The sequence below is a fragment of the Triturus cristatus genome, chromosome 11, assembly GCF_964204655.1.
Source record: "Triturus cristatus chromosome 11, aTriCri1.1, whole genome shotgun sequence".
NCBI classification, from domain to species: domain Eukaryota; kingdom Metazoa; phylum Chordata; class Amphibia; order Caudata; family Salamandridae; genus Triturus; species Triturus cristatus.
Window position 1 is genome coordinate 487,752,433 of NC_140594.1, and position 72,089 is coordinate 487,824,521.

Sequence of the window (72,089 nt, forward strand, 5' to 3'; positions counted from 1 at the left end):
ACCAACCACAGATGTTGCAGAACATTACAATCTTTTATTAGAAAGTCCATTCTACAAACAAAATGAAGTAAAGTTATCTCCCCTCTTAGATTATTTTGAGGATACCTGGGTGGGGAGACTACACAGATCAGGCCATAGACGTCAGCCCAAGTTCCAAATACCTTGGTGGAATGTATATGTAAGTACACTCAACCAACAAGCCAAAACTAACAACGCCGTCGAGGGCTGGCATAATGCATTCCTAACTTCTACTGGGAGAACAACTCCAACACTACAAAAACTACTAATTGCCATACAAAAGGAACAAAGTTTCCAAGAATTAAGAATGCAACAATCTGTCCTACAATTAAAACCAAAACAGTCTAGACAAACTACTCAAATGTATAATTACCTACAACAACAGGTACAGCTATACCCATCCACAAGAGGACTTGAGTACTTAAATATAATAGCTCAAACTCTCTTCTAAACCCTTTCCTAAATATTAACCCACAATTCTACTAAAACAACTATCACAACATAAATAAACCACTTTATTATATCACATATTTAATTATGTGGTCTAAAATATATACATCAATTATATGGACATATATTTAGACAACATAATTAAACAAACCAAGTACACAACAACAATATTAAATATATAAGGTTTGGCCACCAACAATAAAAATATTTAAATGAACTTACCTGTGTAGTTGCTCCAATGGGATAATAACATTCCTTCCAAATAAATCCAGGGAGTTCAAAATCCATAGGTATCCAAAAAATAAATCCCAATAAAATGTAAAAATACAACTGTTTATCGAAAACAACGTCTACGGAAAAAAACGACTATCCATTAACCATAAAAAATCCGAAAAATATTAAAAAGGTAAATAACCGCTCCTGGAAACCCGAACAATAAAGGAAGTGTAAAATAAACATTAGTAAACACAACTAATACACACTTCCTTTAAAAAAAATAATGTGTTTGAAACCGACGAAAATATCTGCTCCGTAAAACCTACAAAAGAGAAACAAACATTCCCACCCACCCACAAACACACAAAACGCACCTAAAAACATCACTACAAACGTTATTCAAACACTATAAAACTTTAACTCACCGAAATAACAAAACACTAACAAAGCCACAAACACGGAACCCAACGTAAATTATAAAAGTTTTATAATTTACGTTGGGTTCCGTGTTTGTGGCTTTGTTAGTGTTTTGGTATTTCGGTGAGTTAAAGTTTTATAGTGTTTGAATAACGTTTGTAGTGATGTTTTTAGGTGCGTTTTGTGTGTTTGTGGGTGGGTGGGAATGTTTGTTTCTCTTTTGTAGGTTTTACAGCTCGAGTCGGGGTACCACACGGGTGGACGGCGTCCCCCAACTTATTTTACTGGGTTGTTACCGGGTGGACGCCGTCCCCCTTGCCCTTAAGATGTAGCCGGTATCCGAGTCTGCACCTACGTGCGAATGAATGCCTTTCAAATGCACCCGAGGCTCAGAATAATCTCCCCTTCCACCTCGCGCCCTCCCCTTGCCAGCCTTTCTCAGAGCCAAGCCGAGGCGCCAAGGCTTCAAGGAGCTGCGCTATCAACACGCCGAGCATGTCACTTCTAGGGACCCCGACAGATGCCCGTACTGCCTACGGCCCGAGTCTGTAATAACCGTGTAATCCGAGGAATGGGTCCTGTGTATAGTGTGTTCTTGTGTTTTGAGTGACTGCCACTTATTAAAGTATTATACTTCTACTTGTATCTTGTATGTATTCACGCATTTCAGACGGAGACCAGCAAATTTTCGACAATTCCTGTTGTGACTTCACTTCCGTTGACACAACCTAACTCGAGCGTCCCCCCACTTCTTTTTTAGGACTTGTGCCCTATATAAAACCGTATACAAACTATTACTAACACCCTAACTTCTAAAACATCAATCAATACACACTTATTACAACATTACTACTTCCACAAAACACTTAAAACTATTTAATAATAAAGAAAATAACTCTTACCTTCTCAAACGCGAAACAGCTCCGGACCGCGACCTGGATTCGACCAAAATAACCCAAAACAACAGCGAGCGGTTACAAAAAAAAAACCACAAACAACCATAACAACTAAAAAATACCAATAAATGGCCTAACTATTTATTTAACATTACACATTACTTAAAAAATTAGTAAAACATTAGAATACAATACTCAAAAAGAATACCTAATTTTTGTCTCTACGTGAAAATTCTTTAACGTATAAAAACAAATATAATAAATAAAATAATTTTATTAATATATCAATAAAACAGTATATATTAACAAAATAAATAGATGAACATGATATATTTAATATATTGTATCTACAACATACCAAAAAAATAATTTACAAAAATACATATTCTAAAATGTTATCAATTTCAATATTAAAAATATAATATAAATATTAATAATTAAAATATATTAGTCATATATTTCAAAACATACAATTTCTTATAAATCCAAATAAAATATAAAAAATTTCAGAGTACACAATATAAATTTATAAATATTATACAGCTATAAAAATCTGATTTTTTAATTTTTATTTATTTTGTGTGTTCATATATTCATGTCCAAAATATACATTAAACAAATATATATCCATTATAAAAAAAGTATAACTATAATACAAATGTTAAATATTAATTATTTTATTACATGTTTATTTCATGATTTAATTATTAGAATATGCGTAATAATAAACAAAATGTTCTCTCTAATGAATATACATTCCAACAACTATAAAATAAATATTTTCCTTTCTACTATTTAATTAAAAAAATTGGATTTTGCATTCTGATATAACCTCTATCTTTTATCCAACCAAAACAAAAATCTACAGTTTTTTTGTAAATTATATCCAATTAAATTAACTATTCCTATTCAACTCTATAATTATTTCTAATATTTGCTATTTACCAAACTTAATTAACATACTACTCCCACTACATACTGAACTTAATTAATTTACTATTCTCAGTCCAATCTATATTTAATTAGGGTAGATGCTGGACACTGAACTTAAATAATTTACTATTCCCACTCTAGTCTATATTTAATTAAGATAAGTGCTGGACACTGAACATAATTAATTTACTATTCTCACTCCAACCTATATTTAATTAGAGTATGTGCTGGACACTGAACTTAATTAATTTACTATTCTCACTCCAACCTATATTTAATTAGAGTATGTGCTGGACACTGAACTGAATTAATTTACTATTCCCACTACAATCTATATTTAATTAAGATAAGTGCTGGACACTGAACTTAATTAATTTACTATTCTCACTCCAAACTATATTAAATTACAGTACGTGCTGGACAATGAACTTAATTAATTTACTATTCCCACTCCACTCTATATTTAATTAAGATAAGTGCTGGACACAGAACTTAATTAATTTACTATTCTCACTCCAACCTATATTAAATTAGGGTAGGTGCTGGACACTGAACTAAATTAATTTACTATTCCCACTCCATTCTATATTAAATTAAAATAAGTGCTGGACACTGAACTTAATTAATTTACTATTCTCACTCCAAACTATATTAAATTACAGTAGGTGCTGGACAATGAACTTAATTAATTTACTATTCCCACTCCACTCTATATTTAATTAAGATAAGTGCTGGACACTGAACTTAATTAATTTACTATTCTCACTCCAACCTATATTAAATTAGGGTAGGTGCTGGACACTGAACTAAATTAATTTACTATTCCCACTCCAGTCTATATTAAATTAAAATAAGTGCTGGACACTGAACTTAATTAATTTACTATTCTCACTCCAACCTATATTTAATTAGAGTATGTGCTGGACACTGAACTGAATTAATTTACTATTCCCACTCCAATCTATTTTTAATTAAGATAAGTGCTGGACACAGAACTTAATTAATTTACTATTCTCACTCCAAACTATATTAAATTACAGTAGGTGCTGGACAATGAACTTAATTGATTTACTATTCCCACTCTACTCTATATTTAATTAAGATAAGTGCTGGACACTGAACTTAATTAATTTACTATTCTCACTCCAACCTATATTAAATTAGGGTAGGTGCTGGACACTGAACTAAATTAATTTACTATTCCCACTCCAGTCTATATAAAATTAAAATAAGTGCTGGACACTGAACTTAAATAATTTCCTATTCTCACTCCAACCTATATTTAATTATAGTATGTGCTGGACACTGAACTGAATTAATTTACTATTCCCACTCCAATCTATATTTAATTAAGATAAGTGCTGGACACTGAACTTAATTAATTTACTATTCTCACTCCAAACTATATTAAATTACAGTAGGTGCTGGACAATGAACTTAATTAATTTACTATTCCCACTCCACTCTATATTTAATTAAGATAAGTGCTGGACACTGAACTTAATTAATTTACTATTCTCACTCCAACCTATATTAAATTAGGGTAGGTGCTGGACACTGAACTAAATTAATTTACTATTCCCACTCCTGTCTATATAAAATTAAAATAAGTGCTGGACACTGAACTTAATTAATTTCCTATTCTCACTCCAACCTATATTTAATTATAGTATGTGCTGGACACTGAACTGAATTAATTTACTATTCCCACTCCAATCTATATTTAATTAAGATAAATGCTGGACACTGAACTTAATTAATTTACTATTCTCACTCCAACCTATATTAAATTAGGGTAGGTGCTGGACACTGAACTAAAATAATTTACTATTCCCACTCCAGTCTATATTAAATTAAGATAAGTGCTGGACACTAAACTTAATAAATTTAGTATTCTCACTCCAACATATATTTAATTAGAGTATGTGCTGGACACTGAACTGAATTAATTTACTATTCCCACTCCAGTCTATATTTAATTAAGATAAATGCTGGACACTGAACTTAATTAATTTACTATTCTCACTCCAACCTATATTACATTAGAGTAGAGTAGATGCTGGACAGTTAACTTAATTTATTTACTATTCCCACTCCAATCTATATTTAATTAAGATAAGTGCTGGACACTGAACAAAATTAATTTACTATTCTCACTCCAAACTATATTAAGTTACAGTAAGTGCTGGACAATGAACTTAATAAATTTACTATTCCTACTCCAGTCTATATTTCATTAAGATAAGTGCTGGACAGTGAACTTAATTAATTTAATATTCTGACTGAAATCTATATTTAATTATGGGATTTGTTAAAATCTAAAATATATTTAAATTTTCTAAATATTTTTATTTTTTAATTAAAAAATATATAAACATTTTAAATTAACTTCCCACCCTTATCCCCTATAACCCAACATTCCGCTCCTAAAATTATTTGTAACATTCTAAATTAAAGTTACAATTTCTAAATTTTTTTTTTTTTAAATTAACAAATATATAAACATTTTTAAAACACTTCCCACCCTTATCCCCTATTAACCAACATCCCACTCCTAAAATTATTATTAAAATTCTTAATTTATTTTACATTTTCTAAATTTTTTTTTTTTTTAAATTAACAAATATATAAACATTTATAAAAAACTTCCCACCCTTATCCCCTATAAACCAACATCCCACTCCTAACAATTTTTCTAAAATTCTAAATTTAATTTACAATTTCTAAATAGATTTTAAAATTTTTTAAACAATATATAAACTTTTTTAAAACACTTCCCACCCTTATCCCCTATAAACCAACATCCTGCTCCTAAAATTTTATTTAAAATTCTACATTTAATTTACAATTTCTAAATTAAATTTTTTTTTTAATTAAACAATATATAAACATTTTTAAAACACTTCCCACCCTTATCCCCTATAAACCAACATCCCGCTCCTAAAATGATTTCTAAAATTCTAAATTTAATTTACAATTTCTAAATAAATTTTAAAAAAATTCTAACAATATATAAACATTTTTAATACACTTCCCACCCTTATCCCCTATAAACCAACATCCCGCTCCTAAAATTATTTTTAAAATTCTAATTTTAATTTACAATTTCTAAATAATTTTTAAAAAAAATTCAAACAATATATAAACATTTTTAATACACTTCCCACCCTTATCCCCTATAAACCAACATCCCGCTCCTAAAATAATTTTTAAAATTCTACATTTAATTTACAATTTCTAAATTCTTTTTTTTTTTTAAATTAAACAATATATAAACATTTTTAATACACTTCCCACCCTTATCCCCTATAAACCAACATCCCGCTCCTAAAATTAAATATACATTTCACATTTTAAATAAAATTTACTAATTAAATTTTACAATATATTAAAAAAAAAAAAAAACTTTTTTAAAACACTCCCCACCCTTATCCCCTATAACCCAACATCCCGCCCCTAAAACAATATAAATATTTCTCATATTATATACATTTTAACTATTTATACAAACAACTTCAAAATATTTACTAAACACACAATGACGATATTTTCACATGTCGATATTATTACTAACGATATTACTTACATCGACATATAAGTAAAAAAAAAAAAACGATATTTTTCACATCGATATTAGCTATTTCGATATTTTGGACATTCGATATTTTTGACTCGATATTTATGTCCCTCGATATTAAAAAGTCGATATATAGACTGCTCACCCCAGATAAGACCTTTTCAGGAGATGAAAAAAGTCTGCTGCTTGTTCTCTGAAAGTTCTTTGTGCTGGCGTCATTTCAGGTTCGCTGGGACCCTCAGAAAACGTATCAAAGTTATTGAAATAGCCAGAGGCAGTACTCTCAATGGTTTGAATTGCATCAGGATTCGTTGAATTCGCTGGAACCAGTTGATCATTTGTTACTTCGTTGTAGACATGTGTATCAGCACAAACTGTTATTTGGGTTTCAAGAGGGACGAGTTCCATAGCTTTGTTGCTTAGTCCTTCATTTCTCACTGCAGAATCTTCAAAGGTGATGAGTCTTTCAGTTTGACCCTCTTGGATTATAGCTAGAGGAGTGCGTCTGCTACATTGGCGGAGTCCACTTGGCCTACTGCTTGGTATCAGCCACATAGTGTGGTTTGATCAGGTCGATGGACACAAATCTTTTCTCCTTTTTACCAGCAAGGGGCGGCAAAAGTACTGTTCTTGTTCCGTGGATTGCAAGGACAGGTACTGGTTGTCTGTAAGACGTCACAAATTCCTTCTTGTCCGCGATCTTTTCTCTGACTAGTTCACCGAGCTTTGGGATCCAGACAGGCCTTGCTGGGATGGCTGGTTTTTCCCCAGTGATGGTTGGCTTTAGGAGCACGTTGCTTTGTTTCGTTCTTAGTTCATTTAAGTCCTGTATAACAGCCAAACGATCTTTGATATCAAACTTTTTATTTTCCATCACTGTGCCTTGCATATCAAGGTCCGGAATCCACATTCTAGTTCCAAATAGGACTTCATATGGAGTGACACCCCCTAGAGAACTTCTTGGCAAGTTGTTAAGTGCGCGCTGGACCCCATAAAGATGTTTGACCAACCCATCACCCGAACCTAATACCCTAGCTGTTATAGACTGCTTTATGCCCCGTTTTTTTCTTTCCACAACAGAATTTCCCTCAGGATGGAATGGAGAAGAATACCGCAATGCTACGCCCAAACTGGCCATGGCTTCTTTGTAAGTACCCTGGTCAGAATGTAGTGTGCCAATTGCGTATGTGCCAATAAAGACTCGCAAATCTTTTATAACAGTTTGAGCGACAGCCGAGCGCTGAGGCCACTTCCATAGGAACCTAGAACACGAATCCACTGCAACCATGATATATTTATAGTTACCATCCCTTTGTAAGGGACCGGAGTGGTCCAGGTAAACACATGCTAATGGTTTATCTGAAATTAACAGGGGCATCTGCACAGGAGGTTTCACAGTTGAGACTTTCATCTTTTGGCATATTTCGCAGTCCAAAACATAATTCCTGGTCTGTTTCCTAATGCCTGGCCACCAGTATCTCTGTTTTAATAACTATACCATGGCAGAAACACCTGCATGGGCAGAGGCGATTCTTTCATGTGCTGCTAGGATTAGTCCTGTTCTATGTTCCATGTTTGGTTTTACCCTATCCCCCACTCAAGGGATTCGAGCAAACGGAACATTGTTCGCATCAATTATATATGAGTGGAAACATTTTAGGTAACGCTGCACCGCTGCCTTTGCTTGAAGCATTGACAGCCAGCATTATCTCATTGTCTATTTTTGTTTTTGAACGAGTGATTGCAGCTACGGAAGCCGCTTGCACAGCCCCTTTCACAGCTTTATCAGCCAATGAATTCCCTTCAACGTGAACGCCATCACGTTGATGACTCAGCGTGTGTATCATATGAGAGTTTTGTAGTCCGTTTCGCAACTGAACTACCTGTTCCCAAAGCGTTTTATGCTTGATTGTGCCACCTTTTGCATCTTTGAAACCATTTTGAAGCCAATTCTGTAAATATTCATTGTAAGATTGGACACAGTAAAAAGAATCGCACACTATAAGTGTGGGGAATTCGTGATCCGTGTATTCAGGTGCCATCTTGAATGCTTGTAGTTCAGCTCGCTGAGCTATACAATCTCCTAGAGATTGCGTTTTTGTGACCATTAGTCTGAATTTGCCATCGCGCATACGACCTTTAACGATCACGCATGCTGCACTGTAAGCTTGTTTACTCCTCATAGCGGGTTGTGCCCTGATCCGTCAGTATAAATTATAAATTCGTACTGATCAAGAGAGAGAATTTCGTAGGCAGAGGACATTCGTGTTCATATTGCTGGAATGCTTGTGTTTTCAAATAAGGATCAAAAACATATTCAACATCAGTTGCAGCAAGAGAATTAACCCATTGTATCCATCTTGGATGTAAAGCTTTTGCATTCAGAATGATAGCTTTGGTAACTGCCTCTAAGGCTGGTACAGGAGTCACGACCATAATGCGTTTCCCCTGTGCTAGGGCTCTTTCTTTTGCTACAGCGCTTTGAACTGCTGTCAGAATTTTTTCTGTAGAAGTGAATTTCATTTCTACTTGTGTATACAAGTGTGATTTGTATGCAATTGGTACTTTTTCACCTTCGTTAAAAGATAAGTAGGTGAATCCGCATTGACCCGGAATGATTTGGATCACTAAGTTGCGTACATTTACGCTTGTTTGCAAGTGTTTAGTTGCTAAAATGTCTATTTGAAGTGAACCCAGAATTTCTGTGTGTTCTTGTGTCCAAGTTGTGGCTTTGAAATCAGGTTTGATTAATTTGTAGAGAGGTTTAACCCTCTCTGCGTAGCTTAGAATGTATGTTCTTCCAAAATTCACGAAACCTAGAATCAACTGTAAGTTTTTCAGCATTTTTGGAGGTTGGAGAAGCGCACACTTTTCTAAAAAGTTGGCTGCCAGGCTTTTGCCTTCTCTTAAAAGTTCATATCCTAGGAAAAGGACATTGAGATGGGCAATTCTGGACTTTTTAAAGTTGAATTTGTAACCCTCAGAGGCGAAGCCCAATATAATGGTGTTCACCCTGTTCAAGTGTCTGTCCAGGTTATGTTATGTTATGTTACGGTTATTTATTGTGCGCACAGATACTCCAGCCAAGGAGCGTCCTGGCGCAAAGACAAGGTAGCACGTAACATAACCACAGGCTAAAAACAGATACTAAAAGAGGGCTAAAACAAGAAGGTTTTTATAGCCCTCCGAAAGGTCAAAAGGTCCTCCAACATGCGGATCTCAACAGGCAGGGAGTTCCATGCTGACGCAGCCATAACCCTGAACGAGCGGCCTACCATGCGGCTAAGCCTGAATCTGGGAACCACCGCAAGGGCCAGACCCTGAGAGCGAAGGCTGCGGGCAGGAACATAGAGCGACAGACAACTCGACAGGATCTCCGGGCCTGTACCTCGCAAGATTTTAAAAGCAAGACACAGTACCTTGAAGAGGATGCGCTTCCTAACCGGAAGCCAGTGTAGGGAGCGAAGGACACCTGTCACCGAGCAGAATCTGGGCAGGCCCACGATCGCCCTTGCCGCAGCATTCTGAACCCGTTGTAAACGGGTTAGTTCAGACTGATTAGCCCCAGCCAGGAGAGAACTGGCGTAATCCAGGCGAGAGATGATAGTATCCTGGATCACCAGTTGCCTGGTCGGGGCGTCAAAGAACTTGAGAACAGGTCTCAAACCCCTCAGAAGACCGAAGCAACAGGCCGTGGTTTTTTTAGTGTGGCCAACAAAGGAGAGGCCCGCATCCAGCCATACCCCCAGATTTTTCACTTCCGATACCGGGATCGGAGTAGGTCCCAACTCTGAGGGCCACCAGTGGTCGCCCCACAGCTCCACTCCCTTCCCGACGACCATCACCTCTGTTTTAGTGGCGTTAAGCTGAAGGCAGTTGCCTGTCAGCCAACTAGCCACCGCCTTCAGTCCGGACTGAAACCTGGGGGCCTCAATCTCCGCATCCCCGCTGAGAGTAACCGCCAGCTGAGTGTCGTCAGCATATGAGACTAAAGTAAGGCCCCACTGCCTAGCGACATCTGCCAGCGGTCTCACGTAAAGATTGAACAACGTGGGACTCAGCGAGGACCCTTGCGGAACCCCCATGGCCAGTGGTTGGTAGTTGGACTTGAAGGGAGGGATGGCAACACAGAAGGAACGGTCATCTAAAAAGGAGCGGAACCATTGCAACACCCGACCGCCAATACCAGTCTCCTCGAGCCGACGCAGGAGGATGCTGTGATCTACCGTATCAAAGGCGGCGCTAAGATCTAACAAAATAAGCGCCGCCGTTTGACCAGCATCCAACATTGCCCGGAGATGTTCCACCATCACAAGTAACGCAGTTTCCGTACTGTGCCCAGCACGGAATCCGTTTTGTGAGGGGTCGAGGGCATTGGTCCGAGTCAAATGTTCAGACAGGGCCAGGTTAACATGGGCCTCCGTGATCTTGGCTGGCCAGGGCAACAACGAGATGGGGCGATAGCTCTCAGGCTTAGAAGGGTCCAGGGTGGGCTTTTTAATAATCGGGGACACCACAGCTTGTTTCCACTTAGATGGAACAGTTCCCGTTTCCAAGGAAAGGTTGACCAAGGAGCATACGACTGTACGCCCCATGAAAGCTTGATCTCGGAAGAGAGTAGGCCTTACTGGATCAGATGGGGACCCAGATTTGACTTGCAACGCAAGTTTATCAAAACCATCCGAGGTAAGGGGGGGAAAGACAAGCAGGGTAGTCTGGTGATGGACCCCAATTATACTTTCCTCAGTGGGCCCGATGCTAGGGAATGTCCTATATATAGCTTGGACCTTCCCCAAGAAGTAAGATGCAAGGGATTCACAATGGGAAAGGGAGCTTAATTCACGAAACCTAGAATCAACTGTAAGTTTTTCAGCATTTTTGGAGGTTGGAGAAGCGCACACTTTTCTAAAAAGTTGGCTGCCAGGCTTTTGCCTTCTCTTAAAAGTTCATATCCTAGGAAAAGGACATTGAGATGGGCAATTCTGGACTTTTTAAAGTTGAATTTGTAACCCTCAGAGGCGAAGCCCAATATAATGGTGTTCACCCTGTTCAAGTGTCTGTCCAGGTCATCGTCTGTCAGATATACATCATCGACATATGACAATGCCTCGTCATCATAAATTTGTAGTAACTCTGTTACTCTTGCTGAGAATAACCCCGGGCTTTTCTTGAACCCCTGTGGGAGTCAACAAAATTGACGCTGGGTCCCCATTATTGAGAAAGCGGTCAAATATCTACTTTCAGGTGCAATATTTTGACAAAAGAAACCATTTGAAATGTCTAATGTGGTTTTCTACTTTTTACCCACAGTGTTATTCATTAATGCTGTACTGTGTGCATTTTGCACTGCAAATGTTTTACAACATGAGTTGAGGTGTCTGTAATCCAAAACTAGACGATATGTATTGTTTGGTTTGGAAACAGGAAACAAAGGATTGTTCATTGATGAGGAGCATGTTTCCTTGGTATTCAAGTTGATCTAAGATCTCCCTGACTTGTTTTTTATCTTCTTGCTTAACCGGGTACGGCCGTTGTGCAGTTGGTTGATTTTTTAACTGGATTTTGTGGTGAGGTGAGTCCTCATCCCATCCTACATGATTCTTATATAATGCTGGGCCTGGGTCACTGCCCATTTCCTGGCATAAGTATATTTTAAATGTACTGGAACATGGTTAGAGAAGGCTGGCATAATGATGTTTTCGCCATGTTGGCACTCCCTGACAAATTGATGTGGCCAGTCTTGTTCTGCTAGAAGTATATCATAACCTTTTGAAAGTCGCTCCTAAAAGAGTGCTTTCACTTTTCTTGGTATGTCTCCCTCCATCCGGAGTGTTATTTCATATAACCTATGCGGAGAACTAACCCTGGTATCTGCAGTTTTAACTTGAATGTCCTCATTCAAGTTCACTGTCTCCAGAAGCCCCTTCAGGTTCTGACGAGCTACTGTAACTTCTGCTGCGCTGTCCAACATTGTCTGAGACCATTCGCCGTTCTTGAGTTGTGTTCTCGGAATCCTCGGCATGTCTGATCTTCAGACCTACTACTTTCTTTTTGTAGAATTGAGGTTTTGGTTTGTTTTTCTGAACGTGTTGATCGCCTTTGGACTTCACGCGTTCTTCTTTGTTCTCTGACCGTCCTCTTCTTTCGGATGTCTGTGAGGATATCTGAAAGGTACGAGAGGAACGTGTATCAGTATCTTGATACCGGTCAGGTTTTCTCAAACTATCCCTATTCCTGAGGTTATACCTCCTTTCAGAGGGCTCCTTTTGAGGAGACCTACCTCGGGATTAAGAATCTTTTTCTTTTGTTGTTTGTTATTTTCCCACTTCTTTTTAGAAGCGGTAGGATTGTTTTTAGTAAAGGCCTTTTCAGGACTTTCAGACAGTTGTGGTTTAACTGTGTAATTCTATTAAAAGTTGCACCTGATTAAGTATTTCTACAACTGACATTGCTTCAATGTCCGGATGAGGTGTGTAGCCGGCTAAAATCGGCCATGTTCTCCTGGTCTACCTAGTGGACCGAGCCTGGTAATGTGATTGTAATGTTTTAGGGTGCCTTTAAACCAGAGATCATGCTCCTGGTATGTGAGTGGAATTTCAATATCCTCGAAAGGGATATATTCCTCAGGTGGTTCATCTTCTTTGTAGAAGTGAAAAGTTTTAGTTACTGGATTTGGTTCTGGGAATACTATCCATGAATAGAATACCTCTGTCTGGTGAGATTCATGTGCCTCTATCACAAAAAATGCTCTACCACCTCTTGGTGTTAGGCCAAGTTTTATAAGTTTTAGAGTGATGGCTCTCCTTAAATTTGGAGCGATGATTTTTGCATTTTCATCGGTTTCATCAAAACCTGTATAATCAAAAGCTGCAATGACTTCGTCGGGTACAGCTCCACCAGTATCGGTGTTTGTGCCGTTTTCGGTCATTGTTTAATGAAAGTTTCAGAGCAAGGTTCAAGGGAACAAAGATAAGGTTCCCAATATTTTGGAACACTGTATCCTTCAACGTTGAATAAACCAAACAGCTAATACATAGAATTTTTGTCCTACTCAGCTACGGCGGATATTATCCCTACCCACTCCAGATGTCTTATGGAGTATTATGAGTAGGGGTCTCTGAGAAAAGCACGACTGAGTTACTTCAGTATCTAGCGTTAAATTAGTGCCTTACCAAGCCGTTGGGCGCCATGTAGTGTAGTTCTTATATCCCTGATAGGCTCTGCGCATTGGAATGATATACACTATAGTTTTGACATAATACTGAGGTCAGTATGTCTCTATCGAGTACATTAAACTTAATTACTTGTGTGTGACAGCTAACTCAGAGGTCAGTAGAAACTTCTCGAATATACAAGAAGGGATTAGTTTCTGACAACCGCATAAACATGACAACTTTGTTTCCCTTAGAGTCGGAACAATCTCAGAACCGTGGAAACAATAGATAACAGTTTCACTCAGTCAATTGTGCATACTTCGTTTCTACAGAGTTGCACAGAAATAGAGAGACGGGCGTTTCAATAAAAAGGGTTTATTGAACAGTCTTATTTCTCATGCAAGAGATATGAACTGCTACAATCGTAAGACAGGATGCGAAGTACAATACGTACAGGGTTAGCAGTAAGATAAAATAATACTGCAATAGCATGGGTTGTAGCTATGACATATATTCATAAAATGCATACATAAATAACACAGGCTAAAATGTGAATACTCATCTAATGCTTCTAATTAGTTCTACCCCAGCGTACCTAACCTGTAGTATGGGGTAAGAAGTAGGTGCTGTTTTCTAAAGTATAGCTAGCTATAGTTTTAGTTTTGCCAAGAGTTGCCAAAAGTTTGTCTAAGTTCTAGTCTGCTCCATACCTTAGTATGTGTGAGGTTGGAATCTCTTTCCGGGACTCGATATCTAACACCCAGCAAGGGGAGTCAGAAACACTGGAGCTGGATTCTCTGCGAGGAGGATGACAGCGTCTGGTCAGTGCTTCAGGCGGGAACTCGATCTCCTTCTGAACTCGCCCTGGCGAACCGCAAGTAGGCAGTCGAACTGGACCGTACCGAAACCGTGGTTTGCCAGGGCAAGTGCAGGTATATTTATACCTTGAAGGTGTTTAGGAATGCCTGTATTGACGTAAAAGTCGGCATCGGAACGTCATGAATGAACCCCTAAGGAAAAGATGTTCATGCATAATAAATGAGTTCTTGGAGAAATCAATATCCAAGCAAGGGAAATTCCTAAAGGCTTAAGAGTCTGGTTTTCCAAGAACTCGTTGTGACGTTGATTGGCGGATGTTGGACACCATGCCTGTATTTGGTTAGCATGGACAATGTCTAAATAAGGGCTGGTGTTCTATGCCTAAATAAGGGCAATATGAATTGTACCTACATAAGGGCATAAATCGGGATTATATACGGAATCTAAATCTACACACAACAGCGGGGCCTGGATTCCAAATAGTGCATATATAAAAATGTGAAACTTAACAGAAGAAGAAGTAATAAATACAACCTCACGTTGTCCTAATCCTCTATATCACAGGGTGCTAGCATCACCCAGCGTGATCAGGGATTTCACCTCACCTACCCTGGAACCTGGCTCAGGTTAAGGAGGCCCTGCTCTGTCCGTCGTTGCCCCTAGCTTTCCCACCCTGCTTAGGAAAGCTAGGGGCAACGACGGACATCAATTGAATGCAGTAGCATTAATTTATATAGGTCCTGAAGAAAGCCGTGGGCTATAATCCCGTGAAGGCTGAAACATGTCGACCCTCATTTAACAGTGACTAGTTAGCACTGCTTGGTATATTTTCTGTTCACACACCTTTTTAATCGAGATGTGCAGAATGAGTGAATTATATCGTACTCTTCACATAATCTCCTTTTAAATTTCACATTTTTCTTTTGCACTGCACTTCTCTTGTCTGGTGGTCACAGTCTGTCACGTGACTCCTGGACTTCTCTTTATCAACCCAAATGAGCAATAGAGCCTTGCACTAACGAGGAAGTCTCTATGATCAAGAGGCATACCTCGGCTCTAGGTGGAGACCACATGATATAAACTGATCGTGAGAGGTGACTTTGCTCTCAATTTTGGTCTCTTTGGTTGAGTCGGTTTGATGGTTTTCCGTGCTCTGCTCTGACTATGTATGGGTTTGATATTTCACACACTATTTTTCCTTTTCTCTAATCTTGTGCTGTCGACCATTAGACCCCCTATTCTGTTGTGTTTATACAGTCTTGTTATGGGGATTAGAATTTGGGCAGGTCTTTAAATATTTTTCCCTTAGACCCTTTATCCAGGTGGCAGTTTTGACATTTGCAAGGATGCCGTAATTGTTTAACTCTGAATATCATGCAGACATAGGTACTCAAGCTGCACAACATCCTAACATTTATGTACCAGAAAACACTACAGTTTGTCCAGTATGAAATCTCCTACTATGTTTCATTTGCACTCTTCCCCCAATTAAAACCATACCATGCATGTGTGGGTGGCCACATGCTACAGGACAGGAATGGACCAAAAACATCCCCATTTCTCTTGGAAAATGGCTGCAGTAATAATGCCAAGGTTACTCTGGCATCTAGAGAAACTGATTTCAAAATGAGACACCATGGGAATTAAGGTGGTTTGTATTTCAGAATATCGAAGTAAAAAAATGTGTGCAGCCAATATATTACCAATGCCTAAATAACAGGGACCAAAATATTGTGATGGTCAGGACATATAGGGAAATATAGATCCTAATACTCCATACCCCTCACTTACTTACCATGAAGATATGTATCAATCATTAAGTTACATATATGTGAAGTTAGGTATAGTAAACATATGCTTATCTATACATCTTTACCTTTACAGTATTTTGTTCTTGATATTTATGCATGAATATGGTGGTCCCACTATATTTCATACTCCACATTCTGTTGGAATACTATTAAGGTGGACCAGGTTATCATGGATTCGACCATCTTTTGTCCAACCATAACCCCAAAAACATTGTCTCACATTTGTAGGTAGGAAAAGATGGGAAGTTGTGGCAAATGGCAAAATTCCTGCCCCCTGCATTTACACAGCTCTTCCATTGAAATACTATCACAAATGTCTCTGGGTGGGCATGTTCTGGAAAATAGAAATGGTCAAAAACCAAGACCATTTCAGTGACATTCTGAGGTGCAAAAATCTTAAGAATTTGGTTTGGGGGGTGGCTGCCATTTTTAGCATAGTTCAGCAGTCACCCAAGCAACCCTACCAACCCCATATGATTAGGAAAATGACAGACCCTCAGGAATCCATGGAGGTAGGATTTATGTACTATTTTTCTTACCCAGAATGACCTACAAAATGTCAAAGGGTGGGTATAATTGCACTACTTCCTCATTTATATGTCCTTTCGATGACCAGAATTTGCTGCCATTGTCAAATATCCTATCTTCCTCTGTAACTACAGCTGTTCCTAATTGTGATTCCAAATGGCAATTCTACTGTCCAAAAAAGTACAAGTTAGTAATAGTGATTCCTAACAGGGTCGAAATTGACCTACCCCAAGACTATCAATGATGTAGGTTGCAATTTGCTACTGATTGGGAATTGCTGCTATCACAGGGATAATGGTCTGCTGGGTCAGCAGACGCCTATATCTGTGATTGCTTCTTAATAAAGTAATATTGTTTTTTAAAGTATCTTGTTTCCCTTAAAGGAAAACGGGATGTGTTTAAAAAAATAGAATGAAACATTTGTTTCATTTTTTAGGAGTAGCCAGTGGTCCCTTTGAACACTGCCTGCCCTTAAGAAATATTTGTTTCATCATTCACAAAGGGGAAGGGGTCCCGTAGCAGGACCCCTTTCCCTTTGCAAATGGTTATCAACACCCTTGAGGGTGTTTTTCAACCGTTATTTGGACGCAAAATATTCCTACATTGCACTGCTATTTGGTATTTGGAAGGGACGCCATAAACATTCTCTTTCCAAATACTGAATCTCTAAACACAAATTGCGATTCGGAAACATGTTACTGATTCGCAATGTGTGTCTGTACACATAGAAAAGCATTTATGCTCTCCGTACTGGCCCGATTCACAGAACTGGGCCATTGCTGACCGCAAAAATTCTTTTGTACCTATGCCCCCTACAGAGATCAAGGAATCGAAGGAGGCATAAATATTGTGGATTGAGCCACTTAAGTATTTAGAATACCATGCTATAGATTCACTGCTTCCTCACATGTACTTGCATTCAATGGTCAGAAAAGTGGTCATTGTTAAAAGTTATAACATTCTGTGTTCTCACACATCTCCTGGTATTAACAGAGCTTCGCATATCATTTGGGGCAGGAAGAGGCCAAAACTGCTCCCTAGTGAGGAAGAAAAATACAAACATAATCTGCTAAATGCATTAGATTCCTTGACCACAAAGTCCCTCATCGCTTCTGATAGTTGACTTTGATGTAGTCATTCTAATTTAGGAGATTTCAGTGGCCAACTTAAACTCATCACTTAGGATGTTAGATTGTACGTTTCCTGTTTATATTACTGAAGAAATCACCTAAAGAAAATATTATCATAAAGTCTATTTATATCACTGACATTAGAAGAACTGATGCTGGCAATCTTCAACTTACTTGCATTGATAGAGACACATGCCTGAGGGTGATTGTCCCCTTTTTTTGCTTTGAGAGTTTGTTGCTAACTAGCTTTTCCTTGGTATGGATAGCATGCCCTCCATGGTTGGTGCTCAAGTGGTGCTTTCTATGATTTGCATGATGGGAGTTCAAAGAGTTTGCACACTCAGATCTGTTCAACTATGCGATTGCCTCCTACCATTTTCTTTGGGTGACAGATGTTAAGTTTAACATTGCCTGAATTTCTTGAAAGGATATACCAATCTTTGTTGCTGTGATGATTAGCTCTGCTGTGATTATCCCTTCAAAGATCATTAGTCTTTCAGAATTTGACCCCATGAAATCCTTTTATTTGGGTTACAAAGAACTTGAAGTCACTTTGTTAAAGCAAATATCTATCAGTTGTTTTCCTCGCCAAATTCGCCTTCTCTATACATCTTAAAACTGTCTTTCATACTTCAAATCTCTGTTTTGAAGTGTTCAATGTGCTTCCTCAATAAATGAGTCTCTGGTAAGTGGTTATCCTTGGAGTACGTATTTTTTATGGAGCCAAATCTATTATTATTGTGGATACTCTGCCAACCTGGTGGATTTTCTGTGAATCTGGATATGTGCACCAATATGGCATTTTGCCTCAGCTAAATTGAGCTTAGTTGTTTAAATAATTGTATGGATCAGACAAGGTCTTCCAAAGGGCTACCAGACATTGGCTTAAGTAGATATATGCATGATCAATAACTCAAAATCAGCTGCAATCTGCTTGACATGAGGAAGCCCAGACACATACAATTATCTAGAGGAACAGCAATCTTCTACATGTAAACTGCCCAACAGCTGTGGTACCAAGAAAGAAAAGAGCATAAGGGAGGAGAAAGAAATTGGATGAGCTTTGTAACCGTTTGTGCAACTTGTTGCTGTTATTACATGATGTTTCACTACAACACGCTCACACACTCCTCCAGATCTTCTGCTGCTTTGAGACTCCAACCTGTCCAATTAATACATTTAATTCTTGTGCGGTACAATAACAAAATAAAAGAGCACACATTACTTTTGGTGAACAGTTCACAGTGCTATGTTACACATTTGACATAATATAATTAAGACACAATTTGTATCCGCCTTTATATATTTCATTGTCAGTTTGTCCCTAAGGAATGGTGATGTCGTTTTAAGAGGACCATCACATCACCATTTATTGGTGGAATGTAAAGTCACTTGAGTTAATACATTATGTTTAACCTTTTCAGTTTTTGCTCTCTTAGTAAATGCATACAAAGGCACACGTTCTTATACAGAGCTCTCATAATGCAGACACGGGAAACACGCCTTTACAGATTCGGAATTTAATAAGCAAGACGAAAATTAACAGCAAAATAATCCTTTTAAGGGGGAAAGCACATAAGCAGGCATTTTGTGGTTGTATATTGGGACCCACCATGAACAAATAATCCAATGGCCAAACTTAGCAGCCTGCACGCAATCACTGAACACCATGCCTGGTCAAACCTTTGCAGTGACACAGGATTTTGCCTGAGGTGGAGACTGTGTGGGCAGGAAAGATGGGACTTGTTAGGTTTCAAATTACCATCCCTGCAACGCACTTGTTTTATGCTATATAAGGTTAGCAATGTGTGGCTAAATAGATGCCATTTGTATTTTCATTATGCAACCCACTGAGTTATCCCCGTAATGTGCAGACTTCAGTTAGCGAGTGTCCTTGTAAATAAAGGGACCCCCTCTAAAGGTGTATAAGGTCTAGGAGTAAGAGGGGAAAACTAAACAACTAAATAAAGAACAACTTCTCTCAGACCTATATTGCTTTACCTAAGAATATATCTACGCATGGGTTAATAACTACATATAATGCGTACATAGTTTACACAATTAAATACATAAGTAAATAGTCTTTTTGTTTTTTATAAAACATTTCTTTTTATTTTATTTGTTGATTTCCAATTGATGTTATTATATAACTGTTATAAATCAGTCTCCATTATTTTATAAAACAGTACAAATCATTTTGTATTAAAAGAAGCACCATTTTTATACAGAAAGAGTTTTTTTAAACAAATATATCTAATATATACAAATAGCAACACCCTACTCATGAATACAATCAATTCTCAAACACATTCATAACTCTGACTCACTCTCAATCACACAAAACACATATACTCAATGGGTTCAAGAAGCATCTAGATATAGCTACATCTCCAATGTTTGGTTTAGATGACAACAACCTAAATAGGTCTGGGCGCACGTGGTCTACGCGCGTTTCGGTGGAATGACACAACCATGGACCACCTTCATCAGGACCTCGCCCAACTAGGGTATAGTGTCACCAAAATTATACAAGGTAGGGGTACTATTTAAGGTTGGATAAGATACTCGTAATCCAAGTCCATCTTAATAGGACGAGTTGAGCACGTTAATTCTTTTTTCGTCAAGGGCAATTGCAAATTCTAATAACACGGAATAGTCAATTTCAATTCTATGGCGTTAATTCAAAGGAAGGACCATTTTCTGTACATCAATTCGATAATTATTTATGCATATTGTAGATCAAGAATTCACGCACTCAAGTGCTAGACCATTCATTGAAATGTATAGATGGCAGATAATTATATAGATTTTTATGGGCCCTCCGGGCCGAAGCCTCCTCCTCTCTTGGCAATCGTGTCTCTCTTGGATCCAACAATGTCCCGTAATGCAGGTCATCAGTTAGCGAGTGTGACACCATTATGTATTTCGTAAGCCCTATTAGGCTGCTTAGACTGTGCCTGAGTTAGGCCTCATTACTCGTATTGCTTGCCTCAGCAGAATATTGTATTTCGTTATTATTCTCTTTTCTATTCAAGGCTGTTTCTCGACTTACTAATGAATAGGCCATTCTGCCCTCGCATACTTATCCAAATGCGTAGTTTGTGCTCCCACGTTAGGAGATACTGAGACCCAGCACCGTAGCCTTGAATCCCTGATAACATGTACCCGTCTGGCAGGTGTTAGCTCATCCTACTGTGCCTCTTTGTTCATGTTTGGCCCAGGCCAGTATATTTCCATTGTAGGCGTAGTTGGAGGCTTCTTCTGAATAATTATTACTCACTGTCGACTGTTGGGGGGTCAGTCCCTAGGCAGACATCTTCGGGTGCAGGTCATGATGGACTCCTCTGCAGAGTATTGCTAATAAAATGTAAGTTTGTGTTCTCTACTGTCTGACCAACTCTTCATTCTTGGGAAGGCACAGCAGGTGGTTGTGAATAACCCGGTGGCCCCCAAGGGCCCCTTCCTTCCGTCTCCAGAGGTGGGCTATATTTCATTGGTCATCCTTTTCAGCAGCCAAAACTAAGAGGGCTTCATTGATGTCAGCATACGGACATTACACATATTATGCTGGTACATTATGGAATGCGCAGGATTGAGGATTGGTTTGGCGCGAGAGCAGAGTTGCTGAAAAGGGTGAATGGTCACTAAAGACCAAGAATGTACAATTGAGCTAGATTTTGCAGATCCGAAAAATGTTCTTGATAAGGAGGTAGTTTTCTGAGGTTCTCTTAAGCTCTTTTGTTTATAAGTCCATTTTCTATGAGTTTGAAATCAGTGGAAGAGCAAGTTTTGGATTTGATTTACTAATGTCCACAAATCTTGATTGCGTAAATGTTCAGGAATGCTCATTTTTTGTTTTGCTTTACATCAAGAGACTTGCTTAATTATACTATGCTACAAATTTCATCATTATAACTATCACTATCTCCATCATCAAAATTATGATGGCTACAGCTGTCAGAGGTGAAGTGTGTAAAATCTTGCCAAAGGAGAATACGCTAAGAATATGCCCAACAATGAAGACCGTCTCAAACTAGAGGTAAACGTAAAGCTGTTATCTGTACAACTGTGGAAAATTCAAAGTAATGCAATCCCTGAGCTTTGAAAAGTTTTAAGGTTTTTATTTCATTATTTTGTTTTTTTAAGTTTTCCTAAACTGTTTTTGCTAAAGAGGCTTATGTCATAGTTTATAAAAAAAAATCCTATCAATCCAGTAGACTACTCTTGAAGAAGCATTTTTTTCCTGAAGCACGATGTGTCTCAATGTGGATGTGCAAAGAAAATAAGATGATGGACGGAGCGCTGAAACTTTTCAGACACTCACCCCCAGTCACTATTAGATCTGGGTTGAATCCTCATCGTTTTTTTACAATAATTTGCACTGATTTGCATACATCTGGGTCTGAACTAGGGTGGCGAAGTGAGCAAAAGAACGATGATGGATTCAACCCAGATCTAATAGTGACTGGGGATGAGTGTCTGAAAACTGTCAGTGCTCCATCAATCATCTTATTGTGTTTGCTTTATTCACTCTAATTTGGCAGGGTATGCCCATATGTGGGTCCCTTGCTGACTTTTCCACTGGATTCAAGCTTGCTTGGTTGAGGTGTTACCCCAAAACCGGTCCCAGGATGCTTGTTTCCAGTCTATGGAAGACCTGGCTTAGTAGTTAGGGCTGGACTGTTCCCATAAGGAACAGCATCAATACTGATTTGCATATGCCTGGGTCTGAACTAGGGTGGCAGAGTGAGCAAAAGAACAATGATGGATTAAACCCAGATCTAATAGTGATGGGGGGTGATTGTCTGAAACATTTCAGCGTGTTTGTCCTAAGTTGGCAGGGTATGCCCAGACGTTGGTCTCTTGCTTACTTTGCCACTGGATTCAAGCTAGCGTGGCTGATAAAGTGTGTTACCCCAAAAAGAACGATGATGGATTCAACCCAGATCTAAAAGTGACTGGGGGTGAGTGTCTGAAAAGTTCAGTGCTCCGTTCATCATCTCATTGTGTTTGCTCAATATGAATGTGAAAATTTTTTCTAGGGCCTGTGCTTTTCGAAAAGTGTAAAACAAAAGACTGAAAACACCCTTCTATAAACTCTATTTGCAGAAACACTTTTGCATTGAACTGAATATATTTCAGTGTTTTCTCATAAATGTATGACATATGAATTACTTTTCCATTCAAACCAGATGTGCATGAATATTTTCTAATGCTCTATCCGAAACTCAAATGATGTGAGAGAACTTTTTTCTTACAACTCTATTTTTTTAATGAAAATTCTATATAGTGCTGACGTTAACAGCACAAATATTTGGCAAAGAACTTCACTACAAAATACTGTTTGAAAACTTTATTTTAGCACTAATCATACGGTGAGTGTTTTTTAAACTATTTTCGTAGCGTTCAATAATATTACAGTGAGGATCAGACACAATGATTCCTGTAAAGTCAGTATCAGCTTCCTTTTCCTGCCATGCTTCTTGTTGAGGCAAATACACATGAATGTACATGACATTACAGAAAAGAAAGAGGGAGACCCCTGGTAGTTTGTTCAAAAGTGCTCATGGCATCATATATTTGAAATCGCAGTTCATAAAAGACAGTTATATCAGCACTGTGAGCATAAATTGCAAAGGCAACCCAAAGAAACTTGATGCACGTTGTGCTCGTGACACAATAAGTGACGGAGCAAGTGACAAGTGGGAAAAAACAGCAAAAAGCGCAACGTGACAAAGTGATGAAAAATGATAAATGGTTCAACAAGAATGGTTATTTACAGTGATTGATCAGGCTTTGAAACAATTTTATGATCCAAAGTTGAATATGCACCATGAGTTGCACTGGTAAATCAGTCGACGGTGTTTCGATCCTATTTATGCAGGATCATAATTAGGGAGACTTCGACCTACATAGACAATTATATTCAACGCATACTCAGTGGTCTCTCCTTGCTCCCCACCCCTGGTCCTTCCACTTCCATCACCCCAGCTACCAATACCTCCAAGGACCAACTTGATAAGCTCGAAAAGCTAAAGAAAAAACAAATCAGAACAAACCTCCACGCACGCATGCTTACAGAACATCTTAAATTAGATATCACCCCCCTGGGCTTACAGATTTGCAACACACCTGCCATCTTCACCCAAGACCCCAAATTCCAGACGGGCTTCAGTCACCTGGCCACAACTTGCTCCTGGCACTGGATGGTACTAGGAATTGACACCGCTATCGAACACAGTCAGAAAGAACTCGAAGAAATTACCGAAATCGTGAAACTTATACTGGAGGATATCTCTATACTGGATTCCAAAAATCTCCTGGACAAGATCAACAACACTATTGCCACTTTCAACACTTTTGAACTGAACAAAAATATCACCAAAATCCAGAAAGACATAAAATACTACAATATTGAAAAGACCTATCCCTATCTACGTGACGAGTTTTATAACACGCCGTACAACCCTCCAAGAAACTGCAATTGGAGTAGATTTCGCAACAATCAACAAATCACATTCTCTGATTCCTCCAATACATCTATAGAAGACTCAGACATCAGCAAAGAAACAAGCACCTCCAGAAGCACCAGCAGACCGGTACCCCTACTACCACCTGTTTTTTTACGGACACGCAACAACCACCAGTTTCAATACTCCGGAGAAAGGCAAACCAGAAGCAAGTTTTACCAATGGGTCCCGCAACAGTAGCTACACATCCAAACATCAACACCACCCCCACCATGGACTCCACAACCACAACCACCAACATCAATATGGATCAACAACTAATACCCATATTCAACCTTTCTAGTCACACTCTGTCCAGTGAAGAAACCAAACTCCTGAGCAGGGGCCTCAGCTTTGTACCAACAGAACGGAGTAACTTCTTTGAACTCCAAACTCAATTATTGCAGTTCTTCCGACGCACGAGACTACGGCAATTTTTTTAATCTAGCTACATTGCCAGACCCTGTTTTCACCCCCTTTCCACCTTCAACCCACCATCGGCAGCAATGCCCACAGAAATACTTTCCTTTGAATGACTTGTCCTACGTGAAGTAATGGATCTCCAAAAACAATATGAATATGTTCCCTACAACCTTCCCTTGGTAGAGAAACAAGCGCTCCTCAGCCTCAAGGAGAGAACTGATCTTATCATCAAACCTGCAGACAAGGGTGGTGGGATCGTGGTCATGGACATCGACAAGTATGATCTTGAAATAAAGAGACAACTATCCAACACTCTACACTATCGCAAACTCACCAAGGACCCATTGCCGGAGTTGAAAACCAAGATTCAGCAAGTTACCAGCCTAGCTAGATCCAGGAACATCATTTCACAAAAAGAGTTTGCATTTCTGAACAACTTACATCCCAGAGTACCAGTGATTTATGTATTACCCGAGGTCCACAAAGACAGCAACAATCCACCTGGACGACCTATTGTATCTGGATGTGGCTCCATCCTTGAGTCATTGGGCAAATATATCGACGCCGTCATCAAGGAATTTGTTCCTCTGACAGAAACATTTATACATGACAGCATGGACCTCATTGAAACAATCGAGGACAGACCCTTTGACACCAACACTGAACTCATGGTGGGACTCGACATAGAGTCACTTTACACCAACATTCCCCATGAGGAGGGACTTTCAGTCTTTGAAGAACTATTTGAGAGCAGACCCACCCTGATTCCCACTGACTTTCTCATGGTTCTATTACACATCGCCCTGGAGAATAACTACTTTCTTTACCAGGACACATTTTATTTACAAATCAAGGGTGTCTCCATGGGCGCTTGTTTTGCCCCAAACTTTGCTCTCCTTTTTGTATACAACCTCGAAATGACACACATACTCACCCCCAACAACCCATTCCACACACAGATTTCCCTCTGGCGACGCTACATAGATGACATTCTTCTTCTATGGAAGGGCCCTTTTGATTCATTGAACTCCTTTGTCTTTTCGCTGAACCAATCTCAACCTCACTTAAAGTTCACATCAGACTACAGATCCAATGACTTACCATTCCTAGATATCACTATCCATGCTGTAGACGGCAAAATTGGAACCATGCTGCATCGCAAACCCACGGAATGCAATACACTATTGCATTACTCTAGCTACCACCCACGTGGCCTTAGAGATGGCCTACCCTGCGGACAATTTTTGCGCATCCGCACTTCCGGAAATCAGACACCCTTTGCGATAAATTGATCTCCAGAGGTTATCCATCACGTTTGACCTCACATGCCCGCAAAAGAGCATGGTACTGCCATCGAGACCTCCTCCTTACACCCCAGCCTTGAAACCCTTACGGGTAAGTAGTGCGCTTTACAAATTAAATGATTGATTGATTAAAAAGACGAATACCAGAATAGCCCGTGCAGCAACCAAGTCAAGAAGATCATCAGACGCAATTGGACCTTATTGAGAACCCGAAAATCGTTTCAAGAACCCCCACTCTTCTCCATCCAACGAGGGGATAATCTGGCCAATCACCTTGTCCACGCTATCACTTGACCCAATAAACCTGCACAACAGAACTCCATTACTTCTGCATGGTGTCTACTACCTTTGATTGGACATTACAGATGCCAGTCTTGCATTGTGTGCAATCTTAGATCTAACACCAAAGAATTCAAGGTCAACAACAGGTCCTACACACTCAAATCCTTCACCAACTGCCGGTCCCAAAATGTAATCTATGCAATTCGATGCCCATGTGACCTCCTATACATCGGCCAGACTACCCAAATGGTTAAACAGAGAATAATACAACACAAAATCAGAATCCATTGAAAAGTTTTGACTGCCCCCTTGGTGACACACAACCTTGAGAAGAATCACAGTGAACTAGACATCACCTGCCAGGTGATCGACCAACCTCTACTACCCATCAGAGGTGGTAACCTCCAAACCTTACCAAATAGGAGCGAATGCAACAGGATTACACATTGTAATTCAGTGGACCAGGGCCTGAACACCATTGATGAATGGAACAGTACAGTACAAATGTGATCCTTAGCGCAGACCTTCTACAACTGATTATGTACTCGCCCAGTGGTCATTTAGCTGAATGGAACAGTACAGCACAAATGTGATCCTTAGCGCATACCTTCTACAACTAACTATGCACTCGCCCAATTGTCACCAAGCCTTGTCCCACTACAGTACCCTGTCCTCCTGAAAACAGTCAACACACCCATGGTCCTTCCTTACCCAGACATCTCACCGAGTGAATTCCCTATCAAACTAGATTTGCACTGGTCTATATGTCATAAATACCCATCCCCTTGGAATACTTGCCGTATCCATGTTGTCACTCTGCTATCCATTCGACTATGTCCATTTAATGCAAATGTTCTTGTCTTATAAATCGTATAATATATTGCACTGCATTTAATTCATTTGTATCCATACCAATGTTGTCTCTCTGTTCTCAACCTAAATTTATTCCTGTCATGTAAATTTCATTTTATTATATTGCACAACATCAAAATACTTTATATTCATTTATATATAGCAAGATACAGCAGTGCTAAGTAGCCTTTTCTCCGTTTCAATTTCCCTCCCACTCGCACATAATTAGGATCAGGCATCCTTGACAACACCCCTCCCACCCTTGACAGTGCTCTGTCAGGTTGCGGTCACATGACACGCTGATGCTCCGTTTCCAGAAGTGCAGCGTTTACTAAACCCGACCAGCAACTTCGGTTACACGAGACACCGGTGAACACCGCACACGAACATGGCGGCCCGGCGCTAATCCCAGTGCTTTTCCTGCACCTGGATTGATTCCTCTCCTCGATTCATTCCTAACGATGGTAAGCCAGTTCTTGACCTTTTTCCCCATCTAGTCTTGACACCTCCTCCGCCTCGTTATTTTTCCCTGGTCTCCGCAGGAACATACAGGCTCCCCTTCCTTCTTTCTCCACTCCCAGGTATCCCCACTCGGAACGACGCAGTGAATCGGGGTTCCAATCCTGTATAATCGCCTTTTCCAGTACCACACTAGGAGGACATTGGGTGAGTTAACCTCCTTGCCTGTGCATTCGCTTGCTCTTGCCTTTTCTTCTGTGAGTTAATTCCATCCTTCTCACTCCTAGGATACCCCTACCCAATCTTTGATCCCATGCAGACGCTTTTTCCACACTGCGCCATACCCGTGGTCCCAATTACTCATGCCGGTACCTTGGCCCATCACTGGGCAAACCCTCGCTCCTCTCGACCTGCAGGTAGGCAGACCTTCTCCTACCTCAAGCTCACTGCAGCCCTTGCAACCCCTTACCCTGGTCCCTACCCTGAACTCTCCCTTTCCTCTCCTATACAGCATCCCAAATTGGCAACCAGGTCCTGAAGATGATCCTGAATAAATAGGATTGAAACGCCGTCGACCGATTTACCAACGCAACTCACGGCGCATATTCAACTTTAGTTCATAAAATTGTTTCAAACCATGATCAATCACTGTAAATAACCATTCTTGTTGAACTATTTATCCTTGTACATATTTTTCATCACTTTGTCACCTTGCGCCTTTTGCTGTTTTTTCCCACTTGTCACTTCCGCCGTCACTTATTGTGTCACGAGCACAATAGTGCCCCACGTTTCTTTGGGTTGCCTTTGCAATTTATGCTTACAGTGCTGATATAACTGTCTTGTATGAACTGCAATTTCAAATATATGATGCCATGAGCACTTTTGAACAAACTACCAGGTGTCTCCCTCTTTCCTTTCTGTAATGTCATGTACATACATGTGTATTTGTCTTCCTCATTGAATCCGGTTGAGACATTGTTGCTAGATTTTGCTTACTTACCCAGATCTCAACCTGGTCTATGGGTTATACTCCTGTTGTCATTTACTCTACTACTCTACTATTGAGTCATTGTGTGATTTTTACAATGGAAAAACCTTACTGGCTACAGACAGTGCTACCTTTCTATTCATGCAATGCCTCTAGTCTTGTGATTGTTGATTTGTATATCGGAAGCACCAATCCCCCTGTACAGACAGTATCATCTACAAATACCTGCCATGTCTCTTGCATAGTGACTGTTGATTTGTAAACCGAAAGCCCACTACTGAAATTACCGGCAGTACCAGCATCCACATTATGCCAGGACTCTTGCTGATTGCTGATTTGTATACAGGAAGCACAAGTCTGGCTGTACAGACAGTGCCACTTACAACTTCCTCTCATGTCTCGTGCATAGTGACTGATGATTTGTAAACCGGAAGCACCATTGTGACTGTACAGACAGTACAAGCTCCCTCTTTCTGCCATGTCTGTTGTCTAGCGACTGATGACATAAACCGAAAGCACACTACTGAAATTACCGATGGTAGCAGTTTCCACATCCCGCCAGGACCATTGTCTAGTGATTTTTGAATTGTGAATCCGAAGCACGCTGTTGAGTATACAGACATTACTAACTTTCACATCCTCCAAGGGCTCTTGTCTAGTGATTGTTGATTTGCACCCCACAAGCACCATTCAATCAATCAATCAATCAGGATTTGTGAAGCGCAGCTGCTTACATGCTGCTGAATCATGCTGCCTGTGCTTATTGGTTGAAAATCCAGGTCTTGAGGTCCTTCTTGAACTGTTTGAGTATTGTTTGAGAGTCTGAGTGGCAGGAGGAAGGTGTTCTATGTTTTTGCTGCCAGGTGGGAGAAGAAGAGACCTCTGCTGTTTGATCGGCGGATGTGTTGGGTGGCTGCCAGGAGAGGGACCCAGATTGGAGTTTCCTGGTAGGTTGGTGGAAATTCACTCATTTGTTGAGGTACACCGGTCCTTCATTGTGTAGTGTCTTGTAGAAGTCGGTGAACAGCTCGAACTGGAATCTCTTTGTAACTCGTAGCTAATGGAGTTTACTGTGGTAGGGGGTGAACTGCGTCTGTCTCGGGAGGTCAAGGATGAGTCTGGCTGCTGTGTTCTGGATGGTCTGGAGTTTCCTCATGAGTTGGATGGTGATTCCTACATAGAAGGAGTTGCCATAGTCGAGACTGCTGGTGACAAGAGCTTGTGTGACAGTTCGCCTGGTGTTTGGTGGAAGCCATCTGCAGTCTTTCCTGAGAATTCAGAGGGTGAGGAAGCAAGCAGAGTAGATGGCACTGACCTGCATCTTCATGGATAGCTGGCTGTCCAGGATGATACCGAGGTTGCAGGAGTGGGTTTGTGGGTAGGACCCAGCTCAGGTAGCCACCATTTGTTGTTCCATAGGGTGTCATTGCCTTTCCGGAGTTCAGTACTTCTGTTTTGTCTATGTTGAGTTTGAGACAGTTGTTCTTCATCAAGATAGCCATATACTTTGTAGGAGAGTAGGATCTGCTTCTTATGGTTAACTGATGTAACACTGTTTTTCGACTTTAGTCTGGCTGAGACCCTGCTATTCAAGACCCCAGCCTAGCTGCTTCCTCTCAGAATGTCTTCCTAGTACCCAAGGTACCCAACAGATTAGATTCTGAGGTGCCCTTATAAGTCCCTAGTATATGGTATACTATGTACCCAGGGCATAGGTACCCCAGAGGCCTACCAGGGGCTGCAGTATGTATTATGCCACCCCTGGGAAACCCTGTAAAATGACACCACAGGTCTGATACTGCAGCCTGGGTAAGGTGGTGCAGTTCAGAACACAAAATCTCCTCCTGCTTCCACGGACGGAATGATTCCACAGTCACACGCACATACACAAATCACACGCTGGTGGGGCCCATAACAGCAACATTCATTCCCATCAATCTATCCGTGCCTACAGGGGAGATTGGGTTTAATTTTCCCTTCCGAACTACAGCTTTATTCCCCTTGGATGGAGGAGACCACATTTATTTATTTATCCTGACAATTCCTCCATACGGAGGCCAACTGGATCATTTAGTTGTACTAGTGATTTTGATGATAAACACTTCAATTCTTATGCTAATAAAATATATATTTCAAGAAATAACCACCCGACACAGTTCTTCAAATAATCAATTTTCTTTATCTAATTAAATTGCAAGTCAAAAATCCTAACAAGCGCAATAGAAATCTTGAGTCATAATTACCTATTCTGGCTAATTGTCGTTCTCCAAGTCAAAATCGGGTCCTCAGAAAATTATCAAAGAGTCTAGCGTCCCATCCTCTGCTGTCAGCGTCGTGAATAGCATCGATCAGGGTGCGTCTCAAGATCATAGGGTGGTAACCTAATTTCCCTCTCTGGACTACTAATATTTATACTGAAATGTTACATATAAAGGAAACATTTCATAATTTCTAGTCATTTCATTGGCTGAATTCAGCCCCGTCCCAAGATTTTAAGCAACAATTTAAATGTTCACATACGGATGATGTATTAAACTAGGCGTATGGGAAAATCGTTCCCAGGTCAGGAAAGTATCAGTCTATTGTGGAAAGGTGGCTTTTGGTTCCCATTTTGCAACATTTTCATCCGTGTTCAGGGACATTGGCATCTCGCCCAGAGTAGTCTTCATGGACCTGGTTCAGAGGTTCAAGGAGAGGTTTCTACGTAGTCAGTGCAGACGCCTTCCTCTGCTGTCAATTGCATGAAGTCATGTACTTTAGTGTAGATTCAGTTGGCGGCCATCTTTTAGCAGGCCAAATAGTCAACTTAAGGTAAAGAAACACAAAACGTGATAAATACATGGAAATGAATAAAACAATGTTATTCCCTTGCTAATACCCTTGTGTGTATTCATTTATCTAGCCATATGCGACAATTAAAGCCGTTAATGCGGGTTTATTTAAGCGCAAATCACATAAACATTGCTTAAACTACACATATAATTTTTAGTATGCGTACAATCTTAGTTCACCTATTATTTTAGCCATGCAAATGCATTCCCACGTATGTTCTCTTGATTAATGAGGTTGATTAGTTCGTCACAGTACACTGTTTAATCATTAAAATTTATCGTTTTAGTCGTTTTAATATAAACATATATAAATGGATTGGGTATACCAAATAATTTTATTTTACCCGCTCCAGCAATCCCCCCTTTGGTGATTTTATCACCACCAAAACAACCCACAAATTTCAATTTGTTTCCCTTTTCAGAAATTTGAAATGTCTTTTTGCTTAATTAAAATTATGTTTCCCTTTCATCTTCTCTCTGGGTTCTATCATACATACTCTCCTTCCACTCTTCAATTTCTATTTCATTGAGATCTTTTTCTTGTTTCTTTTCTCTCTTTTTGTAAATTTCTCTTTTAACCTTTTTATTTCTTCTATATCTACAACACATACATCCTAATATAAGTAATAGTAATACGAAAATCACACAGGTTAATGGAAATAATATTTTCCCTATTATAGTACTACCTAATTTACCTAAGAAAGCTTTTATAGCAGCCATTTTATTACTAATTCTAGTCCAGATACTTTCAACCTCCAGTGGTTTTATTTCGTCATGCAATTCTGTAATATTTTTGATATAGACTTTTAGATCTTTGCTTTCGTCAGGAATGTAAGTGCAACAATGTTGAACTTTCAGCATTCCACAGACTCCACCCTCTTTTGCCAATAGAATATCAAGGGCAAGTCGATTTTGCATAATCATAGCACGCATGGCAACTAATTCAGTGTTTACCAATAGAAATCCTCCAGCTGTGCTTGTTGACAAACGATCCACTATGGTGGACGGCTTCCGAATATTATTTGCATTCAAAGATATCCCCACTGCTGGTATCAAGGCTCCAAAAATATCACCTACAATTTCTAACCAGGTTTCTCTTCTGCTATGCATTAGTAGGTTATTTGGTCCACTATTTTCTACTCTATCCATGCGAAAGATCTTTGGAAAGACCAGGCCTACATAACATGTGCCATACCAATGGTCAGGCAACCTGTAATAAGCCTTGTTCCCACAAATAGAACATAATCCAGGGAAAACTGGGTCTTCTCCACCTCTAAATCCCCATCCAGATGCAATGAAGTATGTATCATGACACTCACTTGTCCCTATATATATGTAATCATACTGGGATCTTTCTCTCATGATGCATAGTTTTCCTTTCTGTGGTGAATCTATAGCTATGGTTGGTCTAACATCACCTTGTGTTTCCTTGTTCCCATCTATTGCCCAAATGTTTTCCCCTTCTTTATGTCCTTCTGCATTCTTGTGTATTTTCAATCTTCTCTCCTCAACAATATTCAAGAATGTTTTCTCTTCTGGTTTCAAACTGCAAGTTAAATTGTTCTTAAAAATATATTCTAGGTTTAGTCCTTTAGTTTCTATAAAAATTTCTCCTAATGTATTAGCATCTTTACCTGGATTTAATTCTTTATTCATGGGCAATCGTCCAAGAATATTATTTATGTTAGACAAATTATACTCCAATTTTCCTACTTGATAAAATATACTAGTTAAGACGCTACATGTTATTCCATAAGTTGCTGGGAGATGATAAGTCACCCCTTCTGAAACAGATGCAGGTGATTGCATGCAGACGTAGCAATCCCTTACTTCCATTGTTTTAACATCTTCATACAACAGTTTTGAAAACACATTACTAGAGAAATCATTTATTGACCTATCTTGATGCACGTGCTCTGTGCTTGTTCTAACCGGTATTACTTTTTGTGAGTTTTTCACTATATTAGTCATATTCTCAGTATGTCCTGCTAATGTATCTAGAGTTACTTTGAAAGAGATCAAAAGAGCGAGTACGCTCCAAAGAAGCATTAATAGTCCTGTACAACAGCAACATGTCTTGCACCATCTTCTCATGAAGGTACATCTACTCTTGTTATCATCTATGTTATCCATCTTGTTAGATCTAACCGGGTCTTTAGCCTCTTCTACTCCGCCTCCTTTAGCTTTTTAAAGCTAAACTTATCAGATTGTCCAAATATTGCAATTTTCTTATTCAATCTTATGTATTCCTACAAGGATCGCCTAAATTACTCAGCTTGGCCTTTCGTCGTTTTTCACTTCTTTCTCGTCATCCACATGCAGGATTTCCTGATCTTCCGCTTCTTCTCCGATGTCGGATAAGATAACTTAGGATTTCCCCAGTCTCTTCTTCTTTTATCAGTTTCAGCCAAGTCTCCTCTGGATTTCCTTGACTATCTGCCTCTTCTCCTTGTTCAGGCAGTGCCACGTACGTCCATTCAGGTGACTTATATTTCTGATTTGGCTTCCTTGCTCGTTTATTTGCTTCTAACACTTCTGTTTCTCACTCTTTCTCTGTATGCTGACTAGTTACTTCATTCACTTGTTCAGCCTCTGAGGGTTTAGCTCGTGTCAATCTGTATCTTAATTTTTTAATTTTATTTGGCCAAATATCTCCTTTGGCGTTCCTTCTTGTTTTGCCGTCTTTGCCGTTTCTCTCCTCGATCCAAGTTCTCTTTCTCAGAACTCGACCTTCTGGTATCTCTGTTTCACTGTCCTCAGATTCTGTTTCATTAGATTTTTCCTTTTCAGAAGTCTCCTTTTCCACCTCTTTGGTTGGCCCTACTTCTGTTCCTCCTCGGATCTCCGGCACGCAATCTTCTTTCTGACTTATTGTCCCTTCACCTGTCTGGATGTTGCAGTTCCCTACACCTCCTCGGGGATCTTCCGCAATCTGTCCCTCTCTTTCTACAACTGTCCCTTCTTCTTCTTCCAATATTTTCTCAGGTGGAATTTTTTCTACTCTCTCATTTGGTGTAAATGTTACTTCTGACTGAATGTTATTTTCTTTTCTTTTCTTCTTTCTGTGTTCACCACTTGCGTTTTGCTCATCTCCAGAATCTGAAGTATCTGAAATCTGCAATCTTTTCCTCAGAATTTCCTCTCTGGGGGTCTGAACTAGTCTTGGCTCATTCTCCCCCTTTTCAGGATTTTCTTTTGTTTTTATATTCTCATTGCTTGACTCATCACTTGATTCTGATTCGTCAAAGTATTCTTTTCCAATACCGTCTGCTGGATTTGGAACTCTCAGAGTGTGACTAGCATGTATCCAGTTTTTCAGTCCTGCACACTTCACAGCAGTTGTTGTAGTCAAGATGACCTGTCTTGGCCTTCCCCCCCTTGGAACCAGGCAGTTTCTTCTTCTGTGTACTTTTATCCTTACCCAGTCCCCTGGGCTCAAATCATGGGCTGGTTTCTTTTCAAGTGTGGTGGCATCCGCTCCAACCTGGTGAAACACAGAATGAACTGCGTCAGCCAGGCCTTTACAGTAATCCAAAATCATGTTATCAGTTATAGTCATCAGCTTGTTGACTGGCACAAACACATGTCTCATGGCACGGCCCATGATGATCTCGTGTGGACTCAAACCTGTGGTTCTATCGGGAGTAGATCTAATGGTCATCAAAACCAGAGGCAAGACATCAGGCCATTTCAACCCTGTGGCCAAACACATTTTTCCAATTCTATTTTTGATGGTACCATTCATTTGCTCGACCAACCAGAAGCCACTGATCGGTAGGCACAATGCAGTTTCTGTTGTACACCTAATGCTTCACAAATCAGTTTCATGATCTCATTGTAGAAATGTCCTCCTCTGTCTGATTCAATGGTTATTGGGAACCCGTACCTTGGGATGAATTCCCTCAACAACAGCTTGGCTACTGTGATTCCATCATTTCTTCTAGTCGGGTATGCCTCCACCCACCTAGAGAACAGACAAACTACCACCAAAACATACCTCAGTTTGTTGTAAGGGAGCATTTCAATGAAACCTACTTGCATTCTAGTGAAAGGTCCTCCTTCGCGACCAATGGTACCCAGACTCACCACTGTTTTTCTTCCTGGATTGTACTGTTGACATGTCAAACATCAGAGACTCTCTGCAATCAGCCTGAATTTTGGATTATACCAGGTCTGTTTAAAGGCCCTTATCATGGCATCCCTTCCCAGATGTCCTTGGCTATGATACATCTGTGCCATGGTTGACATCATGCTATCAGGCATTACTGATCTTCCATCTCGATATACCCACACATGATCTTTTTCTCTGGGGGCACATCCTGCTTTTACCCACTGTCTCATTTCCTCATCCCCTGCTTCATCCTGCAGGTGCCTCACTTCTTCCCATGTTCCCACAACGTTAGTAAACATTATGGAGCAAAAAGACATTTCCTTTTCCTTAGACCGATTGATCGAATATTTGTTTCGGGCACAATACTGAGCCATGTCATTAGCAAACCGGTTTCCAGTAGTGATGTAATCACTACCTTGTCCATGAGCAGCACATTTCACCACAGCCAATTCTTTGGGCATTTGTATTGCCTCAAGCAATTTTCCCACCACTTCTGCATTCCTTATGGGAGTTCCACTTGAGGTCAGGAAACCTCTTTGCAGCCATAGTTGGCCAAAATCGTAGACAACTCCCAAGCTATACTGGCTGTCAGTCATCACAGTCACTCTTGCATTTCTTCCAATTTTGCATGCCTTGGTTAATGCCACTATTTCGGCTACTTGAGCGGATCTAACTCCTTTCAAGGGTGATGCCTCTATAACTGCTGAAACTGTACACACTGCATAGGCTGCACTCAACACTCCTTCTTCCGTTCTCAAACAGGATCCATCCACAAAAAACACATGATCACTTTCTGGCAGTGGTAGGTCTTTTATATCAGGACGAGGTTTCGTGCAATAATCAAGCACATCCAGACAATCATGATCAGCTTCTTCTCTTATCTCCACTCTCTCTGCATCAGGCAAAAGTGTAGCTGGATTCACATTCACACATCTTTCCAGACTCACATTGTTCGCACCTAGAATGACCTTTTCATACTTAGTCAGCCGACTATGTGACATGAACTGTGTTCGACTCCTTGTCAAAAGGATCGCCACACTATGGAGTGCAGACACTTTTACTGGATACCCCATCACAATTCCCTCACTCTGCTCTAGGCTTCGACATGTGGCCGCTACCGCTTTCAGACATCCTGGCAGACCTATTGCCACTGGATCTAGCATTGACGAAAAATAGGCTATTGGCCTTCTTTGTCTTCCATGTTTCTGTATCAACGCTGAAAGTGCACACCCATTTCGCTCACTACAGTATAGCTCAAACTCCTTTTCATAGCCTGGCATACCTAGTGCAGGGGCTTCACAAAGACTGTTTTTCAGCTGTTTGAATGCCGCCAATTCTTCTTTGTTCAGTTCAAGGGGGTCTTTCACCTCACTTTTTGTCAATCTCACCAATGGTTTGGCAATCAGGGAGAAATTACTTATCCACTGACGACAGTACTCAACCATTCCTAGGAACATTCTTACTTCTCTTTGGGTCATTGGAGTTCTCATTCCTTTAATGATTCGGATTCTGTCTATGGTTACTTTCCTCAGGCCTTTCTCAATATTATGACCCAAGTATGTCACTTCCTTCTTACAGTACTGCAGTTTTGCTGGAGATACCTTAAGTCCTCCATCTGCCAGATGATTTAGCAAAGCTATGGTATCTGTTTCACAAGCTTCACGTGTCTTTGACGCCACCAATAGGTCGTCAATATACTGGACTAAAACTGAATTTTCAGGCATGGTAAGGCTTTCCAGAGATTTCTTTCACAGCTGATTGAAAATGGGAGGGCTTTCTGTGTACCCCTGTGGGATTCGGCACCATGCCAAAATACGGTTTCCAAACCTGAATGCAAAAAGTGGCTGGCTGTCATGATGCAAAGGTATGGAAAAGAAAGCATGACACAAATCAATTACCGTATACCATTCTGCATCATGTGGGATCTGATAAAAAATTACTGAGCGATTTGGAACAATTGGACAACAGGAAACGACAATCTTGTTAACCTTTCTCAAATCTTGTACAATCCTGAATTTCCCACTTGGCTTTTTCAGTCCCATGATAGGAGAATTACATGGACTGCTCATTATTTCCCTCAGCACTCCTTGCTGGATCATCTTCTCAATTAAAGGGGTTACCCCTGCTATTATTTCTGGGGTTAGTCTGTACTGTGGAATGTTGGGGTAAACAGCTCCCTCTTTTACAGCAATTCTCACTGGGTCTACATTTCTCATCAGGCCTACATCTTCCCCAGTGAAGTCCCAAACCGCTGCTTTCACTGTCTGTTTCAACTCTGGGGGCAATTCATCTGGATTGAATACTGCATAGGTTCCAGCAACCTCACACTCTCGATTAGCTATGGTCATTTTATACAGGACATCCTCATCTGGTGTTTCAAAAGCTATTCCGTCTGGTGTACAGAATATGGTGAAATTCATTTTGCACAACAAATCCCTCCCTAATAGATTCACAGGACTGGTGTCACACACCACAAATCTATGCATGTCTGAGAATTTCCCTATTCTGACCTTTACAGGATCAGTAAGGTACGTATTTATCTGGGTGTTCGACACACCAACTACTTGGATTGTTTCATCCGAAAGAGGAAGATTTTTCACATCTGCTGATCTGACAGTAGATCGTGGAGCTCCAGTGTCTACTAAGAAAGTAATATTTTCATCATTAACTTTCCCATCTACAAATGGTCCTGTCTGATCTATTTCTAGAGATGCGCCAAGTACGCACTCTGCTTCCTCTTTTCGGCACCGTCAATAGATTTCTTCTGGCTCACTTTCATCATTGTGCATCCAATATTGTGACACAGCGCTCGCGCGTTGCGGTTTGTTTACCTGTTCTTCATTGTAGAATCTCGTTTCCTTGCTATATCTTTGTGTACTTCGGCTCTGTGGTAAGGGCGGTTTTGGCACTTGATTCTGTAGACCGACAGCCTTCTGCTGTTGTGGCGATGGGCCACTCCCCTCACACTGCACCTGTGGATTTAATGACGGACTTTCATCATTAGCAAGAGGTGGATTTTTACACTCGGATTTCCAATGCCCTAACCTGCCACAGTTGTGACAAGGGAACTTCTTCTTGGCTTCCTCCATGTTACCCTTTCCCTTTCCTGGACCAAACTTAGATTTTATGCCTGGATTATTGGCTTGTTCTATTAGCTGAGCTTCCTGCCTCTCTGCAACTTTTACTTGAGCCCACATTGCCTTCTCTTTTAGTTTCCGCTGTTTCGCCTCAATTTCATCACTAAAGTATTTAGCATGTCTCAGGATCTCATCTATTTTCTTACTCTGCCAGTCCACGGTGTGCTGCTTGATCATGTCCCCAATCTCAGGACGCAGACCATACACAAATCTGTACACAAAATGACTCAGGTTCTTTTCTCCCAGGCTGTCATCCCCACTAAACTGTTTGAACGCCAGAATTAGCCTCTCATAATATGCATGGACTGACTCTTTCGCTTCTTGATGTGTTCGATCTATTTTAACCCAATCTGTTTCTTTCGGGGGCACTTTATTCTTCAAGAAGACCATGACCTGTTCATACTTCTTCATGACCTCTGGGGCTCCTGTTTTGGGATCCCTCGGGTATTCTTTGGTGGGCCAATCTATGACTATCTTACATTCTGCCCACAAATCTGCTGGCACTATTATATCAAACAGGCTATTTAGATCAATCCACAACACTTTTGACAGTTTCACAAATCTGTCTACCTGTCTGTACCACTCGACCGGCTTTTCCCGTAATCGAGGGAAGTCATTAGTAAATGACAAAATGTCCTGTCTGGTCCATGGGACATGCACATATCCTCCTCCTGGAATCTCTCTCATAGGCAATTCCATTACCACTTTTTCCTTTTCTCTCACAGGAAACGCTGGGAAGGTTCTGTCTGAGATGTCATCTCGCTTTCTATACCACCTGCTCTTCCATTTATCCCCATCTCCCCATTTTCTTAATACTGTGATTATGTCCCTAATCTGCCCTATTCGTCCTGCAGCGTTCAGATTCTCAATGTCTTTTTCTGTAAAATCCACTCGGTAGGGCTTTTGTAATGCCTTTACCTTGTCCATGTCAATTCCCATTTCACTCGCTATTTCTGCTAGTCTGTCATGTAAATTCTTCGCTCTCCAGGTGATGCTCTTGCATAGGAACAGTAGTTCCTCATCTTGGTAGTTTTTCAGCTTTTCTGTGGGAATTGTCCCTACTATCAGTTCTTCTAACACCATCCTCAACTTTGCAACATCAATGGTATGCGATTCCTTTTCTTAATCTTGCAAACCTTTTAGCCAGTCATTCAAATCTTCAGTAGTTATACTTACTGACTTTTCTATATTTCCTGGTTCTGTCAGTCTCTGTGGTTCTAACATTGATCCCTCTACCCTTCGGCCTCTCTCAGCAGTATCGGAACAATAAAATGGATTCTTTGACACAGGTAGTTCACTTTTACCCATAGCATGTCCCCAGGAACTTTCTTTCGTTTTCATCAGGGGCTGTTCTGCCTGTCTTTGGTTCACATACGGAACTGTTAGTCCCTGCTCACTGTTTTTCTGCTTCTCAAAAATAGGCATAACAGGACCTATGGTCACAGGAACTGTAACTGCTTCTAGATTTTTCGTTAGTTCCCTTATTTTCTCAGTCAATTCTAAGGTGGTTTCCGCTAGTTCTCTAGAATTTTCATTCTCCACCTTAGTTCCCTTCTCTTTAAGTGAATTTCTCCGTTTTACTTCTGGGGTCATAACTTCTGTCTTAATGATTCTCAGAGTCTCCCTTACTGGTGTTCCTGTAGTGGGCGTTTCTGGTTCCTGTCTGTACGGAGGCGGGCTCTTGTAAAACATATCATCTAAAACATCGTCATCCGTGCCACTAGCCCCATACCTCCGGGTTTCTACAGGATTTCTTTTTTCTAGACATTTTCTTCCTCCACTTTCTCCTTCCGTTCTAAGTGGAAATAATCCTTCTGTCATACTGGCATCTCGCCACCTCCTCATTCTATCGCTATGAGTTTCTCGATCATTCGGCCGCCCGAACATGTACCGGTACCTAGATCCATTTCTCTGCTTTTCTCGCTCATGCATCTCATCTTCCCACTCTGTCAATGCCTCAAACTGCGTAGGCCTAGGTCGCGGATCTAAACTCATCATCCTTTCCCGTAAGTTCCTTAATATGGCCAAATTAAAAGACCCATCCTCTGGAAACGCTAGAACTCCGTCTTCCTTTGTATACTTCGCCCAATTGTCTAACCAGATACAGGTATGGTACCCATATTTCGCAACCATAAAGGATGCGGGGGTCTTTGCCGGAGGAAGTAACTGTCCTTCCCTAGTCACAATCTTCTTGTCCTTCACAAACAAATTCTTCAATTTACTGAACACAGACTTTTTCTTTCTCTTGGGTGAATGATAATACATTTTCCTGTCTTTTGTGAACTCTTTAGTCTTTTCTACCACTGTACGATCCCTAATACAAAAGTAGCGCGACTCTTACTCACGCACCAATCCTGGCGCGTCTACGTCACTGACTAACTGTCCAATCCCAGCGCGGTCCTTCTGACGTCTACAGTCGCTGCAGCAACTTCTGCTCCTGACTCCTGTCCTCAGTCTACCCCTCCTTTACAAAAACTACTCGGTAGACTTTGTTTCAAATTTACAATACTGGTTAGTTACAACGTACAAACATCTCCATTGTCTGCTCCGCTAACCACAGAATAGCAAAAGACCTTTCCCACGAGAAACCTGTTTTCCCGAGAGCAGCGCTTACCTCTGCCCTACTACAGAATTATTACGTCCGTTGGCACATCCCTCTACTCCACCCTTCTACCACGCATTAATTAACTGTTTTCTCCGGAATTAAAACACATAGTTGGAAACGTAATGCTCCTGAGAAGTAACACCAGAGTTCCGCAATTAATTCAAATGCTATTTCATTCACGCACTTTCACACAAAGAAGTACTGTTCATTCACACAGAATCCTGCTTTCCCGAGAACAGCGTACAGTCTGTCCCACTACAGAATTATAACATTCGTTTACAAAGCAGCGCTTACCTCTACTCTGTCCTTCTAACAAGCTCAGAGAACACCTGCTACCTTTTCAATAAAAAGCGTTATCGGCATACCTATTGGTTTCCTGGTACTTTAGACTGAAATTTCACAAATAACTCTTTGCTATCATATACACTTCTCTCACACAGAAATTATCTCTAATGGTGACACTCAGCGATGCCACCGAATCGAAGCCAGACAATGCGGCGCGCAACCTAAATTTTTACGCTTTTCCCCGTGTACCTACGGGCAACCACAATCCCGTCTTTCCCGAGAACAGCGCTTACCTCTGTCCTACTACGGAATTGTCACCGACTTCTTACATCCCAGAAGCCGTACAGACTACATCGAACTCAATACGACTTCAACATATAGGGTTAATACATATATCAACATCAATTGATAATCCATAAGCTATATATACATGCCAAAATCATCAACTAGAACAATAAAACTCATCTCTAGCTACCCAGGATACTGGTAACTATATATATACAACTCATCAAACCTAGACAATAAAACCATCATCTTGCTACCAAGAAACTGATGCAGTTCAGAACACAAAATCTCCTCCTGCTTCCACGGACGGAATGATTCCACAGTCACACGCACATACACACATCACACGCTGGTGGGGCCCATAACACCAACATTCATTCCCATCAATCTATCCGTGCCTACAGGGCAGATTGGGTTTAATCTCCCCTTCCGAACTACAGCTTTATTCCCCTTGGATGGAGGAGACCACATTTATTTATTTATCCTGACAATTCCTCCATCCGGAGGCCAACTGGATCATTTAGTTGTACTAGTGATTTTGATGATAAACACTTCAATTCTTATGCTAATAAAATATACATTTCAAGAAATAACCACCCGACACAGTTCTTCAAATAATCAATTTTCTTTATCTAATTAAATTGCAAGTCAAAAATCCTAACAAGCGCAATAGAAATCTTGAGTCATAATTACCTATTCTGGCTAATTGTCGTTCTCCAAGTCAAAATCGGGTCCTCAGAAAATCATCAAAGAGTCTAGCGTCCCGTCCTCTGCTGTCAGCGTCGTGAATAGCATCGATCAGGGTGCGTCTCAAGATCATAGGGTGGTAACCTAATTTCCCTCTCTGGACTACTAATATTTATACTGAAATTTTACATATAAAGGAAACATTTCATAATTTCTAGTCATTTCATTGGCTGAATTCAGCCCCGTCCCAAGATTTTAAGCAACAATTTAAATGTTCACATACGGATGATGTATTAAACTAGGCGTATGGGAAAATCGTTCCCAGGTCAGGAAAGTATCAGTCTATTGTGGAAAGGTGGCTTTTGGTTCCCATTTTGCCACATTTTCATCTGTGTTCAGGAACATTGGCATCTCGCCCAGAGTAGTCTTCATGGACCTGGTTCAGAGGTTCAAGGAGAGGTTGCTACGTAGTCAGTGCAGACGCCTTCCTCTGCTGTCAATTGCATGAAGTCATGTACTTTAGTGTGGATTCAGTTGGCGGCCATCTTTTAGCAGGCCAAATAGTCAACTTAAGGTAAAGAAACACAAAACGGAATTAATACATGGAAATGAATAAAACAATGTTATTCCCTTGCTAATACCCTTATGTGTATGCATTTATCTAGCCATATGCGACAATTAAAGCCGTTAATGCGGGTATATTTAAGCGCAAATCACATAAACATTGCTTAAACTACACATATAATTTTTAGTATGCGTACAATCTTAGTTCACCTATTATTTTAGCCATGCAAATGCATTCCCACGTATGTTCTCTTGATTAATGAGGTTGATTAGTTTGTCACAGCACACTGTTTAATCATTAAAATAAACATATATAAATGGATTGGGTATACCAAATAATTTTATTTTACCCGCACCAGCACATGCACCCCTTACTGAGATGTAGGTTCACTATATCTCACCTATCACTGCACATAGAAACCCATCAGTCAACCCTATGACAGGCCTTATCAATCCTGAAGGCAGGGTGCTTGTTTTTGTGTGAGAGGGTGCCCATGCATGAGCAGAGCCCCTCTGCAGCCTTCGGAATCTCTTATCCGGGGTTGTCTGTGATGCAGCCTGACCATATACTCTTAAGTGTATTATAACCAAACAGTAAATGCTAACTTTGGACTGGCTGCACTGAAACATGTCATGTTTGGTGTCAGACACCTTGGAATCATACCCCCACACCAGTAACTGGTGTGGGAGTATGATCCCACCCTCCTAGAGGGAGAGACATGACAGTACCGGTATACGCGAAAGCAGCTTAACAGAGCCCTGGCATCACAAAATGGATGCTGCAGCCACAGACACAAGTCTGGCCTCCTGCTGCTGACTGAAACTCCGGCAGGGAGGCCTGGACAATAGGTTTCCTGTCACAGGGAGGTGTTACCCCCTCCCAGACAGGCTTTAGTGTATTGGGGCTGGGTGGGTGCTTTGAAGTCTGCACTGGGGGCAAATTTGGTGTCCCAGTGCATAGTCCAACTCAAACCGGTTTCAGGGGCTACCAACCCCTGCTCTGGCGTGAAACTGGCCAAAGGAAATGGGTGTAGCCACCCCTCTTTCCAAACCCTCCCATAGGTGGATCCCCAGAGTTAGTTCAACCCCTTCCTTGGGTATAAAGAAGGAAGCCCTGACTACAGGACTTTAGATTACACCTGGATGAAACTCTGCTACAGAAATCTTGGAACTTCGAAAATCTACACGACTAGATGACTGAAGAATCTCCCTTGGAGTAAAGGAGTAACTCCCCTGCTTGGCATGCACCAAAGACGCATCTGTCCAGTCTGCCTTTCCGAAGATCCCGCCAGACGCTGAAGACTTTGTAACTCAGGAGGTGGGTTTCCAAACTTTCCAGAGGCTGACCTAAGCCCCAGCAAAGCTGAGACCCGTAGCCCTCGTGGATACTATAGAACCAGAACCCCTGGACAACGTGCACATTTGCAAGTGCATCAGCTTCTCGACATCCTTTGAGGCTGTGCATTGGGTTACTTATAGCCCAGACCCTGAGCACCTTTTCCACTGAAGGTTGCTGGCCTACACTCCATGAGTGTTCCCTGAGCCCGCCCTTTGTGTGTTCGCTCGAGGTACCTTCGTGATCCATGGTCCGTTGACTTGTGGGTCCCTGTGAAGGTAACTCTTACTTCCATTGAGCTTCCCTGGTTGCTCCAGACGTGCCCTGACTCTCCATTGCTTGGGGAGTCCCAAGGACCTTGCTTGTCCGCACCGAAGCATTTCTTCTTTTTCTGCATGGGTTGCTGCTGCCAAGGCTTGTTGTGTACAATCCGGGCACCGACGCTGCAGCAGTTGGCATCCTTTGTAGGACAGCTCGAATCCAGCTCCTGGTTGTCCTCGACATCTCCTGGTCCTCGTGGCTAAAGAGTCAAGCTTCCCCTCTTTGCACCTGAAGCACCCGACATCAGTGGGCATTCGTCTATCGTGCCCCTGGTCACTGGCAAGTGACCCAGACTGTGTCCCCTCTGCTTTCAGGTTCTTCACATCTTCAATCCAGGCTTGGATCTCTTCGGACACTTCTCCTCTTCCCGGCATCAGCGCTTTTCAGTCCCCTGCCATTGAAAACGACGTTGCGACCCTACACCATTTGACACCTATGCACCCGGCTTCCCTGGGTGAGGTAACACGAGTACTCCAGTGGTCCTGTGGGTGTTGGCCCTAGAACCATCTAAGTCCAAAAGGGTTTATTCCTAGACCACCTCTAAGTGTCCTTAAACTTTAAAATTCTAACAGCGACTTTTACCCATAGAAGCTAATGGGAGCTCGCGGCTGTGTAATCACACTGCACACGGCCCCCGTGGGTCCCCTGTGTCACTACCTTGGGTGGTTCCTTGAGGTCCCAGAGATTCTACAGGCTCCAAGCCTTGTGTCTAGTTAAGTCGTGGTTCTTATACCACTTTCTTAGTATATGGTTTGGTCCGCCCCTAGGGCCTAACGTGTATTGTGCTAATTTACTGTAATATTTGAATTGTAACTTATGTGCTGTTGCCTCTAGCCTCATAAAGAGACTAGAGGGGTGTGTTTAGTAATAAATACATATATGTTATATATACCTGGTGTGGTCTCCTTTTATTTAGCCACTCAAGAGATTATAGACTGGTAAAACAAGCTGCTTTACATTCCTTCAAGACTTAGCTTGAAGGCTGCTCTCCATTGCTACCACTAGGATAGCTTTCAATAAAGGTTGTCTTTATCCTATCATCAATAAGGGGTTGTTTGGACTGGTGCAAGGTGCCCACTATAACTAGTGGACAGCATATATCAGGCCAACTTCTCACATTCTTCATGCATCTTTAAAACTTGTCGTTGATGGTTGTTGGGTCGTTTGTCAGGGAGAGGATGAGTTGGGTGTTGTCGGCATAGCAGATGATGTTGAGTCTGTGGCTCCGGATGATGCTGTCCAGGTGTGTCATGTATACAATGAAGAGGGTTGGAGTGAAAGGATGAGCCTTGAGGTACAATGCAGGTGATGTTCTCAGGGAGGGAGGATGATCTTCTGCGTTCTTCCTGTAAGGTAGGATGCGATACACTTGAGGGCTGCTCCTTGGGATTCTGATCTGGTGGAGTCTGTTTATCAGTGTGTGATGGGATACAGTGTCAAAGGCTGCTGAAAGGTCGAGGAGGATAAGGACTGCTGTTTCTCCATTGTCTAGCAGCATTCTGATGTTATCTGTGACTGCGACTAGAGATGTCGCAGTGCGGTGATTTTTTTTTTAAGCCGACTTGGGAGGGCTCCAGAAAGTTGTGGTTCTCCAAATGTCTGGTTAGCTGGATGATGATAGGCTTTTCGAAGACCTTGACTAAGAAGGGGAGCAGGGAGATGAGTCGGTAAGTCTTGAAATCTCCTGGGTTGGTGGATGGTTTCCTCAGCAGTGGCTTCAAGTCAGCATGTTTCCATTTCTGAGAAGTGGGCCATGGTGATCAAGGAGTTGAGGACCTTGGTAAGTTCTTTGCTGATGGGTTCTTTCATTTCTTACTTTGCAGGTCATATTGACTTCCTCTTCACCCATGCTTTTGTCTAGTGATTGTTGATGTGCACACTAGGAACCAAAGCATGACATGATCACAATGTCTTTTAATCTCTCCCAGTTGTGAGACACATTTTCAGTCAACAGAATATCCGGTGCTAAAATGCAATGCAAACGTTTCAACATTACACAGACTAATCATCAGATGACAGTGGTGCAAATGATCAAAAGTATACAGCTGCTTCATACTTTTTGGGAGTATTTTCTTATAAACCGAAAAATGTGTGTGCATTAGGCCACTCCCATATGAAAAGTGATACTGAAGCATGCCAGAGAACTAACTATGAAGACATTTAATCTGAGATAATTTATGTGGGTGTAATAGGATCAACTACCAGGCCAAAAGCCATTTAAAGGATGGTATTCGAAAATCTCTCTGTTGAACAAATATATGTCCTTTTCTATGCCTAAGAAAATCATATCTGACTAAGGAATGGAACCTGATGTTGTAGCCTCTTGATCAATTACCCACTGGCATCTCGAGAGGCTCTTTACATAATTCAGAAAGTGTTTTCATTAGTTCTTGCATGGTTTTATGTTTTGGGGTAATTGTTCTGAATTTCTGAGTCACATCATTAGACTGACAAACAAGTACCTAAGCATATTTACTATTGGGGCCATATCACTTCAAATAAATATCAAAGCTGTTAAAAACTAAAAAGCAGAAAAACCTGAAAGGGAAATTATTAAAAATGCCACATCAAAATACAATTAAACAAGGGACTCCAGGAAGAAAGAAAATCTCTACAATCACATTTTTCAAGCAGTTCCTCTAGTGAAAATTATTTTCTGTACCCTTTTTGAGGTTTCCAATGAAATGCATTGATCCTCAAGCACTAAACAGAGTTAGTGGCTGCTATTTTTAGGTTTTTCAATTGTGCTTTATTACTTCCTACTTGTTTTTCAATGGCCCACCCAGGTGTTATTACAGCCAGGGAACTCCAGCCAACTCAGCAGCCTTGCCCACTTCTTATCTTGTGCTTCTACTGATGGCACTACTTCTACTTCTGCTGTAGGCACTCGATGACCTGCACTAGCCATATTTGAATGACCTTACGATGTGCAAAGACCCCTTGCTTTGCTAGTGTGTTTGGGACCAGTGTTTCTGAACCACAGACATCCAGCTGTGCCCCTCAGCTGGGGATAACCTCTTATGATTGCCAAGAAAAAGACGCAAAATAATTAAATTTAGTGTATGCTCCCAATGTATATTCATACTCTTAAACATGTTGCTATTCCAACACTCTGCCCACGACTCCCAGAATTGTTGCGTGTCGGTCTAGCTCTGTAACTAGACACCTTTCTCTCACTCTAGTACAAAGGACGAGTTCTGCTAATTCATGTCCTTCCACTTCCATATTGTAGTGTGTTGAACATTAGATCTTCTTTGCCTATGTTGTCATTTCTTGTCCCCCTACCCGACTGGGTTCTCACTGCAAACCTGACTTAACACAGCAGCACCTGTGGTGCCTGAATGAAATCCCTTATGCTCTACCCATATACTAGCCTTTCTTGCACAAGGGTTCTTTTTTTCTCTGACTGAGAGCAGACACACCTATCTGAATTAAGAAGAATTCAATGTATCCTAAAGATATAACACTTTACAAAATATGTAGTTCAGTACTTGCTTCTGAATCACATATGATAGCTGTACTATAACAGAGTTGATACCATATTCTTGCAGCATTCGACATAATGCCTACTACGTAGTTGTATTCTTGCCAGCATTACCAAGTACTTCATATATTAAGTAGTCGAAACTATTTTCCTATGCCAAAGCTTCAATAGCTAATGTCACATTCTTACGGACTTTCATGTCCTTCTGGTAATGCACCCACTGAATTAGTGCCAAGCCAAATAATATCAGAAGTGAGCTATGCAACAAATTTTGGAGCATATTATCAAGAAACGGCGTTAAAATTATCGCCGCTTTAAGCTAAAGCGGCGATAATGGGCTTGATAATATGCCCTTGAGAATTCCCATAGAAGCCCATGTTCTGGTGTCAACATGGGCTTCTATTGGAATTCTCTGCGGCATATTATCAAGCCCATTATCACCGTTTTAGCGGCAGTTTTCTGATAATTTTAACGCCGTGCTTGATAATATGCCCCGAAATAACTTAAGATGAACTTTTGCTGTGCCATCCCTCTGGTGGATAGCAACAGATGTTCACACACAAACAGGATGCAGAACAGACTCTCTTTAGGGAGGATATCGTTATATGAACTAGAGCAGTGATACTCAAAGTAGGACTAGGGCAGCATGAGGCCCTTCTGACGTTTACATGCGGCCCCCTGCCCCACAGGCGCACCAGTCTGCTGTTTACTCTACTCGGTACTAATATATTAAATAAACTGGCAAGCATTTAGCTAAAGGTTAATTAAAGTTAAACAAAGGAAGTAACTAGGGTGTCCAGTGCATTAACTTTGGGAACACCTTCATTTGGTAAGACATTTTGTAGCAAATCAATACAAATATGATAACGTCTCTTCATAATACTAAAATTCAACATTTCAGAGACGTTTCACCTTACATCAGATTACATCAGTGCATTGCATTGAGAAGTATTTATTTTTAAAGGGATCGTTTTTAAATATGAATTTAGAAACGTTCATGCTTCCCCCAACATCACAACAATGCCGACAGTGAACTAAAAGGTAAGTCAGTAGTTATGTGCGCCCTTTGGGTGTCCTGGGTTGCTGTTATACATGAGCAACATTATGCTTTATTAAATTAAACCCATGAGAAAGATTTATATAGTGCACTTCCTAAAGTCATGTTTTTTTAGGTCCTATTATATGTGATAATGAAGAAAAAGGAGGAAAAGTGAATAAAACAATTGTCTAGAATCACACAATTTGGTGACGTGGGGAAGCCGGGATTGAGCCCAGATGTTCTTGTTTCCATTTCTGCACTTCGGCCACTAGATTGACATTCTCCGCTTCCACTACAATCACCCCTGCCCTGTCCCCCCACCAAACTACCACCCAGTTGCCATCAATATGGCCCTTGGTCATGGTCACACTCCAGTCCATACTTTGGGGCCCCCTCGGAAAATATTTGTGAGTACCCCTGGACCAGAGGCTTTATTTTTCGTCATCTGCAATGCACTCCTGACCTTGTCTAGAAATACTGTTCAGAAGGTCTTCCTCTCACAAAGAGGGGCATGCTGTACCAGTCCTTCCCTCCTCTTCTGGCTGCTGCTCTGACATTTGAATGTACCCATGGTGAGGCATGTCTCCTCCTCTGTAATTCCGCTCAGTCATAAATCTATTAGTGCCTCCACAGTAATACTGACAAAATGATCAGGAAACGAGTCAGGGAGAAAACAGAAAAATTGAAGGGGCAGAAACAGGCAACAGGCTGGTAGACACAAGCAAACGTTCATATAAAATGAGGGCTAGCAATGGCATATTAAAAGGCATTGGGTGCTTAGAGAAACAACAGGCAACTATCACAGCTCTTGTTTCAGCCCAAACGACCAGCAAAGCGCAGTTTTCATTAGCTGTGTTTATGCCGTGCCAATTCTCCGACAACACATCTGCTGATATATTTGCAACAAACATAAATGTTGCTGATTTTTTCAGATGCTGTCGTGCTGCGGAGGAAAACAAATGCTTTCTGTAAATTCTATATTTTGCGGGCTGTAAACCAAAGGGGAAGGGTCACCAGGATTGCTATAACAGCAATGTTACAAACCAATGTGGTCAGACATTAGGACTTCCATTTCCTGGCATATACGAGAGGAAAATTGCAGGATTATAACCCCTTCGCTGCTAGGCCTCCCCCCCCCCCCCCCTCGCTTGTCAAAAAAACAACAATTTCCTCACATTTCTGTGGTGGAAGGTTCTGGAATCTGCGATGATCCACAAATTTCCTCCCACCCAGCGTTCCCCCAGGTCTCCCGAAAAAAATGGTACCTCACTTGCATGGGTGGGTGGGTCAAGGACCCGCGACAGGCATGGGCCAAAATCTATGAAACTACATCAAAATTACCTATCACAAACCAACCTGGTTTTGCAAGGTGGGTCCCATGAGTTTTTGGCCCGGGGCTTGGCAGCCATTTAGGGAAACCTACCAAACCCACACATTTCTGGAAACTAGACACACGGGGGAGTCCCCTGGGGGCAGAAAGGCCAAATAAAAATACCAATCTGCCCCCAGAGGGTGCAGAAAATACTTTAAAAATAAATTGGGCCCCTGGAAGCGACCCTTGCCCGAGGGGTCACTTCCGATTTTTAAAAAAAACAATCCCCTGGCTCTAGTGGGCTTTTCTGCTCCCCCCCCCCCCCCCCGGTCCAGAAACAGCCAAAAATCGGCTGATCTGTCCCCAGGGGGGGCAGAAAAGTCTCAAATAAAATGTCCCCCTTAGGAAGCTTCGTTTGCACTGAAAAAGACAACCCTAGTGTCCAGTGGGGGCATTCCTGGTGCACGATCACGACGCTGTGCACGGTCGTCCACCAGGAATGCCCTGCATTGAGACATCAGGGGAGAGGAAACACTGTTTCCTCTCCCCCGATGCCTCAATATGCCGCAATGTGCCCCCCCCGGCCCACTGGAGCAACAAAAACGTACCCTTCTCTTGGACGAGCTGGAAAAAAATGGTTTCCAGCGCCTCCAGCTCTTCCTGATGACATTGGCGCACGCTGTGCGCGCTGACATCATGTGAAAGTGTGGGGGGGGTCGGGGTGGCAGCGGGAAGTCTTCTGTGGGGGCAAGATCGATACCTCAAGGGGGGGAGCGCCAGCGCTTCCCCCATGGGCTGTGCTCATGACGGAGCAGTTCTGTCATGAGCACAGCCCAACCGATGCTCATGACGGAACCGCTCCATCACAAGCATAGAAGGGGTTAAGAAGCATGTGGACAAGACAGGGTATGTTGTAATTACTCATACAACCAAGAGTACATCCATTAAAGTACATATTAGCGCAATATCAAATTAGTAATGCAATTTTTGCACCTTATGTGTTTTTATAACATGGAGGTGGATCTAACCAGCATGGGTGCCTTTAGAATGGAAGAGATGAGGAATAGGTACAAACAAAGAGGGCTGGGATTGAGCAGGCAGACCAAGAAGGGCTACTTCTTTAATCTCGGAGTGTGGGAGGAAGTCCCTCAGCAGCAATCCACCTCATTGAAGCACAAGGAGGAAGCGGGAAATGAGCACTTCATTCATGATGCCTACGTGTCAGAGCAGTGCACCTCCAAAGGAGCAACATCGCCTGCCTTGTCTAGGGCAGGGAGCTGTGTGTCTTCCCACAATTTGCCCCATCATAGCTGGGGGACAGACAAGTGACGGCCTTGAAATTGCAGCCTGCCACCCTTGTCCCTAGGGAGAGAGAATTGGCACTGGCTGTTGTGGGAAAGAATGCAGCTGCAAACCCAGCTACAGAGGAGAGAAAGGCCACAGCAGTAGCAACTTTTTCCTTGGAGAACAAATTGACCCAAGCCTTAGAGAAGAAGAAAAGGACACTTAAATGATGGAGGGAATGTGGAACAAATCAAACTTTCGCCCCTAGTCAAGAGATCTGGGTTAAATCCATCATTCTTTTGCTCACCATGCCACCCCAGATTAGACCCAGCCATATGCAAATCCCTCTTGACACTGCTCCTCATGGTAACAGTCCAGCCTGAACTGCCAATGCTTTCTTCCAGGGGGTCCCGCTTAAGTAGCGGCGAAGCCACTTGGCTTGTCTTCCCAGCCCAAACCAATAGAATCATGAGTCTATCAAGGGTCTTAAAAAGGTAGCATTACAGAGTATAGAGTCCACGGGGGGCGTGGCTTGGCGCGCGAACAAGATGGCCGCAAGCTAACGGAGCTCCGGCGCATCGGTGCCTGCATCCTGTGAAATATCCTGTCAGGGACCCCCATAGCGGCCGAAAATGATGGTGGAGACGGCTCGCTCACCCCCCGCTGCAGCGGTCTGCTGAGCGGAGCGCGAAGTTGCTGGGCGGCGGCTCGGGATCGCCCGAGGAGGGAGACCGGCGGCTGGTGAGGGGCGCTGGAGCCCTGCGGCCGGCCGCACACGCTACTGTGCTCCGCGGCTTGCCACGTGACCCCTGGGCCGTGACCATTGGAGCGCTGGTTGTGGCGGCCTGGTGGCGCGGCGGAGCTTGGACCTCAGGAGCACACTGAGGGTATATCGGAGGTCCGCACCGGGAGCACAAGCAGTGGAGCGGCGACGTTCGGCAGGTCAGTGGAGTGGCCGAAGGTGCGGACGCAGGAGACGGCTGATTCCCGAGTGCGGGGCCTCTTGCCTGGCCGCCGCTTGGACGGGACGCGTCCGGAGCCTGAGCGGAGGTGGGCCCTGTGGTCCGGGACCCGCCGTGGCCCGGCAGCCCGGGGGAGGCGGCGGAGGCGGTGCGCCCCCCTGCAGCGGTGATCGTGTGGCTGCCCCAGAGCGGAGACAGCGGACGGGGGAGGCGGCACGACCCCGGTGGGACCTGTAGCTTGGGAGCCTCGGCCCTTCAGGAGGTGGAAGGCGAGGGATCACGACGCCCGACGCTTGGCGCGCTGCGAGACTCCCACCGGCGGCGGACACTTTCTGGCTCCCCACGTTGTGGCACCTGGACTGTGACGGCGACCGCTGAGCCGGGACGGGAGGCCGCCTGGAGGTAATCGGCTGCTCCTCGGCGGGTGGCGGAGTTGGGACATCGGCTGCGCTGACTGAGCCTGAGACATTGGGTGCGGGGCCCCGGACGTGCAGGGGTGGACCCGAGGGGGACTTCCGAGGCGCCTGGTGGATGGTCTCTGGGGATCGCGTTGGTCTCGGGCCCGTGGTGCGCCGAGAGGTGCGTCGCTCGCTCCGGAGGTCGCCAGGGGCCCCCGATTGGACTTCACCGGTTTTGCTCCTTTCCCCCCCCCCCTCTCTCCTTCGCGGCCTTCCCCGGTGCGGTGCACTGGTGGGCGCGGTGGGGCCCTGACACAGCGGCTGGTTCTGAAGAGGAGGGGCCTGCTGCGGCTAGACCGGACCCATCTACTGGCGGACTGGACTACGGGCGGATGCCCACTGCACAACAGTTGGTTATGGGCCGGCTGCGCAATGCCCAGAAAGACGGCCGGGCCCCGGTGACAGGACTGGGCCCTGCCCCGGCGCTTGGAGACCCTGAAGCGGCCCCGCCCACTGCTCTACTGGCCGCCAAGCTGGACTCGGTACTGGCGGCTGTGGAGCGGATCGGCTCCTCGCTGGAACAGACTAGGTCGTCGTTGGAAGCCCGCATCGACAAGGTCACGGTCGACTTCACGCTGCTCCACGCGGACCACCGCAAGTTGGCAGACAAGGTAGAGCAGCAGGAGCAAACTTTCCAGGGGGTGCGACCAGTTGTGTCTACTCATACAGCCGCCCTCCAGGATCTCATTGACCGCGTCCATGCATTGGAGGACCGCGCGGATGATGCGGAAGGGCGCTCTCGGCGCAACAACGTGCGCGTGGTGGGCCTGCCGGAGGGCGAGGAGGGGAGACAGCCGGAGCAATATGTGGAAGTGTGGCTACGCAACCTGATCGGATCGGAGAAACTCTCCCCGCACTTCGTGGTGGAGCATGCCCACAGGGTCCCCACACAGAGGCCCGCCCCGGGGTCCCGACCGCGGCCCTTCCTCTTCAAACTCCTCAACTATCGGGACAGAGACGTGGTGCTCCGCGAGACCCGGGGGATGGGCGACATCACTGTTGGCGGTGGACAGGTGCATTTCTTCCCGGACTACACTGCCCTGGTGCAGAGACGCCGCAGCAACTACCTGGCGGTGAAGCGGCGCCTGCGAGAACTTGGGATATCATATGCTCTTTTGTTCCCCTCCCGCCTGCGGGTGGCCACCACGGAAGGTGTCCGCTTCTTTGACACGCCATCTGAGGTCTTGGATTGGCTGGAAGACACAGGGCGCAGTGATGGCCGGCGGCCGCGGAGTCAGGAGGCTGCCACACCGCGCGGCAGGAGATCTCGCCAAAGGCAGGGAAGGAGGCGGCGGCACGCTGAGGGGCGGGGGCTGGGGGTGGCCCCCAGCCCGGAGAAGAGCAGACTGGAGTGCCAAGATGCGCTGGCAGAGGTGGCCACTCTCGGGTCGCCGGGAGTGGAGACGCTGCCCAAGAGCGGGGTGAAGTGTTGTCCAGCGGCTCGTCCTCCCCATCAACTGTGATCTCTGACGACCAGCTGTTGCCGCTGGTCACTCCGCAGACATCGGACCAAGTGATGTAATATGAACGAAACTTTGAGAGATCTGGGGTCGCGGCTGGAGGTGCTCCTTGGGTATGGGCCCTCCAGTCCTCCGACGGACACTTTGTGGCTCCTGACCGTGCAGTGGGCGGAGGCATGAGCTGCAGACGGGAGCACGCTTGCTGCTGGAACTCCGGGGACTGATGGATCAGGTGGGCTGCAGTGGTGGCTGGACTTCCGCCCCCCTGTGATAGGGCGGCTGCCCGAGCTAGGGTTCATCTGCCTTTGTGGGTGGCGTGGTGGGGGGGGATCCTGCACTCCCCGGGCCGGCGCTGCGCTCTGATTCTGGGGGTCCCTTCACGTCACATATACTCAGGCATCCCTGCAGATGTGCACCCGCGCGGATTGTATCTCACTTGCCTGCCCCCTAGCCACAATTGGGCTTAGCTCTACTTAGCGAGCGTTGTTACATGGTTTGGACGATTACCCGTAAAGGGGTTCGCCCTGTCAGTTCAGTTGGCCTGTTTGGCTCGGTTTTTCGCACGGCTTCATGGTGGTGCGTAGTTGCGTTGAGGTGTTTATGTTGCAGCTTTCTACATAGTCAGGTGAAGGCCCGCCGCCCCCCGCCCTGGACGGGCGTCCCTAACCCCCTGCCACAGTATTACCCTTAGTCCTTTCCGCATGGCTGTTACAAATGTGATTACATGGAATGTCAGGGGCATGCATACACCGGCGCGGCGATACTCAGTCTATGCATACATGCGGCGACACGCGGTGGCAATCGCTCTCCTGCAGGAGACGCACATGACGGCCGGGGAACTGGGTAGGCTGCGTGCGTGCTGGAGGGGGCAGGTCTATGGCACCACGTGTTCGGCGCACGCTAGAGGCACGCTGATATGGATAAGGGCGGGTACCCCGTTTGTCTGTCTGCAGGCGCTGGTGGATCCTGATGGGAGGTACACCTTAGTTCATGGGAAACTAGATGGCCAGCAGGTGCTACTGGGGTCTCTTTATGCGCCGAATGTGGAACAGCCCTCTTACCTGGCCTGCCTGTCGTCGGTCCTGGAACCGTTTGTCGGCCTCCCCTGGCTTTTGGGGGGGGACTTTAATTCCGTGCTGGATGTGCACTTGGACCGGTCCTTTCCGCCCCTGCGGGGCGCGCAGGTGGGATCGAACGCCAGAGCCCTCACCGCATGGCTGTCTCACTGGACGCTCACCGACCTGTGGCGGAATGCCCATCCGGGCGACCGAGTGTACTCTTACTACTCCGCGGTCCACGGCCTCCATGTTCGGTTGGATAGGGTGGTGGGCACCCATTCGGTGCTTCCGTGGGTGACCCGGGCGGAATACATGGGTAGGACGCACTCTGACCACAATCCACTTATTCTGGGGCTTCGCTGGAGACCCGATAGGCCCCCGGTGCCGACGTGGCGGCTTCAGACAGCGGCGCTGGAGGACCCGGAATTTCGGGCCTCCCTGGGCACTGCAATCGAACAGTATTTCGATCATCTCAATGAGGGCTCCACGGATAGTGAGCTGATAGAGTGGGACGCGCATAAGGTGTACATCAGGGGCCACTGCATAGGTGCGACCTGGAATATTCGGAAGCAGTTGGCGGGGGCTCTCGCCTCCTTGGAATCTCGCCTCCTCTCATGGGAGGTGCGTGGTGAGGGGGGGGGCTCGGACGCGAACCGCCTATCTGACCTCCGGGCGCAACATGCCGATCTCCTTGAGCGGCTCCGCTGCCTTAATTATGCGGCGCACTCGGCCCGGGTACACGCTACGTCAGACAGGGCAGGGAGGCTTCTGGCCTGGCTCATCCGGCAGGATGCGACCCGTACCCCCGTGGGTGCGATCACGGGGCCGGACGGTGTGCTGGTTCACACGCAGTGGGAAATCCACCGGGCGTTCACGGCACATTACACCTCTCTGTACCGGTCAACGGGCAGGAGGAATGCGTGTGATCTGGATGAGTTCCTGGAAGCGGTGGAATTACCGGTGGTCCCGGAGGAGTACCATGAGAGCCTGGAATGCCCCCCCACGATGGAGGAGATAGGGGACGCTATTTCCTCTTTAGCCTCAGGGAAAGCGCCGGGACCGGACGGACTCCCGGCGGAATACTACAAAACTCACCGTGAGTCCCTTATCCCTAAGCTTCATAGTCTCTACTTGGCCGCCCTAGAGGAAGGCACGTTGCCGGCGTCGCTGAAGAAGGCTTATCTGATCTCCCTGCTTAAGCCGGGGCGAGACGCCACGCAGCTGGGGTCCTATCGCCTGCTCGCCCTACTCAACACGGACTATAAAATATTGGCGAAGGTGCTGGCGGAGAGGCTGACGCCGGTGGTGCCTGCGCTGGTGCACAGCGACCAAAATGGTTTCGTGCCCAAGCGCAGCACTTCACTTAATTTGCGGCGGTTTTTCAGGGTGATGGGGGAGAGCACCCGACCATGGCCCAGGGCGGGCTGTCTGGTCCTGGACCTCGAGAAAGCCTTTGATTGCTTGGAGTGGGGATACCTGGTGTCGACACTGTCGCGGTTCGGATTGGGGCTGGGCTTCCTGCAGCTTGCGGCTCTGCTGTACAAAGGGCCCACGGTGCGGGTGCGCACGGGCCCATATGTCTCGGATCCCATCGTAATCGGCCGGGGCACTAGGCAGGGGTGTCCGTTGTCGCCCCTCCTGTTTGCGCTTGCAATGGAGCCGTTGGCGGCGACGCACCGTGGGGACCTTGCGGACGGCATCCCGCTGGGGGACGCAACCCACCAGGTGTCCCTTTATGCGGATGACCTCCTAGTATATGTCAGGGATGTATCTTCCATCCCTGAGGGGCTGGATCGCATTCTACACACCTTTGAGCGGCTCTCAGGCCTCCGAGTGAACGCGGCCAAATCCTGCCTGTACGCCTTTGGGGGCGACGTCCAGGACCCCGGCTACTGCCTTGGAGGAGTGCGGGTACAGTGGCAGCCGGACACCTTTCGCTATCTGGGTGTCCAGATCTATCGCTGCCCGGCGGACCTGGTGGAGGGTAACCTAGGACGCGCGGTGACCGCGATCCGGACCCAGATGGCGTTTTGGGGCACGCTTACCCTTTCGGTGACTGGCCGCATAGCGCTCGTTAAAATGGTGGTGCTGCCCCGTCTGCTGTATTATTTTGCCAACTTGCCGGTGTACCTACCGGTGTCCTTCTTTGCGCCCCTCACGCGCTCCCTCCGCGACTTCATATGGGGAACGGCACGCCACAGAGTTGCGCTGCCGAAATTGTGCCTTCCCGTGGGTGGGGGCAGGCTCGGGATGCCCTGTCTGGAGCATTACTATCTGGCCGCACAGCTGCAGTGGGTGGCTCGCTGGCTGGCTGACAGGTGTCGAGAGGATACGGCGACAGCGGAGAATCCGCCGCTGTCATTGACCGAGCTCCTCAGGATTTTTCATCCGACGATGGGAGCGCTGAAGCCGGAACCGTTGCTGTTAGTGGTGGCTTGTAAAAGCTACCGAAGAAGCCTCCGGCTGACGAGGGCCACGCTCCCATACGCCCCGGCCATCCCACTGGAGGGTTCCCCTTGTGGGCGAGACACGTTGGGAGCTGCGGAGTTGCGGGATTGGCACGCGGTTGATATCCACACCATGGAGGACCTATACCATGAAGGGGGCCTCTTGCCGTTTGCGACCCTTGCAGAAGAGACGGGGCTGGCGCAGGGCCAGTTTCTCCGTCACCGGGCCCTGATAGAGACTCTGGTGGGTCACTGGGGGGACCTGCAGGTGGAACCGGAGCAGCATATAGTGCTGCAGTATCTCCATGTCATGGGCCGAGGAGGACACCTGATCAAGTGGTTCGCTGGGGCCTTGCGGATTCATGCGGCGCCGAGTCTGGGGACACTGCGCGGGAAGTGGGAGGGGGACCTTGCCCGCCCTATGGTAGACAGGGAATGGGAGGGAGCGCTGAGGGGGCCGAGGAGGGTGCCCCGAAATATGAGATTCCGTCAAATACAGTTCTTTGTCCTACACAGGGCCTACCTCACACCGGGCGCCATCAATAAGTATTTCTGCAGAACGGATGCGTGCTGCCCCCGTTGTGCGACGCTTGGCGCCGACCTGATCCACATGCTGTGGGGCTGCCCCGCACTGCAGATATACTGGCAAGCGATACATGTGGAACTCCGCAGGTGTACGGGCCGGGAGATTCCATCTGAGTGGCCCACATACCTGCTGCATCTCTTTCCCCGGCCGCCACCGGCTAAGGTGGCCTGTCGTTTCCTTGATCTGGGGATAATAGTGGCTAAGCGGCTCATCACCAAGCGCTGGAAGGCGGATACCGCACCGCATGTGCGAGCGTGGCGTTGCTCTTTTATGGTGTGGGCAAAGGCAGAAGAGTTGGCGCTTCGGCGGGAGGAGACACTGGGCCTTAGGGCGACGCCCGTCACCGCCCAGTGGGGGGAAATGAGGCAGCTCTTGTCGCAATCGGAGGAGGTGGCCCCGGGGGAGGACACTGCTGCCCTGTAGGAGCCGCGTCAGGCGATGGGGCACTGTTCACCTGATAGAGACTCCGCGCTGGTGGGGGCGACTGGCTGGCTGGCGAAGATAGCGCAGATTGGATATAAGCGCCTGATTTCCCTTTTTGAGTGGTGGGGGCCAGGGAGGGTGGAGCCTGATGGGAGAGGGGTCAGCGTAGTGGGGGCCGACTAGACTAGAAGATACAAGCTGCTGTTGTACATTGTTTTAGTTGTTAGATTGTTGGAAGGACAGCTGCCCAGCTACAGGATGGGGAGTATAGTACTGTTTGTATAATTATCCAGGGAAGCACTGAGAATAGCACACAATTGACATCGACGCTGGTGAGCGGATGCTCTCCACTAGGGCTGGGGCCATAACGGTACGAATGGAGATGGATTTACTTATGACCTAGCAGGTTATATTTTGGGACACAACCGGTTACAGTCCACCTAATGTAACGCACCATGCTTGTATCAGTTATACATTGACGCCTGAATACAAGATTTATGTAACAATGCTATTTGATGAAGTATGATGTATTGTGTGGTTTTACCTGCAACGAAAACTCTAATAAACAGATTCCTAAATAAAAAATACAGAGTATAGAGTCCACTTTGAATGATATGGAGACACCGGGTGAGGAACACCATCTTCGCCATTGCAATTTTCCCTGCCATTGAGAGCAACAGTGTGCTCCAAAATTGTACCGATTTTGTCAATCTGCTCACCAACAGATCAATACTGTCCTGACACTAACTATCCAACAAGTGGGGGGGGGCGTGGCTAAGAGCCGATGAAGACAGATGCAGTGTGAAGGGCTCCGCTAGCTAATATCCCCCACCGCTGTCTTTCCATTAAAATAATTCGGCCAAAACTCAGAATCAAGCTTACCAGGCTGCCGTGGGATGTCCGATGTGCCATGGTCCTGTGAAAATCGCCCAGGGAGGGGTTTGTAGATCCCGGAGCCGAGAAGCTTACAAAGCCGCAGAAGCCGCGGGAGCACGTAACTCATGCAGCCGGGTTTCGTGATCACAAAGGTGAAGACCAAGTATCCAGAGAGGGGAGGCGAGCGACACCCGACCACCCACTGCTGGAATCCAATGGTACGGTGAGCGTGGTTGGGAGGTTCCTTGACTGAGTTATTGGATCCCGGAAAAGTCATTCCTTGTGAGCGTCCACATAACCTACGAGTGGAACACCCAAACAGTGAGAGCGTACTATCAGTTGAGGCCTGATTCACATTGAAATTTCCATTATTCAAGGAAACCACTCTTGGGAGTCTCCAGGCTGATGGGGCACACCATTGGGCGGGGCCACAACCCTAGGAGGAACACCGACAGGCTGCGTGGGGATCAGTAGACAGCACCCCAAAGCCAGGCGGCAGTTGCTACCCTCTGGGGAAACGGTGCTGGCCTTGGGTTCCGCTGGTGCTCCCTCCCTCCCCACTGGTGGTACGTACAAGCAATGTCCGCAAATAGAGGGGCTAGAAACACACACCAGATCAAAATGGACAAGTACACCTCCTCAAGAACCACAGAGATGGAGGGGACAGAAAGGGCCGAAACTAAAATCATACCAGGACAAGGAACAGACGAACCCTCCCTAAAAGATATAATGGAAGCCATAACTGGAGTACGTGCATCACTTGAAAGTAGGATGTACTCAATACCAACGGAGAGGACACTATTTCTAGCGGATCTACCGAAAATGTGCGAAAAAGTCAAAACTATAGAAACAGTCACGAAAGATCTTAGTCACAGCTCAAAAACAATGCAGCAACAAATCCAAGATCTCCAAGCTGCGAATAAGGTCATGGAACATAAACTAGACGACTATGAAGGGAGATCGCAAAGGAATAATGTTCGTATTATTGGAGTGCCTGAGCAAGGGAAGGGACCTACACCGGATCTCTATGTCGAAAAACCCATCACTCAGCACCTTTAACCGAAAAATCTTTCAAATTTTTTTTCAGTGGAAAGAGCACACCGAGTTCCGGGCGGCAGGCGAAAACCTGGGGCCCCCCCGAGGCCAATTTTGGCCCGAATGTTCAACTTCAGAGATCGTGATATAATATTACGGACAGCCCAGATGGTGCCGCCTTTCAAGATCGAAAACAACATGGTGGCATTCTTCCCTGATTTCACTGTCGATGTGCAAAAACAGAGACGCTCCTATCAGGGCATCAAAGCTCAAATGAGAGACAAAGAACCTAAATATTCTATGCTGTTCCCACTGAAACTACGTGTTGAAAGACATGGGGGCATATTATCAAGAAACTGCGTTAAAATTATCGCTGCTATAGAGGCAGAAAACTGCCGCTAAAGTGGCGATAATGGGCTTGATAATATGCCCTTGAGAATTCCCATAGAAGCCCATGTTCTGGTGTCAACATGGGCTTCTATGGGAATTCTCTGCGGCATATTATCAAGTCCATTATCGCCGCTTTAGCAGCAGTTTTCTGCCGCTAAAGCGGCGATAATTTTAACGTAGTGCTTGATAATATGCCCCATCGTTCTTTGAAACTTCCGAGTTGGCACAGGAGTGGCTTGGAGGATGGAGAACGATCAACGGAAATGGCAATAAACAAAGGAAAGACTAACTAGCGAGGATCTCGACTTGAAAGATTAATATCTGGCTGTAATTCACTATTAGGACATGCCACACACACCAAGGCATGTCCTACCTTTCACATACAATGCACCCTGCCTACAGGGGTACCTTGGGCCTATCTTAGGGGTGACTAACATATAGGAAAGGGAAGGTTTAGGGACTTGCAAGTGTGTGCTCTTGCAAAGTCGACATGGCAGCCACAGGCTGCACACAGGCTCTGCAATGGCAGGCCTTAGACACACTTTACGGGCTGTTTGCGTGGGTGGCACAATCCAGTGCTGCAGCCCACCAACAGCATTTGATTTATAGGCCCTGGCAATCGCAGTGCACTTTACTAGGGACTGACACATAAATCAAATAGCCAATCATGGAAACACTAATCAAAACACAGTTTGCACAGACAGCATATGCACTTTAGCACTGATCAGCAGTGGTAAAGTGCCCAGAGTCCTAAAACCAACACACACAGGTCAGGAAAAAATAGGAGGAAAAAGCAAACAGTTTAGGGCCATTTCCAACAGTTGCATATTGAAAAGTGTTGTTGGCTATACGGTGGTCTGGCTCAAGATGTCAACAGTGACAGTTGACAGGTATTTGTGAATGAGTGTGAAATAGATAGGCTATCTTAATCCAATTAGACAACTTCAATCCATGTAATGAACTAATCTCATAGAGTCCTCAAGTTTTACTTTTGACTTGTGCACTCTTGGTGTTATGTGTGAGTGGTCTTAGGTACCCCACCTATGTTCAAGAAAGTCAGAATATTTAAAGGCATCCATTTGTTGCGATTGTGCATCTACAGTACTTTAAGTTTAAAATGTTTCCTCCTCTGCTTTGTGTTGTTTTTGCACCCATGTGTAATGCATTGTGTTCAAGTTAATGGGTTATGTTCATACCCTGTAGCCCCTTGCTTCCTCCCTGCCTTACGCTGACTACCTCCACCTTAAGGGCTGGTCTCTTAATATCTCTATTGACCTGCAGGTGAAGTAGTTGAGCCTGCTGCAGACCAGCCCTTCCTTCAATCCCCTGGTAAATGTTGCTCAGCTCTCTTATTTTATCTCTCCCTTCAAAGTGTCCATCTCAGCATCCAACTTACAGGAAGAAGGATACAATTGTCTGTCTGTGGTGTGTTCCCTGTTTGTGCCTGATAGATGTGACGGCTTCAGCCAGGGTTTGGTTCCCTTCCATCTCTGTTCTCTTATTCTATTGACCTGCAGGTGAAGTAGTTGAGCCTTCTGCATTCCAGCCCTTCCTTCCTCCCTCTGGTAAATGTTGCTCACCTCACTTATTTTATCTCTCCCATCAACGTGTCCATCTCAGCATTCAACTAAAAGGAAGAAGGATAAAATTGTGTGTCTGTGGTGTGTTCCCTGTTTGGGCCTGATAGATGCGAGGGCTTCAGCCAGGGCTTGGTTCCCTTCAATCTCTGTTCTCTTATTCTATTGACCTGCAGGTGAAGTAGTTGAGCCTTCTGCATTCCAGCCCTTCCTTCCTCCCTCTGGTAAATGTTGCCACCTCACTTATTTTATCTCTCCCATCAACATGTCCATCTCAGCATTCAACTAAAAGGAAGAAGGATAACATTGTGTGTCTGTGGTGTGTTCCCTGTTTGGGCCTGATAGATGCGAGGGCTTCAGCCAGGGCTTGGTTCCCTTCAATCTCTATTCTCTTATTCTCCGAGTCCCTCCCCACTCAACCCTGGGTGAACTCCACACACTACTGTTTTGGTGACTGATTCCATGTCACACATGGATAGACTCCTTTGTAGTTTAACAATCCCTCCAACGGATTACTCCTGTGTTTCTACTGAGCAAACATTATACATCAATCTTTTGATCTTTTAACAGCACCTCCAATTAGCTGCTCTTCTGTTTCTCCCTGATGCTTCTAGACAGACTTCACATAATACGCTGAAACCTCCAATCCCTGTATAAATGCCCATGCCACATTTCTTTATAACCATTGAGTTGGGACACATCTAGTCATCTATAATAAAAAAACAACATAGCTGCTCAACGATATAAGTTACTACAGTTGAGCTCAGACATCAGAATGCCTGCTGCCATCAGCCAGTATAAAAGGCAGTTTGACCAATAAAAATGGGAGCTGGCTATTCCTTTCAATATATGTTTCTAAAACGAAAAGGTGAACAGCAATGAAGAGATATTCTTGCAAAGGTGATTATGTTTTTTCCACACTGTAGGTAATTGCAAGAAAGTTAGAATCTCTACAGGTTTCTACACAATCTGATCCACAGCCTTTTTTTTTTTTTTTTAATTATTTTTATTATTATTAAAAACATAGGGCATTAACAATTCACAGGATCTGTACAGCTCGATATCCTGGCCACACCAATACATTTTTATCTGTATGAAAGCATTACATGGACACAACTCCAGTGAACTTCCGGCAACAGTCCCTCCTACCGCCCCCATCCCCTGTCGTCCAACATCTCTAATCTGACCTTTGTACATTATCTAATTCTGGAGGTTCACAAATATTCCCTCTGAATGTATTTCAATCTCCCCAGACTCTTGCCCATTTCTGGGGACACCCTCGATGCACATACACCGCCCTTTCTGCTACCATGGCTTCATCCATGTCCTTACACCAGTCTCGCAGTGTAGGTACCTCGGTCGATCCCCACCTACATGCAATATTCCTTTTAGCAACCACGGTTCCCATCGTTACCCAGTCCTGCGCTGTATCCACAGCCTTTTATAACCTGACTTGCATTAAACGGATTCTATTACATTTTTTAAAGAAATTAGTCTGTGCATTTGGTGTGCTTAATTTCGCACTACAGATTATGCCTTCATACTTCTTGTCTATAATGAACATGAAAGAGCAAGACACCAAGGCCCAGATAACCGTTGGCCGCTTGCGAGATCAGCGCGCCTACTTGGAGTTTCTTCCATACCTCCTGCAGACTGGGTACGAGGCGACCCAAGGGCTGCTGACCTGTGGCACTTGGGATGGCGGCTCCCCGCTGTGGATGGAGAAGATGTCACAAAAGGTCCAAGTGCTGGGTTGATGTGTGCCTTCATATCGACTGGCTGGAGACTGGTGTTCTAGCTATATGCTATCACTAGCGGGTGCAACTCTTTTATCCAGTAGAAGAAGGCGGCTACTATAATTAACGACCAGATGGGGAAGACGGACACCCGCCAGTCGCGGCTCACATTCGATGCCAAAAAAACCAGCCAGACCGCCTCAAGCAGAGCCTGATGTAGGGGCGGAATCTGCACCGGCAACACTGGAACCCGTGACAGGAGATGGTCTGAATGCACTTCTGTTGGAAATGCGGCGGGGGTTCACAGATATCGGAGGCAAAATGGACACAATGGTGACGCGCATGGATGCAATAGCCCGCACCCTGGAAGGTCATGAGACGCGGTTGAAAGAGGCTGAACAACGTATATCCACTGCCGAAGACACTGCGGAGCAAGTACAAAAGACAACAGCACAGCTTGATAAACTGCTCAAAATCACCGCTGCAAAAAATGAGGACATAGAAGCGCGTAGTCGCAGGAATAATATACGCGTTTGGGAATACCAGAGAGCAACAACACGGGGAGGATGGAGGAGTATATTGAAAAGCTTCTAAGGGCAAAGACTCACTTTCTCCTCATTTTATAGTGGAACCAGCCCATCGCTCCCTTGGGCCGAGACCCCCTCCTGGAGGCACACCCAGACCTATCATTGCGCGCCTATTGAACTACAGAGATAGGGATGCCGCGCTACGGGTTGCCAGAGAGCAAAGGGACTTGACGTATGAGGGAGTGCCCTTCACGATGTTCCCAGATTTCACGCTGCATGTGCAGGAAGAACGTCGTAAATGCCTAGCGGTGAAACAAAAATTGAGACAGGCGGGAATAGACTATGGCCTCTTGTACCCGGCACGCCTTCGAGTCACGCACCAGGGAAAGCAGGTGTTTTACACCAAGCTGCAGCAGGTGGAGGACTTCCTGAAGAAGCTGCGAAAGCAGCCGAGGCCAGCAACGCAGCAGGACGATCCGCGACAATCTCCCTCTCCGAATACAGACTGACGGCTGTGAAAAGATTGGAAACCGGCAGGGTTGCGGTCCTGCGTGGGGCGAGGACCCTCACTCACGCTCATCATGGGGTCAAGTAGCGGGGACCATGAAATTCACGCAAGTGGAAAGAACTACATGTAGAGTAAGAACTATTGATTGATGACTAACGGACGTGGACACAGACAGTCACCCTCGAACATTGTCCAGGCACTTGAGAGAAAGGAGGGTGCAGCTGGATGGTTTCGAGGAATTCGTGAGTCACCTAGAGGCATTACCCCATCGGTGAATACCCTCTTTCAATAACTTTTTGGTTATTGCCATTTGGCCCTTCCTGTATTTGTTTCTCTAGGTGATATACCTGGGGGGACTGAATTTCGATCACCACAGGAAGGACTAAGGGGCGTTGGGAGAGGGGGAGGGGATGCATACTTCTGGCTTGTTTGGGATGCTTCAGTGGGTGGGGGAGGGGGAGGGATGGGTGTTTCAAGATGGTTATGCAGAATGGCAGTGGGTAAGTTCATGCAATAAGGGAGGTTACCAAACACAACAATGCTTAGGAACAGAGTATTCACAAATCATGATCCGGTTGGGATTAATGGGTGGCTGGGATGCAGGGAGATAACGGCACTTTGAGAGTGCTGACCTGGAATATTAGAGGGCTTGGAGATGCACGGAAACAAAGGCAGGTTCTAGCGTACCTAGACAGACAACAGATAAATGTGGCGATGCTGCAAGAAACCCACATAGATCCGAAGGCAGGTAGTCGTTTTGCGAGTAAATGGGCAGGACATCGCTCATTCTCGTCCTACTAGTCGTACGCTCTGGGAGTAGTGATAATATTCAAGAAGCAGGTTCGATTTGAAGAGATAGGAGTGGCAGAGGACTCACAAGGCCGAAACATTATTGTATGGGGGAGGCTGGGAAAAGACTATTACATTTGTAAACTGCTATGGTCCCAATACGGATAGCCCACTGTTTTTTACTGGCTTGTGGAGTAAAATATTGACCATTGGTTCCACTCACATAATATAGGGAGGGGATTTCAATGCTGTACTTCAGCCCCACCTGGATAGATCACACTCAGCGCCGCATCACTATAACAGGGCACAGGAGGCGCTGCAAGGCATTATTGGGGAAGGCTGTCTAATAGACAGCTGGCGGCACCTACACCCACAGGGGAGGGCAGGTACCCACTTTACCTCATATAGGGGGACCTGGGCAAGGATTGATTACTGTCTGTTGTCGAGAGGGCTAGGATCGGGCATACGAAGTGTGGCACACTTGGCTAGAACCTTCTCAGATCATTGTCCGGTGAAGGTGACGCTATTTATGCCGGGCTATGACAATCCAAGGCCGAGCTGGCGGTTACAACCCACGGCCCTATTGGACGTGGTCTTTCAAGCTGAGCTGGGGGAGGAGATTCAAGATTTCTTTAGAAGGAACAAAGATTCGGTCGATAGTGTAGAAGTAATGTGGGAGGCGTTCAAAGTGACCATAAGAGGTCTTTGCCTCTCCAAAAGCTTTGGTGTACTACGGGACTTGCAACGAACGCTACAAAAGGAATTGAAGGGTCTAGAACGACAGATGGAGGGAGGAGGGGTTGGGCAAATACACAAAACCTTTCGTGAGAAGCTAACGGAATATGAGGAAGCGGCACAACGAGAAGTGAAACACAGAGGGCGCCACTGGGTAGCTCGTAGATATGGAGAAGGGGAAAGGCCAGGGAAGGTATTGGCGGAGATAACCCGAAGTCCCCACTTTGCCTCGCATATATTGGAAATACAGGTCCCAGGGAAAAAGCCAAAACGAGACTCAATGGATATTTTAAACACATTTTGTACCCATTATAAGGGCCTGTATACATCTCAGAGACAGGGGTCCCTCGATTTAGATGACTTTTTGGGGGACGTAGCACTAGGGTGGCTCAGTGATACACAACGGGAGTTTCTATGCCTTCTGTTTGAATTGGATGAAATAAAAGAAGCAATAATGCAGTTAAAAAATTGTAAAACGCTGGGGTTGGATGGGCTACCTGCTGAATTTTATAAAAGTTACATAGATATCATGGCACCAGTTCTAAAAGAGGTTTAGGAAGAATCCTTGGAGGTGGGGATATTGCCTCTTTCAATGAGGGAGGCTGTAGTCACTTCTTTGTTGAAACCAGGGAAACCCCCAGAGTTATGCGACTCATATAGACCATTGTCGTTAATGAATTGCGATACCAAGATATTGGCTAAAGTGTTGGCAAACCGTCTGTCCCTTCTTATGGATAAATTAATACTTACAGATCAATCCGGGTTTGTGCCAGGTAGAGCGACATCTCAAAATCTCCGGACCCTGGATGCCGCCAAGGCGTTTGACTCAGTGGAGTGGGATTATTTATTTGGGATATTGCAGAGGATGGGCTTTCCACGTCTGTATTTATCATGGCTTCAGCTATTACATCACCAACCCTCGGCCAGAATTTTGATTAACGGGCACTTATTTCAGCGGCTTCTGATAACCAGGGGGACTCGTCAGGGGTGTCCGTTGTCTCCGCTATTTTTTGCCATCGCGGTGGAACCACTGGCCTCCAGGCTACGGCAGGTCCATCGGAATAAGGCGTTCCGTTGTTGCCTCAGACAGTTATTGATATCACTTTATGCGGATGACATCACGCTCTATGTAAGAGATCCCCAGGACAACATAAATCCCCTATTACGAGAATTCATACACTTCAACAGGCTGTCTGGAGTGGGTATTAATTGGGGGAAATCTCAGGTGTTCACACTTACGGAAGCGGTCACTCCGTTCCCACTTGATTTTCCATTGGAGTGGTGCCATGCCGATTTAAAGTACCTAGGGGTACAGATAACCAGGGATAGGGCTGAGACTATAAGAGCGAACTATGGCTCAGCCATGGAACGCCTAAGTACAAATGTGACGCGCTAGATTTCCCTACCCCTTTCGTTGGCGGTACGGGCGTCTATCATAAAAATTATAATACTCCCACAATTTCATTTTTAATATACCCTACCATCCTGGGAAATATTTTTTTCAACGTTTGCGCTCTGAGCTCACTAGGCTGCTCTGGGGAGGGAAACGACCGCGATTGAGATGGTCCATATTGACCAGGCCGTATGATCAAGGAGAGCTTAATATTCCTCATTTTGAGGTGTACTTTTTGAGCGCCCAGGCGCCCTATGCTTATCATTGGGTCTATCCCCCCCGCTATATGCCACAAGTGGCGGTGGAGGATTGGCTTGCAGAACCAATACCGCTTAATGTGGCGTCATACACGGCTCGACGCACGCTCGAGCGGAGCAGGCTACTACAATAACTGGCACGGTTTATGCGTGGTGCCAGATAAAGCACCTGAACATACCATTCCTATATTCCTCTAGGTTACCCCTAACTTATCATCCCAGTCTCTCTCTGTTGCAGGAGAAGGGATTTTGCGATCTCTGTAAAAGAGCTCACATCAGCACGTGGGGAGATCTCTTTCACGAAGGACAACTGCACACACTCGACCACTTCATGCAGGAGATGCAATACACGCCTCTAGATGTGTTTCTATATGTGCGACTGCAACAAGGAATGCGGTCGCTCCTCCCCGACTTTCCGCAGGAACCAGAATGTCTGGGGCCGTTGCATCAGATGTTGGGGTCCAAAGACTGAAAGCGTCTTGTATCTGGATTATACCACATGATACATGCACATGGAGGGCGAGTTGCTGGTTCGGCTAGGCAGCATTTGGAGGAGGACATGGGGCGGGACATTACGGACGAACAGTGGCGCTATTGCTGCCTCCAAACAGCGCAGATCTCGGCCAGCTGTAGGTTGCGAGTGCTACACTATAAATACTTACATAGATTGTATTACACGCCAGTGAAAAAAATCAGATTTCAGTTGGCAGATAATGACCGCTGTGAAAGGTGTAAGCAGCCAGGGGCGGGATTTATGCACCTAGCCTGGGAATGTGTGAAAATACAGGAGTACTGGGACCAGGTGTTCACAGCACTGGAGAAGATGGTTGATATCAGCATGGTCAGAGACCCGCTTCTTGCGTTATTAGGGTATACAAAGCAGTTGCCTAACAAATATAGGAAATACATAGCTTTATCTTTTTTATTGGTAAAGCGAAGGGTGGCTTGTCGATGGGGAAGGGGTCGCGCACCAAAGTTTAAGGAATGGCTTGCAGATTTGGTGTATTGTCAAGAGCAAACTACTACGTATGCTGAACTATTGCCTCCTGCCTCTAAGCCCAAAGACATTTGGGGACCACTACAAGGCTATCTCCTAGCCCAAGATTCCATGAACGCATCTATCCCATAAGAGGCACTGTACTCGCGAGTGATAAGTAGCTATTGCTGATATGTGATATTATGGACTGCTGTGAATATAAGATCGGGATATTATTAAACGCTACTAGCGCGTCATTGCCACCTGTGAATTTTTGTTTGTCTGGATATGAAGTTAGACACTGTATGTAGGCATGGTGGTTGATTACTCATGTATGGGATTGCTTGCACTGCCTGATATAATTCTGCCTTGTTCCATCTTGTTAAAAGTCACAAATAAAGTTTTTTTTAAAAACAAAAAACTTTGCAGTCCTTTTAAAACTACTGCCTGAGGACCCCCTGGGAATGTGTCATGGACTCCTGGGGGTCCGCGGACCACAGTTTGGGAAACACTGCTTTAACGGATACATAGTCAAAACCCTGTTCTTGCCCACAATTTAGCAGACCAGACCTGTGGACATAGAATGCAAATGGATAAACGCATTTGGCAAAAGGATGTTTTCATATGCAAGTTTGGCCCTTAAGCGCTGTATGCTTGATGGGCAGATACTAAAATACTCTCTGGGACATGGTCAGATATATCTTTCCAGCCGTCCCAGAGGATCTCATAGCCTATTTGGCACACACAAATGATGGATAGGATGTATCAATGTTTGTGATTTGTGCTGGACTGGATACTGCAGATGACACTGGCAGGGCTGTTGGTACCAATGCAGGCTGGATGAGGCAGGCATGGGTGAGGTCTACTGGATTTTTGGTGATGTACAGGTGTCCTAAAGGACATGCCCTTTGACCGGCTCAAACATTTTGGGGCAAAAGGCAGAGTCTGCTCTAAAGAGGTGCAAAGACAGTCGAGCCACCACACAATCCTTAGGACTGTTGGCTGCAGCGAAATAGAGAGCAGATGCCATCAAAACTGGTAGTGTAGCAGCTAGTTCAGTCATTTTAGGGCAACGTGGACATCGATTCTTAAACTCCTGTTCCCCTGCTGAAACGGCTACCAAACCGCTTTAGTTTATCCTCGATGGCCTATGCCAGGCCGGTGGGGGGGCAAGATCCGAAATTTACTCCCAGCAGATCCATTTCATCAGAGAAATGGGTCTTACATTTTTTTTTTTTTAAACCCTACACTCTACTGTTCATTTCTTCCCAACCCCATATAGCTCTCTTACGAGAACAAACATTGGAGGAACACTTGCAAATTCTGATGCAGAAGGTACTCATTTTACTCCTGAAAGATGCCATAGAGCCAGACTGAGACTGGCAAGGGAGGTTATCCCGCAGTTTCCTCGTCCCAAGAAGGGATGAGGGGCTAGGGCCCAGGGCCCATTTTGGACCGTTTGTCGCTGAATGCCTTCTTGTGGCAGGAATAATTCAAAATACTCAATGTTGGCTCAGATTTTGTTTGCTCTGAATCTAGTAGATTGAAATGTGGCCTTGGACCTGCTGGGTGCATATTTTCCCATTTCAATCCTGCAGGCATTACCTGGGTCTCAAAATGGTCCAAGAACACATTCAATTCACAGTGTTAACCTTCGACCTTACCTCGGCGTTCACGAAGGAGATGGTGATGGTTGCTTCCCATCTTGGGAGTGCAAGTATTCCAGTACCTTGCCAACTGGCTGCTCAAGGCAGGATTGTCGCAGTAAGTCATGGACCATCCCCAGATGATAGTCAGCCTCTTGACATCGATGGGGTTTTCCAGCAACGAACTGAAGTCACACCTGGTC